Source organism: Megalops cyprinoides, chromosome 18 (genome assembly GCF_013368585.1).
Source record: "Megalops cyprinoides isolate fMegCyp1 chromosome 18, fMegCyp1.pri, whole genome shotgun sequence".
Taxonomy (NCBI): domain Eukaryota; kingdom Metazoa; phylum Chordata; class Actinopteri; order Elopiformes; family Megalopidae; genus Megalops; species Megalops cyprinoides.
Window position 1 is genome coordinate 21112955 of NC_050600.1, and position 71328 is coordinate 21184282.

Here is a 71328-nt window from a genome sequence, read left to right on the forward strand (position 1 = left end):
CTCTGGGTGGTAATCTCGTGACCTTAACAGAGGATGTGGTGTGGTCCTGTAAATTCTGATGCCAGTGATCAGATACAAATCTTAATGTTTATGCGATCACAACAAACTCTCCCTTAACCCTGTTTTGTACGCATGCAAGAAGTTTGGACATTAATGAAAACTCAACAAAGCAATTTAAGTAGATATCTTTCAAACTGGGGCAAACATGGGGCCAAGTGCTTTTGCTCTCATCTGAGTTGTGGTTTTAAGAATAGGTGACGGCCATCTTGAATTGCTTTGTGCAGACATAACATATACATGCATACTATGGGTATGTTATGTAGAGTATGGAAGATTTGATGTTACTTGTTTTATTTCAGGGCTCTATTTCAGATTAAGAGTCTTTACATGCAGCTTCAGGTAGGAACTGTCTTAAAATTATATTTACACTCCAAAGATGAGGAAATTGGAAGATATCTGCTTAAGTAAGTTAGTCTAAGGCATGTAGCACTTCACAAAATACGAACACAAGCCTGATTTTATTCTCCAATCTGATATTTCTTGATAGGACTACTGTAACACAGACATACGTGCTAATGTTTGTGATACGTGCAAGAACATAAACTCTAAATTATCTCTATTTGTGGTTTAGTTGCATACCTCACATATTATTGTCTGTTTTGTTAGTTTTTTTTCACTCATTTGTAAAGGGTGTTTTCCTCCTATAAAGTTCCCTTTATAAGGCTACACAAAGCATGCCTTTTAGGCTTTCCTTATGGATCTCAATGTGTGAATTTATACTTTGATCAGCAAACTGTCAAAAAGTTATATATACTCTACGTATTAAAATTCTATCAGGTCAAAACAAATGCTAAACTGACCAGTGAGACAAAAATGATGTCATCATCTTTTGATTGCTTGAAAAATCAATCCCTCTGAGTGAAATCTTGCTGTTTACATGAAACATCATCTTGTGGGCTGATTTAGTGAACAAAGAGGGAGAATTTTAAATAAAAACCTGCATGCAATCATCAAATGACATGTCCTAGCATCAGCTGAGAGGGGAACTCTCAGTTCCTTTATCTACATCTTTCTTTCATCTGCTCTCTACCATTTTATAATCCTACAATAAATCTTGATGAACGCAGGTCTGTTGTATACTATATCCTGTAACCCCTAAGCACTTTATGCAAGGCTTAGACAAGACAATTGCAAGCTTGAGGAACCTGACATACTTTAAGGGAGCAAACAATATCTCCCAGTTGAGTTGTTCAAGTAGGTCTAGGACCTATAAAATCAGGGGGATGCATGTGCCACCAAGCCACAGGTTCCCAAACTTTTCTCAACAGTTTGCAGTAGATTATTGTGTTCGACACTGCATTCCACAGGGAAATAGATTGCATTGTTCAGTTCATTTTTTGTTAACTATCGGGTGCTGTTGAGGCAATTATCGTGGCTCATTAGACCTTATTGACCCACTCAGGAGCATGAGTACTCGAAAAGAAAAGTGTGGAGTCTAAATAATTGTCACGGCATGAAAATTCAGCTAAATCACTAACAAAACCAGTATGTGTCTAAAAGACAATCACAATGAGCTGGATATAAAATGAGGCCTACAAACAGATGAACCTTGTGATTTTGACTACGTGGAACGACCAGAAAGCCCCATAGTCGGCTTGAGGAATATCTGTTGCATGAACAAAAGCTTGATGACTACTTGTAACAAATGTTTAAACTTATTTTATGCACACATTTGAAAATATAATTTTTAAAAAATTATTTCAAGGGTAAACTGAATGAAGTTTGTCAAAATATGCCTGTAGAAATATATACCCACCAACACATAAGTCTTTATTTTACAGCTTGCTATTATGTTCTGACATATTCTAAATATGTATCACATTTTGCTTAAAGAAACTGAACCATTGAAAAAGGTTCAATAATAATCTTTTGGCTTAATTGCAACAGAAACATTACAATGGCTGTTACCTTATTGCTTTGAACTCTGCGGTCTCAGTTTCTTTCTTAATTCATCTTTCATACCATAATTTCTGTGTCAGCACTCTTGCTTCTTTAAAATGTCCTTCACAATATAAATCATTTCCATTCAGATAATAAGCATCACAAGATAGACTATTATGAATACATACACTTCTTATCAGTAAGGCCAACCGAAGCAAAATTTGGATGCTTACCCTTTCATATGTGATGTTGTTTTCATATGCGACTGAAGTATGGATGCTGGCCTCAGTTGTGACAGTAACCGTTCTTGAATAAAACACGACTCTCGCTGCAAGGCAGATCAAACTGAGGATCTTTCGCAGGTGTTTTTCCAGACGATTAAGCGTCAAAACGTCTGTAATCTTTGATGGAGATTTTAATCAGCTCAACGAATGCACTGTAGTGGGCTTGAGCGCCTCACCAGCATTTTCACAGTTGGGGTATGCAGCTGCGAAGACAGAAAAAAAAGAAGGGGAAGTGACTTTTTTTCTATGCCAGTGACATGAATCATTTTGCTACGTTCAACAGCTACATGGAGGTGTGGTCTTCTGCACTTATCCAGAGCAACTTAAAAAAAAAGGCAAGAAAGTACATCTAATAAAGGCCCTTTTAGGACTGAAAACTTCGTAACGTGTATCAGGATTAAAAATTACTTGAATTATGCTGTATATTCATTTGTGAAGACAATGTCTAGCAGTGGATTTAATGGGACGTTACAAACTATTCATTAACATTCCATGCAGTAAGTATTTCAGGATGTGCTAGCAGAAACTGAGCTACCTTTGACAGAGATGTTAATAAACACCATTGCTGGCATGGCAGTTAGATGTATTACGTTCTTTTTTTTTATACCCAGCCATAATTTGTGAATTCTTTTTTAACCAACATCTTTAATATATACTTATTTTAAAACATAGCACAAACACTTTCAAGTATAGAACAGTATGGTGAAAATTTAATTTTCATGGAAAGTATATATCAAACTGAACTGAACTTCTTTCAAATGGAGGTGAGCTCTGAGCAACTTCTAAATCATATTTTCATCTATGTGTACATAGCCACACTGATCATTAAAAAGTATTAATTAGACAAAGGCTTATTTTTACCTGAATTAGTCCTTTTTAACCAAACAACCCCAGAAATATAAATTATGAGTTGAACAAATGTTACACATACAGGGAGCAACCCGCATTTCTCAAAAGTTAGCAACGGCTTGCTGTCATTCTCATGCCACTTCTTGTAGTATGTGTACATCTTTCAACAGGGGAGAGTACTGCTCTGGCGCCTCCCTCAGGAGAGAGAATGCACATCCGTCCTGTTAATGAAACAAAGCTACTTGCACGTTAATATGGTTATTCATATTATAACATGTATTTATCTTTGTTTTCTATTATTTTGATGTGCTATAACAGATTTAGCTCATATATGATCTTATACACAATACAAAGTTTTAATTTAATTAATTGGAGTAAAAAATAGTTAAGTTGGAAAGGCATTCTATCTATGACACCTTTGACAATAAGAACCTTCTGAATAAGCATACACATACGCACAGTCACACACACGCGCACACACACACACACACACGCACACAAACACGCTAAGAAATACCTTGTGTGTCCCGACACATGCACTTCTCATGTATAGCTACTTTCCTTTTTCTGATAATATTTACATTATTGCAACTTCTACTACATTTACACCTTCGGAAATCATCAGAATTTCCATACATATGTTGTACATACCTACAGCGTGAGGGCAATGAAGGAATGCATTCTAATGAGTGCAAGTGTTTTGTTCAGTGCAAACCTATATTATAAATAAAAATCATGTGGTAATCAGAATGTAGGCCATGATTGTACATTCTGAAGACTGCATACCTATAGTGCATGTACTGCACCCACAAACAGTGCAATGATGGAGGTATGCAGTTGTAATGAGTGCACACCTACAGTACTTGCAGTATGAAGGTAGGCAATTCCTTCCTACATTTTACATATACTGCGCATACCCACTTTAAAATTACAGAAGGTATGCAATTTTAATCAATGCATAGTTTCATTGTATATGTACTTGCCTAGAGTACGTGTGCAATGAAGTTATACATTTCTAATGTATAATATTTCCGATTGCATGTCTCTGCATCGCTTATTCATGTATTCTGCCTCTGTTTGAGCTTCGTCCATTTTACAAATATCACAGTATGTTCGGTATACAGTATTCAGTATTAAGTCTTTGGAATGCATGGCAGTGTGTGTACACATAGATCATTGTCTCCTTGTTGCCCTCTTTGAATTGATTTCTAAAACCATCAGACTCATTAAAGTGAAGTAAGCCCTCACAGGTCTCCTTGCCAGACGTTTAGTGCTGATGAATTGGGATCAACCTATCCCGCACCACTCAGGGTAAGAGAGTCTTTGGCAGTTCTTTAGATCAGATAAAAAATTTAGTTCTCTGTTCATGGACAACTTAAGAGATTTCCTGCAGCATGATGTACCGTGTGAACATTTGCAACTCCCCTTTTATTACTTATTATTATTTATATTTTGTTATGTATTGATTTCATTTTATTGATTGTCATTTGTTTGTATTAAGGAGTTTTTCTCCTAAAATGCACCATTTTTTCTCCTGGTTCCTCAGAACCCCCTTCACCAGCAGTTTTGGCATGAGTACAGCATGTTGCTAGCCCCTCACTGCCATGATCAGTTGACATATCCTTCAACAGCCCTCTCCACCTGGCTAAGCGCCAGCTTGCTTCTTGTCTGTTCATGTTAGTTCTTTTTACCCGTTTTCTCTAAATGAGCACAAAAAAACTGGATGCACGTCAAAGGTATTATCTACATGCCTTGTAAACACACGACTGCGCTCTCTGTCACTCTGAACTTCTGTACGCTAAAACAAAATGTAAAAATGTACATGAAAATACAGAGAAAGAACAACATGAAACTTGGGAAAAATCCATGAGAAAACAGAAGAGAAACCACAGAGCACTGTTATTGCTGAAAAACCAAATTCATGGCTGTCCTCTATCATTTCACACAGAAAATCGGTTATGTGACAAAGGAGGAAGTGAGACCAAGTAACCAGAAATGCATGGCACTTTACCAACCAAGTGAAATCGCATTAGCCTTCTCTTCGCTATCAACAAGAGCCAAACCTGACCAAGGTCCTTTTGAGTGTCATATCTAAGCTGACACACACCACACCCAGCAGTGAAATATATATAATGCCTGTGGAGAGCCTCTCATCTTCTTAAACTCAGGACTGGCCCCAGAGTCACTCACCTGGTAACTAATCACTACAATTCAGACAAATGCATGGTTTGCAGCTAGAAATGTGGAGCTCGGGCTGAGCCTATGAGAAGTGCTATTTTGATGTTGCATCTTTATACCATTGATCACGAATCACAGAAATAAACATTAATGAGAAAAAATATGAGGGAAACGATTTTGGGCAGGTGTCCAACACAGCTGAACACTCTTGTTTTGGGATTTTCCACTTTCCCAACTTACAGCAGGGCCTGTCTGAACTCAGAGCAGCTGCCCACCCAGGACTCAGAGCAGCGAAACCTTGGCATGCAGAAGTGGAGGTATTTTTATCCTGTTTTGTCAGATTATCTTTGCTGTTTCAGTGCACTCGTATATATGTTCAATACTTTCTTGAAGATATTATACCATACAGTGTCATTTGTCTCAAAATAGCTTTGCACATTTTTAATTTGAAAAGCCACAGCGGTTTGCACTTCTATCCAGCCCAGAAGCACATGACGAGACATTGATCAGGTGACATATTTCCTGGGCAAGCTGTAGGTTTGTTAATTTACCCATGTATCATAAATCAGCACCATTTGAGGTCTGAGCATCAGCACTGCACCAACACGCACAAATCAGTCCTTGGGGTTGTCTAATGAGCTCCTACCATCAATATCCACCTAATGGCGTATCTGTATCTATCTCTATCATTAACCCAACTATGCTTCACATATTTTGTCACATTCAACAATTCTTTTCACATTCCACATTAATTCATTACACTAGTAACTTCACCAGGAATTCTCCCTCCAGGACTGAACGCACTACCTCTCCACTACCCCACACACATTCATTTGTTGAGTTGACCTTTTTCCCTGTAACACATGGGTGCAGCGACTTACTGTTTCTAAAACATAGTTACCAAAGCACACAGATGTTTTCTTTTTACAAATTTCAGTGTAATATTCTCTACAGCAGGCCCCCCCATCCTCTTCCACAGGGTCCTTCACACTGGCTGGCCCTTTCATCCTCTTCCCATCTGTCCTGCCAAAGCACACAGGCCATTTTTTAAAACCCATAAACAATGCTTAACACAAACTTCAAACTGTAAAAACTCCTTGGAACATCAGATGAGTTTTCTGCATTTTCCAGAAAGCCCTCAGAGAGTGATCAGACCAAGACGTTAAGGTAAGCCACCACATTCCCAATGTTCATCTGCACATTGGAAATGAACACCTCTCTCAAAGATGTGGCCAGTTACATTCTTTCATCTTCCTTGTAATTGTATTAGATTCACTTTGTACTTTTACTCCGTGAGTCACACCGAGTAGCATTATCTGATAAATAACAAAATGTAATGTAAAGAAAAAGGACTAATCAGGGTTCCACGTAAATTTAATAAAGTATATATGTTAATATAGAGCAGCTGAATGTGACTGAGCACAAAAGCCTTTAGCATATGGAAAAAAACTACTCACAATCTACTCTGCCAAATGTCAAAAGGAGATAAGGCCCACAGTAAAGTCCAAAAAGCTGGGGAAATTAATTACATTTTTAAAGAAACAAAATTATCAGACATGGACCTGTCTGGAATGCAGTATTTCTCCTCTAATTCAACAATAGAATTCATCACTCTGCAAAAGTGCTTTAATGAGACTTTATAACCATCTGATAGCCTATGCATAAAAGGCTAACAGTGTGCCAGTTTTTGATATTGCAGGAAGTCCCATTTCTTTGTAAGCAAGGTCCAAACTGAATGCTCACAGCTAGCTAGCACAGGGATGCTCTCTTTAAATAGCTCCAACAAGTCCTCCCTGACCAGGGACCAGAAGATGCTACTGAACTAGATAAGCAATCCTTCTATCCCAGGTGACTTCCTGGTATCCAGCAAGTTAATTAAAATAGGGTTAAACAGGAGGCTACTTGGTTATGATGTGTGGCACTAAAAAACTATTCACAGCACCTGCCTTAACCCCATTTTAATAACCCTATTTTCGTAATAATAACTGATATACAGACTATCCAGAGCTTCAGACAGCGAAAGCCAGCACTCTGTTAAGTGACTCCATTTCCTCATCCTTATCTGGGGCAGATCCTGGAGGAAATGTTCAGCGTCCAACAGCTCCACCCCAGCCTCTGCCATGCCAATGTCAGGGCAGAGCTCCACCGCCTCCCTCTAGACATCCTCAGGTTTGTGATGCTGTCAACAGGGGAGAGAGCACATGTCGGCTTTGTGCAGTTCTCTTCAAAAGAGAAAGCAAACCAGAAATACTTAGGAGGTGCATCCGCCACTGATATTAAGTTGAACAATGACCTGCCTATACTAGTGTATGCAATTGATCTGCTGGCATATACATTTTTTTTTCCATGTTCAGGGCCTTAGACAGCCGGGTGCTGAAGTTAGGCTCAAGTGCAGCTCCCTCACTGCCGCTCCAGTGCACCTGGGAGATGTTTACAGCATACTGTTACCACAAAGATTTTGAGTTAAAAACAAAACTTGCATCATAACCTCCAAAGAAATTGGTCTTTTTCTTTTGTCATCTAAAAAAAAAAAAAAAAAAAAAAAAAAAAACACAGTGAATTTGTGAAAAGTCATGAATATGCTTTTAATGAGGGTATGGTCACATCTAAAGTAACCATACCGTGATCCAAGAACCCTGCGGGTGAAATCAGTAGTCTGGCCCCAGAGATCAAGCGGAGTTTAAAAAAATGAAATATGTAACACTGCATCAAGATCAAAATACTGCTGTTTATAAACTGCTTGTAGTTTATGATCCCCTGAGATGTACCTATGTACACACATCAAGTATTTCAGAATTATTAATGGCCCCTACCCAACACACAATTATTTTATCATGACCCTTTTGAGCATATAGTTTCATTTTGTAAAAGAAAGATTGTAAGGTTGTTGTTGGAGACCACTTCTCCACCTCCCCACTTCCTCCTCCTCCTTCTCCTCCTCCTCCTCCTCCTCCTCCTACTACTACTACTAATACTACTACTAATAATAATAATAATAATAATAATAATAACGACCATACGTGCATATCCTAAACTGTGGCGAGAGATTCTGGTTAATTTTTTTCACCATATGCATAATGCAATATAATACGGTGGTGTGCGAACAACCATACATGAAAAATTAACGCGCCTCTCTTCGCGAAGTTACGGTAAGTAGGTAGTCTCTCCAGTGGAAGTTTTTGTGCTGTTTTGGAGACTCCCGCCTCTATTCGGTTGGTTAGTCATACTGGATTCAGACCAAGGGTGGCGCTGTGCGCTCTTTTTTCTGTAGACATTGTGGAAACCGGATTGCTTGTGAAAGAAGGAGCTTTGTTGAAACTAAAAACCTCACCTAAACCTGACTCATGCATTAAAAAGGCATATTCATGAGGTAAATATTTAAATTTTTTTCGCTATTGTGGTAGTAGTGTAATCAGGAGAGTTAAATGTCTAGATAGTTTATCCTATAAGAATCACAATAATTGGAATCCTAGCTAGTACCAAGAGACAAGTTCGTGGTTAAAGCAGGCGATGTGACATTATTGGCTACTATGAGATCTGAGGTGCTGCAGACCTGAAGTTGGAAGGAACACACAATAAGTATATTAACAGCATTTTATTGTAAAATAAAGTTGATGTACTTTCAAAATGATTGCTCGGCTCAATGCTTGCTTTTTACCCAAGATGGGTATTTATGGACCCGGAATATTTCATTTCTACCGGTTTGTGTTTCCAGTCTGCTGTGTGTATCTTTTTAATAGTTTGAGGCCTAACGCGCAGGCCGGAGATTTGGCTAGCTAGCCAGTTAGCATAAACTAGGTTAGCGAACATCCCTGTCCGCACTGTAGTTTGCTTTTTGCAAGGCGGTGGGTCCATTTACCGACTTACTGGAAAAAAATCGTCAAGTTACGTGGCCTCGGTTGAGATGATTTTTTGCCAGATCGCGTGTACGACAAGCACTCTTAACAGGAACTAACGTTATTGCTGCTAGATTTATTATCAGAGAATGAAAGAGAGGCGGTGATTACCGAGCGTGCTGTATGGTGGCTAGCTAGCTAGTCAGTTCGCCCGTTCATCAGTTTTGATTTATTTTGGAACCATTGGTAAACCCGATCCTGAAAGATCCCGGACCGGGAATGGGTTTTTAAAATTTGCGTTGATGTTATTCTCTGAGAGGATAGATTTAAAACTGGATTGGGGAAAGTGCGGTAGATTCATCCTCTTGAACTTTTGTTTTCCGACCCATAGAGGCCAGTAGAGGACTGTGTGGACACTGTTGACGAGAATGGAGTTCCCACAGCACCAGAAACCAGCGGATGGCAAAATCACTTATCCGCCCGGGGTGAAAGAGATCACGGACAAGATTACCAATGATGAGGTGGTCAAACGGTTAAAGGTGAGTGAGACATGGGGATGTTATGGCCCGCTGGTACCCCGGAAAGTGGCAGCCGTCTCGATGTTTTGGTGATACCATATGTACTTTGAGCCCTTTTTGTAGTTGAATCAGTGTTAGCTAGCAAGATTTTCCACTCCTTGGTTACTTGAGGAAGCTTGTAACCGCATGTCCTTTCAGTATTTAGTCGGCGGATGTTGCAGGGTGGTTATGCTTTCAGTGGCCACGGAGGTTTATGTGTGACTGTTGGCTTTGACCTCTATACTATCCAGCCAGTGTCAACCTGGGTACCGCGTGTTTATACTGCCAAAGCACATAGGTCATCGTCACTTTTGTGCATATATTAGCGGGCATGTAGCAAATACCCACTACTGTTCCCAGACTTATTGTAATTGTAAGGTTTAGGCCTTATCCGATGTCCCGTTAGTTGTGAGTTAATCAGGAAGCTCCACAGATCATGACATGCTTGAATAACAGTCTGGAAGCTGATCAAAGCTTCTCACTCTAAAAGTGACAACTTGGTCGTTTGTTTCCAACAGAATGATTCAAAGGTTACTTTCAAAGTCAGAGCCAAGGGCAGAACATTCTAGAATGTATCGAGTGCAGGGATGAGTCAGCTGTCGTTATTGACTGCAAGTTGGATGGTCCTCCTTGCACTCCTGTGTCTGGATAGTCTTCTTAGGCTTTGGATTGGTTGATAGCAGTGCCAAATTCTTGTTGGTGTGACATGTGACCTTTTGGGGCCACAGAAGGGGACGGGTGTCAGTCTTACAAATGGCTTACAAAGTACAGCATGGCTTACAAATTGCAACAGTTTTGATCAAAAATCCCAGCATAACCGTAAACATGATATCGCAAAAATGATCGTCAGAAGTGAGAACAGAATGCAGTCCTGCTTGGGATACAGCAATTTAACATTCAGCTCATTAGAGCCTCCATCATTTATTTCTAGAAATTCTTTTCTGAAGTTCCAGTTTCAGCCAGATGTTCATTTGCACGTTGATGACAGTGAAACAGTCTAATGTGTTCTGCTATAGGCTGGGGTAACTGTTGCTTTTGACTGTTAGTAGGATACATGTGTATCTTTTCAGCTGTCCCATATGGAGTACTGCAATTAACAGTCGTAAATTAATACACAATATTTCTCCTTTGCTCAGCTTACTACCTTTTAAAGTGTATCGTTTCTGCTTTAAATTGTCTGAGAAAAGTAATACTGACATGTTTATAGTTTTGTTGATTGGATTTCATGTCTGGTCACTGGCTCTGGTAAATAAATCACACCTGAGGTGCAGCTCGTCAGCACCAGCGGTGGTCACTGTCGGTAAAAGCAAGAATAATAATAGGGCCCCACATCCGTAATGGTCTGTGTATGTGCGTTACAAGTGACATTGTGCTCCATTAAGTTTTTAGGGTATTACCAAAAATGATGGATGGAGCACAGGGACACTGAAGCCCAGGCAGGGCGGTTCATGCACTGCGCCATTAGAAAAGTAATGAATTACATTTACATTTACATTGATTTATTTAGCAGACGCTTTTATCCAAAGCGACTTACAAAAGTGCATACAGCAAGTATAGCGACAAGTATAGCCAATTACCTCGGTTTGGTCCAGTTCGGTTCAGTGCAGTTCACATAGCTGAATGCCTCTGATGGCAGATCTTTTGATATTCCCCCAGGGGAACAGCGATGAGGAACAGCGTCTTTTTGACAGAGTGGGAATGGTAGCAACAACAGCTTCTCTGGCTGTTCTTTTAAAAAATATACCGTTAATTTAAGGTTATAATTTGGAATATATATTGAATTGAAAACGGCCAGAAAACAAATTCATATCTAAGGTAGGTCAGTATTTTTTTAGGGTAAGGGTCTTAAGCACCTGACACACAGGGTGTAGTGTACTGCCTTGCTGCGTTGTGTCACAGGCAAACTTTGTTCCATCTGCTTTATTAAATGAATCAAGCTGGTTCTGCAAAGCCACCAACTCTGTATTGTAAAAAGGATGTATGGTAACACTCCAGTAGCCAGAGAGTGTGTGCCTTGCTTTTTGCATCAGCTGGGTTGTGTGTTAATTGAAGGCACTGGCAAAGGCAACAATGATACAGATGAATACAACATGACGATTGGTTCAGTTGTTGATATGGAATCGTAGTTACAGTAACTCGCATCGTAGCCTATCAGAAATGTGTACGTATAGTAAAACTTTAGCAAACCGTTTGCATAGTTGCAGCTTATTTAGCTAGCTGGCTAACCTTGTAGTTAGACCGTTTTTCCCGTAGCATCTGAAATGTCCTTCATGGATGGAAAATTACCTCATTTCTATAGAAGAAAGAGGTGGAAGTAATACAGTAGTTATGGCTTACTTATACCCAGTAGCAGTTCAGACAATGCCCACCATTTGGGCTTAGCGTACAGATACTGGCCTCAGTGCGAAACCCGAGCCAATCTGAGGCAGTGAAGTTCTGGTCCTCTCCCGCAGAGATGGATTGGCACAGGGACATTGCATCGAGCTCATTCCAGACAGCAGCTAGCTCTGTCCACACTCATCACAGTAGGTGGCGAGTTACACCCCCAATAAATTCATCGAAAAGACTGTGGAGTGCACTCACAGAGTTCCACTCTCCTAGTACCAATATATTACCTTTAAGATATCAATTTTTATGTTTAAAAAAAGATGAAAAATAGGTTGATGTTGGAAAAGTGTCACAATATATTGAATTATTGTTCTGATTTAAGACAATGACCTGTAAAGGAAAAAAAAAAAACAAGTAAAAACAAAACAGTCAGGACGTGGAGTTGCACGCAGCTGAATGCCTGGTTCGCAATGTTTAGCTGTTGTTGCGCGACGTTGCAGCGTGACCTTGCAGCTTCGCGCTGATCCACACATGGGAAAAAGCGTGGGCATCCATCATTTCCCACACGGGGTTTGGTCCTGTTTAAAAATTTAAATAAATAAGGAGTTAGCTTTCCTTTAGTCACTGCTCATAGACAATATTCAGTTTCGCCATTTGGACAGTGGGAAAATAAAGGAATTGGCATTACAGATGAATATTATTGCCTGTGTGAAACCAAATAAATGTGTCATACTTCAGTGACCAAACGTCACATTCTGTTAGGGTGTAATTTAAATGCTGTTTGTGAAAGGCCTCCGAGACTCTTCATGCTTTCGCAGTGTTAGTGAACTCAGTTTCGCAATGGCTTCGCCTGCATGTGTTGTTATGAGTTGAGGTCAGGAAGCAGCGCTGTCTCCAGGTAGAGCGCTAATATATCTTCATTCGGGAGGCTGTTTTAATTACCCACTCGCAGTGTGTCGCGGAGAATTACGGCTAATCAATAATCGGCGCTCACCTTGGAGCACGCAGCCGCCGGCTAAAGCATAGCGTTCAGAGGACAGTTAAATTAATTATGGTAATACATTCACGACTGCGTTTGATTTAGGTTTGAACGGTTGCGACGCACAGCAGTTCAGAGCTGATTCTGTCTGACTCCCCCTTCAGAGCAATGGCGTATTGCGAAGTGGCACACTGTTGACTTCCCTGGGGGAGAGGCCAGTGCACACATATAGCCCTTTCTCTGTTGATTTGATGGGCTTCCACGTGAAGTGGGACTGACAGTGGAGTCTGTAACATAGGCCTGTATCATTTATTAGTTACTGCCCGAATGCCGCCTGCGCAGTTGATTGTTCACAGTTAAGCGAGCGTAAGATCGCCTGAAGGATTCTGTCTGTGATGCAGGGCCATGCACAATATATTTGTTTGTTGCTCCACTCCCCAGAACTTGACAGTTATTGAACAGCAATTTTTCATCTGTCCAGTTCTCGTTCGTTCTGTCTTCTTGTTCAAAGGAATTTCAGCACCCAGCTCTGCAGCAGGGAGACGCGTATATATCTGAGTTTATGCTGCGTTCATATAAAAGAAAAACGGGCGGTAGTGTTCTACAAAAGGTTACAAAACAGATTATATCTTATATTTTGCGGTCATAAGGGTTGTGGTGTGGGGGCTGGTTGTCTGCGCCAGTGGTTCTTGGACTTTGCTTCGATTAGTGTAGACATGTGGGCAGTATGACGTCCTGCTAAGTGGAAAATATTGACTGCCTGACTTGTATTTTTTTTATGTTACAGAAGAGGAATGATTACCATAATTGTCTACCAGGAGGGGATAAACATTTTATGTAACAGCTGTTATCTTTATTAGAAGATTAGATCTCGGCAAATCCTTTTTTTTTCGGTAGAGGAATAAGGTCCGTCGTGGTGCTGGAGCAGCGTCCTCGGTTGCGGCTGCTCCGGCGTGCGCTTTGGGGAAGCTGCGGTGCGGGGCAGCCCGGAGCGGGATCAGCCGGAGAGTGATGAGGCTGCTCTCAGCGGCGGGGCAGCCCGGAGCGGGATCAGCCGGAAAGTGATGAGGCTGCTCTCAGCGGCGGGGCAGCCCGGAGCGGGATCAGCCGGAGAGTGATGAGGCTGCTCTCAGCGGCGGGGCAGCCCGGAGCGGGATCAGCCGGAAAGTGATGAGGCTGCTCTCAGCGGCGGGGCAGCCCGGAGCGGGATCAGCCGGAGAGTGATGAGGCTGCTCTCAGCGGCGGGGCAGCCCGGAGCGGGATCAGCCGGAGAGTGATGAGGCTGCTCTCAGCGGCGGAGGCAGCGTGCGCCCATCCCCCCCCTCTCTCTGCGAGCCCATTGGCTGCTCCCCTCCCCGCTCCGTCCCCGGCACATACAGCGGGCCGCGGCTCTGCTGGGTCCTAAAGCCCTACGTTTTTAAGGGAAAGGACGCTACTGTTCACAGTGCATTTCAGAGAATTCAAGTCCGGTCACGGTTATTTTTTTTTATTAGGGGGATGGCACTATACGTACATTACAGCGTGATGAAGCCTTTTTTTTATTCAACAGTGGATTTTCCTCACAGGGCAAGCGACACTTTATTTAAAATTGTAAATATTGCGAGTGAACTGATGCAAGCAAATATGCTACAGAGGCAAATCTGTCAAATTCAGATGATAAGAGTCTTTTCATTAATGCTATCATACTTGTTGAAAACGTTTCATATCATACCTAGTTTTTCAAATTACCCATAATGAGATGGGTAGCTATAGATACGACATTTGATTATTTAAGACGCAATGAATAATGTTGTAGTCTTGAAAGGCCATTGCCTTGCAGGAGACAGTATCTTATGAGCATCTGACTCGTGTAAGCAGTAAGGAATCAGAATATTATGTTTGACGACCCACCCATTTTTACACAAAGGAAATCTGAGATTGTAGATTGGTACCTTATCGCTATGTGCAATTCAGATGCATACAGTGCATAAATTAACATGGCTGAGTTCATAAAATATACCGCCCGCCCGTATTTATTACATTAGCTTACACATTTATCCAGAGTTACTTACATTGGGTACAATTTCTTATGTTATCCATTTGTACAGCTGGGTATTTACTGAGGAAATTCGCTTCACTAACTCCCCAAAGCGTTAAACAGCAGTGGCCCACCTGGGAATTGAACCAGCAACCTTCAGGTCACAAGCCGAGCTCGTTAGCCACTACACCGCATGGGAACCCGTGCACCTTGTGTTTGGATGTGTCGCCGGGTGTGACACCTGACGGTTGACCTCCCCAACCCCCGCGCACCTGTCTCCCCCCCCACACACAGATGGTGGTGAAGACCTTCATGGACATGGACCAGGACTCGGAGGACGAGAAGCAGCAGTACCTGGCGCTGGCGCTGCACCTGGCCTCCGACTTCTTCCTGCGGAACCCCAACAAGGACGTGCGGCTGCTGGTGGCCTGCTGCCTGGCCGACATCTTCCGCATCTACGCCCCCGAGGCGCCCTACACCTCCCACGACAAGCTGAAGGTACCGAACACCCCAGATCTAACCTAAAAATTCATACACCTCCCACGACAAGCTGAAGGTACCGAACACCCAAGATCTAACCTAAAAATCCTTACACTTCCCACGACAAGCTGAAGGTACCGAACACCCCAGATCTAACCTAAAACTCCATACACCTCCCACGACAAGCTCAAGGTACACGAGTGTTAACCCCATGCTGAGCACCTCCCCTACACCCAAAGGCACTGGAACCCCGACATTGACTCTTCCCGGGAAAAAGAAACGGTCTCCTCTCCTGTAAGGATTAGCCAAAACAAAAACGCTAGAAAGACTTGTATATATTGTGGATATACTGTATATTTATAAGTTTACAGCTTTCAGTGTTATTTTAACACAAGTGATATCTTTTGATGGTAAGCTTTTGTACGTAAAGAGAACGTAACCAATTATGTTGGCTGTTTTGCAATAAATTATGTAGCTGTGGAAACCATTGGATTTCGTTTTGACATGCTCAGTTCTATTCGAAAAAGGAAATTTGGTCTCTGAAGGTCAGTTCTGTAATACCATCTGTAATTCAGCCATCATGGACAACAATCACAAGTATCATAGTTTTCCTGGAATAATTTGCATTATTTCTACTCGTATTCCAACCCTGTCGCTCTCTCTCTCGCTCTCTTCCTCTCTCCCTCTCTCCCCCCCTCCCTCTCTCCCCCCCTCCCTCTCTCTCTCTCTCTCTCTCACCCCCCCCCCAGGACATTTTCTTATTCATCACTCGGCAGCTGAAGGGGCTGGAGGACACCAAGAGCCCACAGTTCAACAGATACTTCTACCTGCTGGAGGTGAGTGGCAGCCTGGCAGCAGCTCCTTCAGACATGAATTCACAGGCAAATTGACTTTACAGTCATAGGATTTCAATTAAGCATGAGATTTAAGTGAAAATGCATCCAAGTGCATACAGCCCGCTGCTGCCAAAGCCTGCTGGACTGGGTAGTGTCCACTCAAAGACTATGTGCTGCTCATGCACCCTTTGACAATGAGCATTGGTCTCTGACTCCTGTCTTCATTCACTGCTATTCATGGAAAGCACAATATTATGGTTAAAATATGTCTAAGTTTCACTTATGACATAGTTTTGAGGTTTAGTGTTACATGAGTGAAATCCTCTCTGCAGAACCTGGCCTGGGTCAAGTCCTATAACATCTGCTTCGAGCTGGAGGACTGCAACGAGATCTTCATCCAGCTCTTTAAGACCCTCTTCTCAGTCATCAAGTGAGCAGTTTTTCTCTCGTGTTGACCGATCTGTGGTGTTAAAGTCCACACTGTCAAAAATGCCCAAGGGAAATTAAGGCTCTGATTACTTAGTCAATCCGCAGATTTACTCATTCATCTCAGTATTACTTTCTTGGTTGTTCTTCACTGTGTTTCTTGTCAACTTTTAATGCTTTCTCAAAAAATGTCTTCATCAGCTCAGTATTAAATAACTGCCCAAACAGTTGTATGCACATCTGACTTGCTGTGAACCCGTAGTCCTGCCTCATGGCAGCCAAAGCTCCAGTTGAGTGAACAGCTGCCAAGTTCTTCAGCAGAAGATGCAGAGTTATTATGGGAAAGGCCACTCAGATTTCTCTCCCTCTTCCCTAATCCTCCCTCCTCCTCTCTCTCTCTGTCTCTCTCACAGTAACAGCCACAACCAGAAGGTGCAGATGCACATGCTGGACCTGATGAGTTCCATCATCATGGAGGGAGACGGAGTGACACAGGAGCTGCTGGACACCATCCTCATCAACCTCATCCCTGCACACAAGGTACCTGTCTCACTGTCATTATAAACCTCATCCCTGCACACAAGGTACCTGTCTCACTGTCATTATAAACCTCATCCCTGCACACAAGGTACCTGTCTCACTGTCATTATAAACCTCATCCCTGCACACAAGGTACCTGTCTCACTGTCATTATAAACCTCATCCCTGCACACAAGGTACCTGTCTCACTGTCATTATAAACCTCATCCCTGCACACAAGGTATCTGTCTCACTGTCATTATAAACCTCATCCCTGCACACAAGGTACCTGTCTTACTGTCATTCTAAAACTCATCCCTGCACACAAGGTACCTGTCTCACTGTCATTATAAACCTCATCCCTGCACACAAGGTACCTGTCTCACTGTCATTATAAACCTTATCCCTGCACACAAGGTATCTGTCTCACCGTCATTATAAACCTCATCCCTGCACACAAGGTATCTGTCTCACCACCATTATAAACCTCATCCCTGCACACAAGGCACTTGTCTCACCGCCATTATAAACCTCATCCCTGCACACAAGGTATCTGTCTCACCACCATTATAAACCTCATCCCTGCACACAAGGTATCTGTCTCACCACCATTATAAACCTCATCTCTGCACACAAGTTAACTCTCTCACCATCATCATCAACGATTTGCTTTAAATGGTTGATTTTGAAGTGTTTATTTAAAATTTCACTAATATTGTGAATAATAGTAACTCCTTTCCTCTGTATTTCCAGAACTTAAATAAGCAAGCATATGATCTTGCAAAGATTCTTCTGAAAAGGACTGTACAAACCATTGAGACCTGTATTGCTAATGTAAGTATTGATTTTTCTTCCTTATATTACATATTCATGATTGTTAACACGTGACAAGATTGCCTTGAACCTCTGTGTCCCTTGTGTCCAGTTCTTTAACCAGGTTCTGGTCCTGGGCAAGTCATCAGTGAGTGACCTCTCGGAGCACGTGTTTGACCTGATCCAGGAGCTGTTTGCCATCGACCCCCATCTCCTGGTGTCTGTCATGCCCCAGCTGGAGTTCAAGCTCAAGGTGCTGGAGCTGGCCGCAATGTGAATGTTTCTCTCTCCATCTCTCTCTCGCGCTCACCGTTTCACTCTCTCACTCTCTCTCTGCCCCTCTGTCTCACTCTCTCTCTTGCTCTCTGTCTGTCCCCCAACTGTCTCTCTCTCACCCACTCTCTCAATTTCTCACTCCCCCCCCCCCCCCCCCCCCCACTCTCTCTCTCACTTTCTGCCCCCCCCACTCTGTCTCTCTCTGCCCCCCGTATCTCTCTCAAGCATTTATTTATTCGTAAATATTACTCTTTACATGACATGATTTGCCAACCATCACATTGCGATGTGATGAGTCATCACAATCATGGATGGATGGATGTCTTACCTTTATCTGTTTATAAAATTTGAAGCAGTTCAAGTAAAATTAAGTGTCAGGCACAATGGTTTAATACGAGTGCAGCACTGGATATTAATCTGAATCCTTGTACGTGTACACTTCCATAACACGGTCCCCAAATGACATGAGGTGATGGTTATATACATAACAACGTGAGCGTTTATTCGGTAAATTAGAACATCTTTGTTCATGTAAGCAAGAGGAACAGGCAATGCCCCTGGTGATGTCCATGGCCTGTTTCTCACTAATCATTTCATTCTTACCTAATCTGATGGGAATTGTGTAATAGGAGTCGTGACAGAGTACTTGCAAATCGCAGGAGAGATGTGATATCAGGAAATTGCATGCGGTTACTGTCGTGAGGTAACAGAATGGTATCATTCAGAGCACAGTGATATCGGATGTTGTGCGCCGTCTCCTGTTAACGCCCCTCTGTGTGTTGCTTAGAGCAACGACGGCGAGGAACGGCTGGCTGTGGTGAGGCTTCTGGCCAAACTCTTCGGCGCCAAAGACTCGGAGCTGGCCACTCAGAACCGCCCGCTCTGGCAGTGCTTTCTGGGAAGGTGGGTAAACACCCCCCCCCGCTCCCCCCGGCTGTCTGCTTCCAGCTGATGTAAAGATGACTGTACCACTAGAACAGCACAGCAAAAGGCCCATTACCACCCATTACAGTCAAAGTGCTTTTATGCCATCAGGAATTATTTTTAGATGACGAAGAGCACTAAAAACAACATTTGGCAGAACTAAGAGTGTAAATCCGTTTGTATGGTTAGGCTAAGTGTATGAACTGTGTGTGATGTGTCCTGTGTGTTTTCTCTTCCTGCTCTCCAGATTTAATGACATCCACGTGCCCGTTAGACTGGAGTGCGTTAAATTCGCCAGTCACTGCCTGATGAACCACCCCGACCTGGCAAAGGATCTGACAGGTGAGCTAGGATGAGAGACTCCAGGCCTGCAGAGGGCGCTGTTTTTCACACCTTCATCATAGAACAAGGACTTAAGGATCCCCCCACAGCGATATATGTAAACCTCACCTTGGGATCCTTCCTCGGCAGAGTTCCTCAAGGTCCGGTCACACGACCCAGAGGAGGCCATCCGGCATGACGTCATCGTCACCATCATCAACGCGGGGAAGAAGGACTTGAACCTGGTCAACGACCAGCTGCTGGGCTTCGTCAGAGAGAGGACCCTGGACAAGAGGGTGAGATGCCTCACTCACACACATACTGGGGGTATTACCTGGTCTGTGAGGTTGAAAGGACTAATTTAACAAAGACCTATGGCAAGTGTAATTTAATGAAGAAATGTAATGTAAATTGGCCGGGCAGTTCTAAATAATGGTTTCAAGAGTGTTTATTCGTACACGTTAGGTCTTGACAGTCTGAGGTCCCTGTGGGCCTGGACCACACCAAATTTGATAAGTTTAAGGTGGATTATGATTCTTGTCAGAGGCGTTGCATATTGAACTGTGTGTGTTTGCAGTGGCGAGTCCGTAAGGAGGCCATGATGGGTCTGGCCCAGCTGTACAAGAAGTACTGTCTGCACCACGAGGCCGGCAAGGAGTCGGCTCAGAAGATCAGCTGGATCAAAGACAAGCTGCTCCACATCTACTACCAGAACAGCATCGATGACAAGTGAGGACCGCTCCAGTCCTGCTGCAGTGTATCTATGCACCCTGCTGAAATAAGAATACCAAGGCCCTGTGTGTGTGTGTGCCTGCATAGCGGCAGTGCGGTGCAGTGTGGTAAGGAGCAGGGTTTGTAACCCATAGACTGTTGTATGCTTGAGGAAGAGACTGAGCCCAAATTGCCTAAGTAAATATCCAGTTAGATGAATTCATAGATCACGATAAACTGTAAGCCCATGTGCTAAGCAAGTGTAACGTAATGGAGTGTGTTTGTGTGTCTGGTTTTCTGTGTTGTACGCGTGTCTTTCTGAAGGTTGCTGGTGGAGAAGATCTTTGCTCAGTTCATGGTCCCTCATAACCTGGAGACGGAGGAGAAGATGAAGTGTCTGTACTACCTTTACGCCTGTCTGGACCTGAACGCCGTCAAGTGAGTGTCAGCCTTCGGTCACCCAGCTACTTCAACGCGGCTGCGGAGCCTTTCACTGCCGCTGTCCGTCACTTCCACGCCACGGTGCAGTGGACAGGTTCACAGAGGGAGTGCAGCATGGCTGCAGTTCAGCTGGTGTCTTAATACCCCCTTTCCACCAACGCGAAGTAGGTGCTACTTCTGGGCTGGTGCTAGTGCCAGTTCGGAGTTGGTTCGACTTGCCGGTTTGGCTAGAGAACCGCCATAGAACCATGCCATTACGTCACTGTGTACGTCTCTGCTTTCCCGCTAGCGACAAGCACAACAACAACAATGGCGGACTACATCGTCTCTTTACAAGTGTTGCTGCTGGCTTTGCGAGCCTACATTGATATCTACGAGCCTACATTGATAGCTAGCCATCAACATTAACGTTATGTTTGTAACATTGGTGTGCACATGAGTAGCTCTCTAAACAGCTAAGAAATGCATAGCTGGCTGGCAACAAGGCGAAACATTTGAAAAATAAAACTTACTAAGTAAAACAGACTAGAGGCTACACTAGCTCTGTTTTTTTTTTTTTTAAAAATGGCGGTCACAAAGTTTTAGTTGGTCCTGTTGGTCACGATAACCCTGCGCCCAGCCCCTGACGTAAGCAGTTCTTAGTTCTAGACCAGCAAAGTGTTGGTGCTCCTCTCGAAACCAGCTGTGGTTGTCCTGGCCGAGAGCCAGTTCTTCGGCTGTCGAAACGCGAAAAACTGGTCCGAGATTAGGCACCGGCTCCGAACCGGCCCTCGAACCGCCTTGGTGGAAAAGGGGTATAAGAGTGCAATGTTTGACATAATCCTTTGTGTTTTTGTCTCTCTGCTCTGTGGGTGCGGTGACCCGCAGGGCTCTGAACGAGATGTGGAAGTGTCAGAACATGCTGAGGGGCCACGTTCGGGAGCTGCTGGACCTCCACAAACAGCCCCCGGTGAGCCCTGCCCCCGCACTCCATGCACCCCTCTCCAATAGGGCAACACCCCTGCTGAGACCCTCCCATTTTAGCTGCCTGTGAGGAGGCTGACCAGTGCTTCTCACAAAGCAACAGTACAGAAGAAACAAGCCGATGTAAAAAATCAAATAATTTATTTTCAGACACAAGCAACGAAACCCACCTGCAGACACAAGCACTACATGCTGCTTACAAAAGTCTCCTAGCAGCTCCCACACACCTGTATTTATTGAACCTGTGATTAGGAGGGTGTGGTCCGTGAACCAATGGCTGGCTTCACATGCACACAGAAAAAATGACAAACCGTTACAGTTAACAAGATTTGAATGCACTTGATGAAATGTTATTTGCTGTTGGTGGGTTTGAATTGGATTGAAGACAAAGGGCCCTTGAACGTTTCACATTTTAATGATTAACACAAGCTAGCAGTTGAAAAACATTAAGTTTCTTGGGGAGGAGAAGGCTCTCCTTCACACTACCTTCACTTATCCCCTTCATGAAAAGCAATACTCTACTCTCCCGATACAATATGCAGGGTCTCACACTGCCCATATCCCCACCATAGCTTGTTCAGCCACACCCACACTGCCCACCCCCCTGCAGTCTGAACAGCCTTGGCTCAGCCCGCTGTGTTCACTCCCCTCCCCATTTCTCACGTTTCTTTTCTAAGCCCCATCTACGTTCTTGATTATTTTCCCCATTCACAATGCATTGTCTAGGGCTCTGCCCGTATGTCTGTCAGCTCCCCCATTAGAGCCCTGACAGTCAGTCCAGCCCGCATTCACCTCTCCTTGATCACAGCCCCGTTAGCGCTCTCTCCCCTTTACATCTTGAGTTCTCTTATTTAAGCAATTAGGCCTGTAGGCTGTGGCTCTTACCAAAATAAACAGGAAAAATGCATGCTATCACATCAGTCACACTGCTCTCTTTCTCTCTCACCAAGATATGATTGCGCTTTCAAGTGAACTCTGTCCTTCCCTTGATTTTAGATGACCGTGTGGTATTTGATGATAATGCATTAATGACGTATTGTGTTTTCTCTTTGCAGTCTGAGGCTAATAGCACAGCAATGTTTGGGAAGTTGATGACCATAGCAAGTAAGCCCGCGTGTGTCTGTCTGTTGGTCCTGATTTTGTGTTTGTCGTAACTTCTCTGGCACTAGTTGTGCGGTTGCTGTACCGAGTGTCTCCGTGAGAATTTGTCCTTTGTCTTTGGATGTTGTTTTTAACTCTACCAGTACAACCAGCGAAACTACATTAAATCTAAAGAGGCTTTGTTGGCCCCTTTTTGGGTCTTCTACAGAGAGTCTTGTGCTCTACAAAGGAGACTTTATCTAGTCGCATGCCAGCGTGCGGACAAAAGACTTCAGTGTTGGTATCACTGAGTGGAGTACATTCCGCTGTTTCCTGTTCTGTGCAGGGATGAGACCTGATGCAGGGGTTTCAAAACTTTCCAAACCCGCGAATACATTTTTGTGCATTTCCCTCATATAATAATGTTTATATGTGTGTGTATGTGTTTGTGTATGTCTGTGTAAATGTATATATTACATGTTAAATGTTAATATTACATATGCCTACTCGTTGAAGTGGAATATGTTTGAAATGCATGTCAGAGTGTTAAGTTTTCCGGCTGAAAGGTTCTGCTCCCTCGCACAGAGAACCTTCCAGACCCCGGGAAGGCGCAGGACTTTGTGAAGAAGTTTAACCAGGTTCTGGGGGAGGATGAGAAACTGCGCAACCAGCTGGAGCAGCTCATCAGCCCCACCTGCTCCTGCAAGCAGGCCGAAGTCTGCGTGGTGAGCGGCCCGCTGCCCGTCCGCCCGCCCCTCCTCTTTCTGTGTGCCCGCCCCCTCTGTCCATGTGCCCGCCCCCTCTGTCCATGTACCCGCCCCCTCTGTCCATGTGCCCGCCCCCTCTGTCCATGTGCCCGCCCCCTCTGTCCATGTACCCGCCCCCTCTGTCCATGTACCCACCCCCTCTGTCCATGTACCCACCCTCTCTGTCCATGTACCCGCCCCCTCTGTCCTTATACCCGCCCCCTCTGTCCTTATACCCGCCCCCTCTGTCCATGTACCCACCCCCTCTGTCCGTTCCACTGTTGGCGTGTCCTTTCCGTATTAACCAGCCATATGTCATTTTGTAATCTAACGTAATGTATGCGCAGATGCCAGGGTGTCACACATTGCCAGTTCCACACTCCCATCAGGGGAGTGTAGGCATCTCTGGCTACCTAAGGGACCAATCAGCAAGCAGTGACAGTCCCCCCTGGTGGTCTGTGCATACTTACCTCAGGGTCAGCGCAAGTTGTCTGAAGGCCTGACATGTCTGCTAGCTAGGCTGGTCTTCCCCTGAGCGACCTGTCTATCCCCATGTCTGCCTGCCTGTCTGTCATTCTTTCTTTGTTTCTCAGTATATTGTGGCAGTCTCTGACTGGTTGTAATATCGTCCTGTACCTCCACAGAGGGAGATTTCCCGCAAGCTGACATTCCCCAAGCAGCCCACCAACCCCTTCCTGGAGATGGTGAAGTTCCTCCTGGAGCGCATCGCCCCCGTGCACATCGACTCCGAGGCCATCTGGTAACACCCCCCCCCCCCCCCCCCTGCGCCGTAGTCACGTGAACCAGGCACACTGAGATAAAGAACCCAGAGCACATTTAAACTGAACTCGCCTCAACTATAGCTGTCCAGTTTACATCACATTTTACCGGAATGACCGGAAAAAATACTGTTGTGAAAAAAAGAGTGCACAAGATTCATTAAAATAAACAGCCAACATTGTTTTTGAGCCGTGTGTCTAATTGAATTTAGTCAGAGTTTATTATTATGGAAAGGTTTTGTTTTTTATCGTAGCATTACATATGGCTTATATTATAAATAGAAACAGCAGAGTTATCTTAATTAGTAGTAGGTATTCAAATGTCCGTTTATAATGACATGTAGAGCTTTGCCTCCAACCCGTTTTAGGGGAAAAGGATTTCAATTAAACAAATAACCACAAACTGGATTGACAGTAGCATTGAGTGTGCTTTTACGTGCTGGATTTCTGGTTGCATTCAGCACAGTGGAAAAGCATGTGTGCTCTACCAGGTCACCCAGCCTGGTTCCAGTTCAGCAGTGGACCGGGGGCTCGTGAATAATGAGACCAATTCTGTGTCACGTTTGCCCTCGAGACCGGGAACGTAAAATCGAGATGCAGTTCTTGACCCACTTCGTGAGCTGACACTACCAACAGGGATCCAGTCATGACGTATTCCACAGAGACCAAACCGGAGTAATGCATTTCACTCGGAGGCAAAAACCGCCCACCTCCGAGTCAGAAAATGAACCAATATACGGCGCAGACAAACAGCAGACACGCTTGAGTTCGCTGACATTTAAATATGTAACTTGGTCTGCGGCTGAGTTGTGCAGTATGCGTGGATTAGGGGCCAGGGAGCGTTGTGGGGAGATTACATAACTCCCGGTAAACCGAGTATCAGTTTAGACGGAGGCCTGGTGCACCACTGCGACACCTAGTGTCAGCCTCATGCAACTGCAGCTGCTCCTGTTCTCATTGAGGAAGAGACTACCAGTGGGTGAAATTCAATCTGTTCAGAACAGATTTGTCATACCGTTTGTGTTGCCCGTACAGTGTTCTCCTTTACAAATTTGATCATGTTAATGTCTGAGCCTGGGAATGTTTGTGAGGAATTGATCTTTTTTTTTTTTACTTTATCGGCATCCATCCGGGCCAGTGTATTTCGAATTAGACGCGCGTATGACGCTAACCAGACGTTTCTTTTCCTTCGGGACGGGCAGCGCTCTGGTGAAGCTGCTGAACAAGTCGATCGAAGGCACGGCGGATGACGAGGACGAGGGAGTGAGACCCGACGTGGCCATTCGCTCCGGCCTGGAGCTGCTCAAGGTGAGGCCTGAGCACCCCCTCACCCTCATCACCCTCCTCATCCTCATCACCCTCCCCCACAGGGGCCTCCAGGGCTGACTCCTTCAGAAAGAGCACACAGGCTTAAATATGTGCTCTCTTCCTCAGTCAGTTATTCACTCTGGTTTAGATGACACCAAGGGCTGCTCTCTGAATAATTTGGACAAGAACTTTACAGTTACACTCTAACACAAACGGCTCGACATTCTGTGGTGATTGAGAGCATTTGGAAATGATTTGCAGGTAGAGTGTTCAGCATGATGTACCAAGCACACACCAAGTTAGTAGCCGGTAAAAGGCTTACTTACAAATGCTTGGGCCATTTATTTACATTAAGCAAAGCAGTTTCCCCGGGTTTTGTTTTCCCATGGAAAAGTCGAGGTGACTTTTTAGTGAGCCGATTACCAATGGGCTCTTTACACGTCTGTGCGTGCGTGTTTGTGTGTGCCTGTGTGTGTACGTGTTTGTGTGTGCTTGTGTGTGTACGCAGATAGGTCCGTGTGTGTGTGTGTGTGTGTGTGTGTGCCTGTGTGTGCGCCTGTGTGTGTACGCAGGTGGGTCTGTGTGTGTGTGTGTGTGTGTGTGTCTGTGTGTGTCTGTGTGTGTGTGCCTGTGTGTGTACGCAGGTAAGTCTGTGTGTGTGTGTGTGTGTGTGTCTGTGTGTGTACGCAGGTGGGTCTGTGTGTGTGCGCGTGTGTGTTTGTATGTGTGTGCATGTGGGCATGTTTGCATGCATCCATGCGCATGCATGGGATTGTGTGCGCCTGTGTGTGCGCGCATGCGCTCACCCCACCGCCTCCTCTCCGCAGGTGCTGTCCTTCACCCACCCCACCTCCTTCCACTCGGCCGAGACCTACGAGTCCCTGCTGCAGTGCCTGAAGATGGAGGACGACAAGGTGGCCGAGGCCGCCATCCAGATCTTCCGGAACACGGGCCAGAAGATCGAGACGGAGCTGCCGCAGATCCGATCGTAAGCAGCCCCTGTGGTCGCTCCCGACTCGCCCTCCCTCAGCTTTCCCCGTTAAGGCTCTCCTGAGGCCTGTACACAGGCTGTCTCTGAGCCCCACCTGGCCCGGCCTCCCAGTGTCGGCCCAGCCAGCCCGGCATGACTCGTTACATTCATGTTTGTTCTGTGAAGGTCACCGTTTCCCACCGCAGCTTCCAAGGGGACCTGTTGTGAAAAAAATATCAGCCGTTTGCCTCGGTTATTACTTCGTATGTATTCCTTACTGGATGTTTCTAAATTATTTGAAGTTTTCTGCTAGGAGTCCATATGTTCTTGGAAGTGAAACCCAGGAAGAGTATTCAGTTGGACACACTAGTGCAGTACAAAATAAGTGAATAAATATCCCTTAGGTGGCAGATGTAGAAATGCTACACATGTCCACCTAAACACTTTCCCTGGGTTGTATTTTATCACTGGGCAGCAGTTTGGCGCCGCATTGCTGTTGTAGCCTCAGGCGAAGTACTTAACCCAGATTGCTGCAGTAAATATCCAGCTGTATAAATGGATGATGGCTAAGCTACAAAAGCCACTCTGAGTGAGGCCATCTGCTGGGTTAATTAAGCAGTATGACGGAATTACTACAGAGGCCCCTCCCTCCCTCCTCCCCCGCAGGACCCTCATCCCCATCCTGCACCAGAAGGCCAAGAGGGGCACCCCGCATCAAGCCAAGCAGGCGGTCCACTGCATCCACGCCATCTTCCACAACAAGGAGGTGCAGCTGGCGCAGATTTTCGAGGTACGGTACCGCCACGGTACTGTCTCTGTGTGACAGGGTAGGAAGGGAAGGGACCTGGAGCCCCACCCGCACACAGGACAGCGGACGGAAGAGTGGAGGATTGTGGGATACGGAGGGATGAGGTGGGCGAGCTGAAGGTGGGGTGTGAGGTGTGGGGCAGAGCGCAGAACAGAAACTGGAAATAGACTGACCCAAATTCGAAAAGTAAGTGGGGGGGGGGGGGTTGGGTATATGGGATATCCCGGGCTTTTAAGCCGCATGACAGAACCGCACCTGGGGACAGGTGGCACCAGCTGGCTGTAAACTTCCTAATCACATTCTACACCAACTGGAAGCGAGCATGTGTTGTATCCATGTCCAGCGCATGTCGCACACGCTCAGTGCAGCGCGGCGGAGATTACATTCAGCTGTAAGTAAACATAATGATGCGTGTTGCTAAGCAGCATGTGCTACCAGCGATGCTCTGCGGACCAGTACGACACGCAGTGGATTTGTGCGCATTAATCCCATAATTCCTAAGCGCGGTCAGTGACTGCGAGTCGCGTGACTGGGTGGCCGCTCCAGCCGGATGCGTACGAAGTGGTGATGGGATGATACACATCTCATCTACTGAATGTAAATCTGTCATCTGAATGCACATCTGCTGTGAAACCTTTGCACAAGATGTGCAATTGCTGCGTTATATTTAGCAAAAAATTTAGCAAGCAAATTTCATCTTTTGCTGCTTCCTATAGCTTCTGTCCTACAGCTGGTGTCCATGTGGCATATGACTTACACACAGGTTTAACACAAAGAAAGATGTCACTTCAAATAAAACAGGTGTACATGTGGCTTAAAGCTGTGCTTTATGTTGGAATGTATAGTGTAACCCATGCCTAGGGTCCAAGGTCATCAGAAATACATCAGAAATACACTATATGGACAAAGGTATTTGGACACCTGACCATTACACCAACAGGGACTGTAATGACATTGTATTCAAATACATATACTTTATTATGGAGTTGGTCCCCCTTTTGCAGCTATAACAGCTTCTCTTCTTCTTGGAAGGCTTTCCACAAGATTTTGGAGTGTTTCTGTGGGAATTTGTGCCCATTCATTCTGTAGAGCATTTATGAGGTCAGGCACTGATGTTGGATGAGAAGGCCTGGCTCGCAATCTCCGTTCCAGTTCATCCCAAAGGTGCTCGATGGGGTTGAGGTCAGGGCTCTGTGCAGGCCAGTCAAGTTCTTCCACGCCAAACTCATCAAACCATGTCTTTATAGTCCTTGCTTTGTGCACCGGGGCACAGTCATGTTGGAATAGAAAAGGGCCTTCCCCAAACTGTTGCCACAAAGTTAGAAGCATAGCATTGTCCAAAATGTCTTGGTATGCTGAAGCATTAAGATTGCTCTTCGCTGGAGATAAAGGGGCTATCCCAGACCCTGAAAAACAGGTGTGGCCAAATACTTGTGTCCATATAGTGTACATGGTGTGTGTGTGTGTGTGTGTGTGTGTGTGTCTGTGTGTCTGCGTGCAGCCCCTGTCCCGCAGCCTGAACGCCGACGTCCCCGAGCAGCTCATCACCCCGCTGGTGTCGCTGGGCCACATCTCCATGCTGGCGCCCGACCAGTTCGCCTCGCCCATGAAGTCCATCGTGGCCAACTTCATCGTCAAGGACCTGCTGATGAACGACAGGGTGAGGGCGGTCTCAGACACGTCAACACGGAGGGGGGCGGTGCAGGACCGGGGGAGTGTAGCAGAGATTGGATAACGATTTTCTGGACAGTAGATGACTGAGTCTGATGCATGGAAACCCACAGGTCTGATCCGCAGGGAATTTTGTATTTTGATATTTTTTTCATTGAGGCAGAAGAGTAATTGTTTTCTTGACTAATTTCTAGTTTCACAGTGTTAAAGTGCTTATAATAATGAGTGGAAACATAGTGCTTCAGGTTTTCATGTATGATCCTTGGTATTCTATAAGGAAGGTTCCCCATCTTCTACCTCTTCACATCATTGGACAGCCTTTATGTAATGATCTCCTGGCTCCTCCCCTTTCCCCAGTCTGTAGGAAACAAGAACGGGAAGCTGTGGTCCTCAGATGAGGAGGTGTCCCCGGAGGTGCTGGCCAAGGTAAGAGAAACACTGGACACAGCTGTTCTCCTGTTAAATCTAGAGAGTAGACTGCCCCCTGCTGGCCCATCAACAGCACCTCCAGCAGAATTTACCAGGAGGTCTCCCATCGAAGCACTACCCAAGCCTAGCCCTGCTTAGCTTCAGCAAACAGGTGGGCAAGAGCTGAAAGGCGGTAAGGCTGCCGAGACAGCAAGCCGGTGGCCTGGACAAAACTGATTGTTTGTCCGGCCAAGAATGTGCCTCGGGTTTCATTTCCTCCGAAAGTTGAGTTGTTCGTTAAATGCCTGACGCTTCCATGTCCGCAGCAGGGTTCAAAGGTGCGCGCAGACCCGCCTTTTTAAAACGCTGTGGGCCTCAACTGTGTGTCTGAACCCCCTCAGGTCCAGGCCGTCAAGCTGCTGGTGCGCTGGCTGCTGGGAATGAAGAACAACCAATCAAAATCGGCCAACTCCACCCTGCGCCTCCTCTCCGCCATGCTGGTGAGCGAGGGGGACCTGACGGAGCAGAAGAAAATCAGGTACCCGCCAGTGCACGTGTGTGTGTGTGTGTGTGTGTGTGTGTGTGTGTGTGTGTGTGTGTGTGTGTGTGAGAGAGAGAGAGAGAGAAATGAACATAGCACACTGTGTATGTGCTCAGGCCTGAGGTTGGAGCCCTAGGCCTGCGTCTCTCTAACCTGTTCTCCCCCCGGCTCCCTGCAGTAAGTCAGATATGTCCCGCCTGCGGCTGGCGGCGGGCAGCGCCATCATGAAGCTGGCCCAGGAGCCCTGCTACCACGAGATCATCACGCCGGAGCAGTTCCAGCTGTGCGGCCTGGTCATCAACGTGAGTCACGCCCCCCCCCAACAGGCCCTGCTGCCGTTCCGTTGGCTGCTCTGTGTGGTTCTGGTCAGCGATAGGGCAAAACTAGGACCTGCATTCCTCGTTATGAAAGGATGCTTTAAACTTCACGTTTTAAAAATACACCGGTCAGCTTTAGGCAGTGATCTCACTAGCGTATAATACACGTCAGCTGCACCTCTTCTTCACTAAACCTCATTAGCTTGAGCGGTGGCCATTTATTTGCTTGTTTTAGTAGATTGCAGCACTTAACATAAACTTTACTGGACTTGGTTTTGGTGATATTTGTGATATTAGCATTTGCAGCCATATCTCTCCTCTGCATTGTCCTCGCAGACCTGTGTGACCAGCTTTGCTCTCTGCTCTCCCCTGTGTCTCGGCCTGGCAGGACGAGTGTTACCAGGTGCGGCAGATGTTTGCGCTGAAGCTGCACCTGGCGCTGGTGAAGCTAATGCTGCCGCTGGAGTACCTGGCCGTCTTCGCCCTGTGCGCCAAGGACCCGGTGAAGGAGCGGCGTGCCCACGCCCGCCAGTGCCTGCTCAAGAACATCAGCGTGCGGCGCGAGTACATCAAGCAGAACCCCATGGCCCACGGTCAGTGCGGTCACACAGCTCACAGTCACACAACACACGGTCAGTACAGTCACACAGCTCACAGTCACACAACACACGGTCAGTGCAGCCGCATAGCTCACAGTCACACAACACACGGTCAGTGCGGTCACACAGCTCACAGTCACACAACACACGGTCAGTGCAGCCACACAGCTCACAGTCACACAACACACGGTCAGTGCAGTCACACAGCTCACAGTCACACAACACACGGTCAGTGCCTCACAGTCACACAACACACGGTCAGTGCAGCCACATAGCTCACAGTCACACAACACACGGTCAGTGCAGTCACACAGCTCACAGTCACACAACACACGGTCAGTGCGGTCACATAGCTCACAGTCACACAACACACGGTCAGTGCAGCCACATAGCTCACAGTCACACAACACACGGTCAGTGCAGTCACACAGCTCACAGTCACACAACACACGGTCAGTGCGGTCACATAGCTCACAGTCACACAACACACGGTCAGTGCAGTCACATAGCTCACAGTCACACAACACACGGTCAGTGCAGCCACACAGCTCACAGTCACACAACACACGGTCAGTGCAGTCACAGTCACATAGCTCACCGTCACACAACACACGGTCAGTGCCTCACAGTCACACAACACACGGTCAGTGCCTCACAGTCACACAACACATGGTCAGTGCCTCACGCTCACACAGCTCACAGTCACACAACACACGGTTAGTGCCTCACAGTCATACAGCTCACAGTCACACAACACACGGTCAGTGCAGTCACATAGCTCACAGTCACACAACACACGGTCAGTGCCTCACAGTCACACAGCTCACAGTCACATAACACACGGTCAGTGCAGTCACATAGCTCACAGTCACACAACACACAGTCAGTGCCTCACCGTCACATAACACACGGTCAGTGCCTCACACTCACATAGCTCACAGTCACATAATACACGGTCAGTGCCTCACAGTCACACAGCTCACAGTCACGTAGCACACGATCAGTGTCTCACAGTCACACAGCTCACAGTCACATAACACATGGTCAGTGCCTCACAGTCACATGACTCAGTCAGTGCCACATGGCCCACAGCCCATGGTCAGTGTCTGGTAAAAAAGGTTCCCAATATCACAGTATCCATTGAGGAGGTGCTAAAAGGGACCAGGGGTTGTATGAGAAAATAAAATTGCCTCCTTAATAATAAAAGTGCTTCTTTGATGCATTGAGCATTTATAAATCTGCTTGGCAAGGATTATTTAGTGGGTGTGTTGGTGTCCTCACCTAAGTATTTGGCCATTTGCAAACATGGATTTTTATTCCACTGATTGCTATTGACAAAGTGCCAGTTCCAGTTGTGTGTGTATGTGAACAACAGGTTTGAGGTAAAATACTGATCATTAGAAGCTGAAATACTGTCAGCCACAGGCCCTTTCTGGTAATGCTGACCCAAACCTGAGAGATAATGGCCCTTGGATGTAAAAGACAACTATTTATTTCCCCAAAAAAAAAAAAACATTTTCAGTGGTACCTCTGACATTTTCAGTTTTTCTTCATCCTTGAAATTTTGCTCTGGGATTGCGCTGGTATAACAGGAACTTCCTGTCCCAGAAGTAGCGCCCTCTTTTTGAGTTCCTGTGCCTTCAGCCTCTCTGTAGGTTTCTCTCTCATCCATCACCAGCTGCCCTGCTTCGTCAGAGTGCTTTCCAGGCACCCTGGGCCAAATGATGCACTTAGTGGGGGTGGTGTGGAGGGCTGGGGGTAGGGTAGAGGGCTGGGGGCGGTTCTTATGCACTGTTGTTATTCATTTTTTTTCATTTATATTGAGTGCTTTCTCTCTCTCTTGCCTCTGACCCCGCCCCCCCCAGAGAAGCTGCTGTCACTGCTGCCGGAGTACGTGGTCCCCTACATGATCCACCTGCTGGCCCACGACCCCGACTTCACCAAGCCCCAGGACCTAGAGCAGCTCCGGGACATCAAAGAGTAAGCAGGCTGAGCCCAGGGGCCATTGCCGGTCCCTTCCTTCATTCATTCATTCATTCACACATTCATTCATTCACCCAGGGCGTCTTACACACCATCAGACCACACACGATGCAAACACTGTATTTGACTATGGAAATCACTATGTGGCAGTGTAGCATAGTGCTAAGGAGCAGGATTCGTAACTGACAGGTTGCCGGTTTGATTCCCTGCTGGAGAACCACTGTTGTACCCTTGGGCGAGGTACTTAACCCAGGATCAGTAAAGCCTCAGTAAATACCCAGCTGTATAAATGGGTAATGTAAAAAATTGTAACCTATGTAAATTACTCTGGATAAGAGTGTCTACTAAATGCCAGTAATGTAATGGAAAACTCACAGTTGCAATTTATTTGCCTAGCTGGTGTGCGTATTCTGCCAGAAGGAAATGTTCCATTTTGTACATTCTGTTTGTGTGAGTGGATGGGGATGAAATGAAGCACGACAGTTCCTCTTGCTCCCTAACTGCTCAATGCCTGCTGCTGACTTTACAGGCAGGGGCTTCAGGTGGTGCAGTGCTTTATCAGCCAATCAGATGTGATAACCCGTTGGCAGTGGCGTGTTTTCAGAAAACTCTGAACTGTCTTACTTTTAGTGGTTTTCGGCTGTGATGTTGTTCACCCAGGTGGATTTTGGCGTAAAGACTGCAGTGAAATTTAAGTGTACAAGAGAAGACAGCTTGCTTACAGTGCTAATTTCCAGGCTTGTCCTTCACGTTGAACACCTACCCCCAAGAAACAAACATTGTGACATTTGTTTCTCCTAGTTTTTGGCCAGATGTCATTAATTCCAATCTGGTGATGAACAGCTGTGTTGTAAAAAAAAAAAGAAAAAGAGATGATTGTTCTGGGTTTTGTGCTTAAATCATAAATGGTGCTGCCCAAACTGTATCTTAGCTGATGTCCTCTGCAGCTAAAATAATCTTGTCTGTTTGCTGTTTGTATCAAATTACTGACATCTGGTCAAATGTGGCACTGTGGGGTCAATGTATCACAGTAGACACAAGCGTGGTTTCAGATACACAGCGCTGACATAAATCCGATTGGCCTGTGCTATGGTTTGCGACTCCGCCCCTCCCTCCTAGGTGCCTGTGGTTCATGCTGGAGGTGCTGATGACCAAGAACGAGAACAACAGCCACGCCTTCCTCAGGAAGATGGTGGAGAACATCAAGCAGACCAAGGACGCTCAGGCGCCCGACGACCCCAAGACAAACGAGGTGTGCAGCCCGGTCCGACTCGACGAGACTTCTGTCACTGTTCTGACAGTTTGCACTCTCTTTGTAGCGTAGGGCACCGCTCTTCTGTATGGGCTTCAGTTCATAGAAGATTTATTCAGAGGGTACATTTGGTGGTCATGTCCACTCATCACCAAAACAATGATACGAGTGCAAAAAATGTTAACCTTCAATAGCCTCATTTTGTTACTGCCAGTAAACATTTAGGCTGTGTGTTTAATCGAAGCTTATTATTCATTATAAGATCTCTTCAAAAAGGCAAGAACCATTTGCAGGTTTAAACCCAGGGAAAGAGTTTGGCTGGACGTGTTAAGCAGACAGAGAGGATGGCCCTCAAAGCAAGGCCTAACCGAGCTTTACCCGGTGCCGTTCTGCCTGTTACCCAACAGAAGCTGTACACTGTGTGTGACGTGGCGCTCTTCGTCATTGTCAACAAGAGCACCGCCTGCCACCTGGACTCGCCCAAAGAGCCCGTGCTGCCCGTCAAGTTCTTCACCCCTCCGGATAAGGTGGGTCCCGCTCTGTAGCAGATTGGTACGGAGCAGGGCTTACAACCGAAAGGTTGCCGGTTTGATCCCCCCGGGGAACTGCTGCTGTACCCTTGGGCAAAGTACTTAACCCAGAATTTCCTCAGTAAAATAGCCAGCTGTGTAAATGGATGACCTCTTGTAACCTCTGTAAGTTGCTCTGGTTAAGAGCATCTGCAAAATGCCAGTAATGTACCGTAATGTAATGGAACGGTGCTCACAGACCACAGAGTCAATGTCACTCCATTCTCCTTGTCTTCATTCTGTAACTTGGTTTTGTCTCTCAGGACTTCAAAAACGACAAAGACTACCTGTCATCGGAGGCCAGGACGGTTCTCCTAACGGGAAAGGTGGGACGCCTGCCTTCATTCCTCTGTTACATGCTCCAGAGGAGGGATCAGTTAGACCAGCTGTCCCATTCCCAGTTAAAAGGCTGAACAAACTGAGACATCAATTACATTTGAATAAAGGAACACTGTTATCATTGTCGGTTCACATTATTAGCATGTTAGTTTGCCCGAAATGTGTGTTACAGGATGCTTGGAGACCTCCTAAACCCCTATCCTCACACACACACACTTACTTTCGTGTCCGGCCCCCTGTCCCAACACTAACAGTAAGCGTTCCCCCTCCACAGCCCAAACCCACAGGAGTGCTGGGCGCGGTGAACAAGCCCCTCTCCGTGACGGGGAGGAGACCCTACACCAAGAGCACCCCCTCGGAGACGGCCAGCAACATCAGCAGCAGCTCGGAGCCCAGCTCCCCCGCGGGCACCAAGGGGAGGTGAGGCCGGAGCCGCGGTAGCCGTGAAGATTACCCTAGCATGGCACAGCTGCTAGCAGAAGGTTACCGGTTCAAGGTCTCAGTGTGGAGCTGCAGTCATATGAGTGATGTGTTTGACTTCAGTGATTTGAGTGAATAGTCAGTAGTGTAACTGAATGTGAATATTCACATTTTCAAGGGTCCCTGCTAAGCAAGTAAAAGGTACGGTAATCATCATTTCGGTGGATTTAGTCCAGTTGGATGTTAACGGCTGTTGTCACTGGGATAACGAGCGCACGCGGCTCCTGTTTTTTCACTCCGTAAAGGGACGCCAGCACCGAGTCCTCGGAGATGGGCGCGAGCGAGAACGAGGAGAACCCGGTGATGGTGGTGAAGACGGATGCAGGGATGAAGGTGAGCAGACCAGTGGCAGACCGGCTCGGGTCGACGTGGGCGCAGAAAAGTCAGCTCCTTCTGTCTTCTGTAGTGATCTCTCTCACACTCGCACGCGCACACAGACACTCACACACACACATACACACATGCATGCACGCAGGCCATAACTGCATTCGATTAGAGGCACCTTTGCGCGCGTGCGCACACACACACACACACACTCTCACACACACACACACACACCCCCCCCCCCCCCGTGTTTGTTCAGAGGCACCTCATTGACTGACTCTTTCCCCGCTCTCAGGAGGTGAACTCTGAGGCGGGCCAGGGCAGCGGGGACCAGAGAGGGAAGAAGCGCGGCCCGACGGCGCCCCCTGCCAACGGCAGCGAGAACAGCGCGGCCCCCGGCGACAAAATCGGCGCGCCTCCGGCCCCCAGCAAACCCCGGCGAGGGCGGCCCCCCAAGAACCTGTCCGCCGCAGCCAGCGGGGCGGGTCCCGCGGAGAAAGAGGGAGGGGGCGGGGCGGGGCGGGGCAGGAAGAGGGCGGCCCCGGCCCAGGGCGCCACCAGCGGCCCCACCGTGGAGCCAATCACCATCAAGATACCAAAACAGCAGAAGGACTCGAACACCATGACGCCACCACAGAGACAGATGGACCTGCAGAGGTGAGGGGAGGGGGAGGGGGGGCTGGGTCAGAGCCACGGACCGGCGGGAGGGAGGCTGATGGATGTGCTGTATGAGGAGACGAGATGGCGGCCGCTGCCCGCCGGTCCTCCATGTCTTTATGTCTGTGTTCAGTGTTGCTTCTTCATTCAGCGTGCGGTGTTCAGCAGCTTCTGCCTTCTTTGTCTTGTCAGTTTGCAGTCGATGCTCAGTAAAGTGTCTCCACTCAGTAAGCCGTCAGTCGGTGTTCAGCATTGCGTCTCATTCAGTGTGCAGGCAGTCGGTGTTGTGCGTTCTTCCTTCTGTCAGTGTGCAGTGTTAAGTATCGCCTCTAATCAGTGTGCAGCCAGTGCTGAACGTTGCATTGCAGTTCAGTGCAGTCGCATTGCAGTTCAGTGTAGTCGGTGCTGAGTGTTGTTTATGTAATCAGTATGCAGTCAGCGCTGAGTGTTGTTTATGTAATCAGTGTGCAGTCAGCGCTGAGTGTTGTTTATGTAATCAGTGTGCAGTCAGCGCTGAGTGTTGTTTATGTAATCAGTGTGCAGTCAGCGCTGAGTGTTGCAGTGCAGTGCAGTGCAGTCAGGTCTGATGGCAGCAGTTGCTTTGCCTCCTGCAGCAGGGTGCCGGAGGTGGACAGTGACGGGGAAACAGACAGTGAGCTGGAGCGCAGCCCGCCATGACCGTCAGCTGGCGGAAGAGAGGGGGGCGGAGCGCGGTCACACCGTCCACAGAGGAGAGAGGACAGGCAGGGCCAGACAGCGAGAGCGCGGTCACGCCGTCCACAGAGGAGAGAGGACAGGCAGGGCCAGACAGCGAGAGCGCGGTCACGCCGTCCACAGAGGAGAGAGGACAGGCAGGTCCAGACAGCGAGAGCGCGGTCACGCCGTCCACAGAGGAGAGAGGACAGGCAGGGCCAGACAGCGAGAGCGCGGTCACACCGTCCACAGAGGAGAGAGGACAGGCAGGGCCAGACAGCGAGAGCGCGGTCACGCCGTCCACAGAGGAGAGAGGACAGGCAGGGCCAGACAGCGAGAGCGCGATCACGCCGTCCACAGAGACCATGGGCGTTTTGGTCATACTTCGCTGCTCCTAATTGGCGCGACCTCCGTGCGGTCATGCTGAGCTCCTGTCATGGTCAGACCGCATAAAGCAGCGCCGTGCTACAGGAACTACAGAAGTCACCGATTCATTCGATGGCGACCTTTTACAGTTCAGAGAGCAGTGTCCTCATTGCCTAACGTTGTCTGACTCACCTCACTGTACCAAGCCCTGTTTTGAGCACGTTTTCACTGTGTTTGATTTCTTTTTTCCCTCCCGTCTCTCCACCGGCAGGTAAGAAGAGAAGGGCTACAGAGACGACCTGCCTGTTTCAGGACTCACCACGGCTGTACAGACACTGCTCCTCCCTCTGACTTTATGGCTCTTCTAGCCCGCAAATGGACTCCAGTCACACACACACACACACACACACACACACCAATGCTCACGTGCGCGCACACACAAACACGCACACACACACACGCACACACACACAGACACCACCACCACGCGCACCGTTTCCAAGGCCCCCCCGCTGGCGAAGCAAGCTTCCCTCGCCAGTGACAGTCCACGGGGAAGGAGGAAGAGGAAAAAAAGCCCTTCTGGAAAAGGTTCAGACTCCACACGCAGGCCCGGACAGCCATCTGTCTTTCTGTTCGTGCCGATTTTAGCTTCGCCGAAACTTGCTTTTATCCATAACCTTTTTTTCTGATTTTAATTCAGTCGGCGCTTTCATATTAAATCCCAAAAAATGTTTTATGCGATTTCTTTTTTTCCCCCTCTTTCTTCTAAAGGTAGATGTGTCATCCCTCAGGATTGTTTTTTTTTTTTGTTATTTTTGCCGAAAGCAAATTGCTGTTTGGTTTTAAACTTGAGTCGCTGTTGACAGAGCATTTTAAGCCAAATATTTGCTACCTGGTTCCTCTGCAGAGATGGGGAATCGCAGGCGTTGCTGCAGAACACCCGGGGTGAGTTCCACAGAGAACCGTTTCGCAGTCGTATACACGGGAGCTGAAGTCCGGTGTTAGAGGTTTTGCTTTGCTTATCCACCAGGCTCTGGACTTCATTTCCCATCAGCACCTCTGCGAAGCAGTGCTGGATGTTCAGTGTGGCAACTCTGTCCTGTACTTCCTTATGGACACACGTACACGCAAAGGCGCATTTTAAGACCGTTTGTGTGTCATGTGGAAGATTTTTTTAAAATATAAATATAGGCACTTTTAGACAGGATGGGATTGGGGGGGGGGGGTTTGGGGGTGGGGTTGTGGCACATCTTGTGGGTTGTGCTCACATTTTGTCACTGATTCAGGGGGGCAGATTTCCTGATATTTGTCCCAGATGTACAGGAGGCGGTTCACGCCCGAAACACAAGCCCCACACATGCGTATACTGACACTTGGCCTTTTATTTCCAGATCTTCATTAACTGCTTGTTCTAGTTTCCCTGGCTCTGTCCCGATGTTAACGTTCCCCCCTGGACCTGTGTCCCCCGTGTCCTACAGAATTAGTTCCTCACCTACATTTTAACCATGCTGAAGGAAATGTTGGGGGGGGGAGCTCTAGCAGGTTAATATGGTTTCCTTTTAAGAGGCCTTTTATTTGTAACTTAGTGCAGATTTTACATTTTTGTAATGAAATGGAGTTTGCAAAATGAAATGTACATTTTCCTCTGGGAAACTGTTATGCTTAAGAAGAGGTTTTGAATAAACATTTTAAAAAATGGACAAAGACTTGGAATTCAGATGCCTGCAAAAAAGTACAAGTATTAACAGTAATAAAGATTGAATAAAGATTTCGGAACTGTAATGACATTGGCATTAGACATTGCATTAGAAATCGAACATGATTCAGTATGTTTTTGAGCTCTCTGCTTATTCAGTAAAAACATTACTGAATTGATAATGATCCCTGGTATATTTCGGGTCTTACAGCTGCTGCACAATATCAAATATAAAACATAAAAATAAAATATAAAATATAAAACATTTTTAATTTCGTATTTTGAAGAAAAATGATTTAAGAGCTTTGGCTGCTTTGGTTGAATGCAGAACTTCAGGGCAATTCAAAAAAAGGTTTGCTTCTTCAGCACTGCACATCCCTCAAGGTGAATGGGTCAGATTTGGAAACATGAAAGGGGTCTGTCATAAAAGAGGCTGTAATGACTTCAGGGCATAATTGATACAAAACGTACAATTTCTGAAGGCTTCAAAATGTTAGTGTCATGTTTGTTGCCTTCATTTCAGTAGTCTAAGGAAACCTGTATGTATATATGTATATGTGCCCATCACAGAGCAGTCAATGGAGTGCATTTACAGTGGTTTCTTCCACTCCAGGGAAAGCTGGTAAGGCCAGTTTGTGTCATCCATTGGAGCGTCAGGCTTGTGACACGGTTTCGACTGCTCAATCACACTTACTACACAAACATCAAATTTAAATTTTTGCTCAAAGTTCTGTAAATCGCCACTGGTTTGAATGTCCACATCTTACTTGAAACAAAGAGCACTTCAAGCCGCTGTGATACACAAATGCTTTTCTACAGTGAGATATATTTATTGAAGCAATCCAGCGTAATATTCTTCTCAAGGGTATGATGGGAGTAGCCCGTCCTGCAGATAGATGCATAATATCAGATGCGTGGAGAAGGGGCAGCCTGCTCTTGTATGACCTATGTTATGAAGGCAGTATTCACATTCATTTTCAGGGCGTTGATTAGGCTTTGATAGGCTGATATTTCTGGGCCATGGTCCAATCACAAACAGCTGTATTTCCTTGCATTATGTTGCAATGTTCGTTGTGGGTATGTCAGAACCTCATCAGAGTTATGAACATCACAATGCATGCGCTCTTCAGAGAAGGGAAAAAAAAAAAAACCAGATCATGCTGTTGGATCATGCCATTGGCCAGAGGCATGTGCGACTGCCAGGGCAAAAATCCGACACCTCACATGAAGAGGGGCGTAGGGAGGGCAAAATGTTAACTTTCCCTGAAGGAGACGGGTTTCACCGCTGATTGGGAGACTGCCTCGCATGGGATTCAAACCTTTTGGTTACAGTCCCACTACCTTCAGAGACACTGGGCCACAGTCACCTTGAGCTGAGTGCTGTACAGATGAGGGCTCCCAAAGCCATTAAACGAGCTTTTGGAACTTTTGCTGCAGTTTTTGACTGCTTATAGCCTGAGCACTCAATATGGAATTCTAAACCCATTCAGTACAATGTGCAGTGTGGGGGTTGCCTCCTTCTTTTTTGGACATGCACTTTGTGTTTTGAGCACCTGTTTTTTGTTTTTTGGGTGGGGTCCATTATCTTGTACATTGGCACTGACATACAACTCACATACACACACACACAAACCACATAGGAAATCACATTTTTTTAAGTTTCCCTTTCCGTGTTTTTTAATCAAAGCAAAATGGCAGTTTGACAATAAATAACCATGCTGTACTGCTTAATTTATCTGCCTTTTAACTTTTTTTCTTTCCTTTAAGAGGAGATGAAACGAGTGGCAAGACCCAAACTGAGAAAACCGGTGAAAATTGCGACCCATTCTCTTCGTGCAATGTCGATCATACTAAAGACAACAGGAAGGAAGACGTTAGGAATACATCTTTGCATATTTTTTTTTCTTTTTTTCCTTTTTTTTTTTTTTTTTTTTACAAAAAAATAATTCCAGCCATCGACGGTGCATTCTACGATGAAATGTCACAAATATGAACAGAACATACGGCTGCATATGTACAAGGGAGAAGGAATCAAGTAGTCCATTCCTATCTCTGTAAGAAAATACCTGTGCTGTTTGCCCAGCGCTGTACAGAGGCGAGGTTGGGGGTGCGGGATATGTACAGTGTGGGGACAGCTTGGCAGCTGCCAGTTAGAGAGCAGGATATTGGGGAGACGCGTGGGGTGAGAGCTTGACCCCATCTCCCTACCCCCCCCAACCACCCACATGCTTACTAGCACCAGGTAACAGGTACATGGTTCAGTGGCTCGTGATCAACTGAAAACAACCTAAACACGGCAAGCTGTGTTCTGCTGAAACCCAGCGGCGCAACTCTGCTGCGGGTCTGAGGTTCAGTTCGTTGGGAGTCCGTGTAGAAAGGTCTCCTCGCCCTTCGAAGCAAAGAACTCGGACCCCGATGGCACCTGTAATACTGACCGCCATTAAACTGCTACTGTACCACGGTAATGGAGAGGAGTCTGACACAATGAGGTTGCTCATCACCTGATCATCTTATCCAGTCACTGACTCCGAGATAGCTAGAGGGAGGGAGACACCTAGACTAAAAAAAGCCTTCAATAACGTACCCAGAAAAAAAGTAACGTCCGTCAACGTTCAAAGATCACATAACATGTTCACTGAACATTTTCGTTTCCTTTTGGATCAAAACGACACAGTAGTCAGCAGTTAACACTTCATAATGTCAAAAACATGTAATGTCCAGAACAAACAGAATGAAGGATGTATTCACGTAAGTGGCATACACTGTGTAATTCGTCTCAGGAATTTCACAGGCCACTCGCGTAAATCGTTAATGCATTTGTGGCAGATTTACAGTGTGATAGCAAGGTTGCCTCTCAACAACGGATGGCATTACATGCCGTTACATTAGGGACTTCATGTCAGGACACAGCGTGCCCCTTTGGGAAATACTGGCACACGCCACAGTGGCACAAAGAATGTTTCGTGTGGTAAGGAGCACGGCTGTTTCTTACATGGCCGACATGGAGAAACCGTCCCTATTCTAAATGAAAAGCACACCCACAATCGTCCTAGAGGAGACGGGCCGCCTTCACCACACTACTTGGCCTCTTGCACATTTACACGGACACACACGGCATACGGTATTGGGAGAGGCAGGTGTGACGGCGTGACATGACGCCCCATCCCGTTACTAGCTAACACTACTGCCAGGACATAATGGAAATGTCCAGTCTGGTCAGAGCATGGGGGATGTGCATGGCGTCTCCTTGGTGACTGACGCAGTGGAAGGGCTGGGGAGAAGCATAGACCAGTGCCAATGAATTTGAGTCTTCACATTGAGTGGATATATTCTACCCAGAACAGCGATTCAATTGGCTAAACAGAGAGGGCTGTTTCCCTACACCCCCTAGTGAAATCAGATCAGCGGGTGCGTGAGTGCAGCACTGAGCGGGGAGATGGTGGGGCACCAGCGTTTTAAACCCCATGGACGAGGTCAGCATCGGGCGACGAAGCACGGGTCGGTTTCACTGGTGCGAGCGAGACCAGCACCTGAGGCTCAGTTCTGCAGGAGTGCGGCGCTGGTCTCCTCGTGGGGGCGGGACAGCACCGGCGACGTCATCCGGCTCCCACGGCAACGCCCGCACAGGCGGCATGACCGTGCCACAGTCCACACACTTGACCGTAAAAGGAAACTTTGAAAATACAACGGATAATGATTGCCTTTGAAGTACTGGTTGGGGGAAAAAAAAAAAAAAAAAAAAAAACCAAAAGGAGATTTTGAATCGTAATGAGCGTAAAATGAAATGTGTGACTTTACAGTATCAAGAAGAAAACTAAAATATTTTTCCCATGTCTCTTTTTTTAATTTACACAGACTTTAACAACTTTATTTACAGATGAAGTCTTTCGATGTGTGGGTGTGAGGCTTCTTTTCCAGTCTAAATTTTGCAGCTAATATTACGCATCATCAGTGAACAGTGATGGGATTTTTTTTTTTCCTTTTGTTTGTTTTTAAAGGGAGTCTAAAACATACTCCTATAGGAGGCAAAAACCAAAAAACAAAAACACAAAATCAAAATAAGACAAAAAAAGGGCAAATGTGGGTGTGTTGGGAAGGCGGGCCTTTAAGTAGGTAGGGAAAAGAGGTGGAGTAATGGGGAGAGAATGGGCCAATCCAGAACAGCCTTCTAGCCCCTTCTCTCCAGCCCTAACTGATATCCTCAGCCCAAAGAGGTCTGAAAAGATAATATGGTGTAGCTCCATTGTAATAATATGGTAAGAGCTCCATCTAGCTCTCTGCTAAGCTAAGTGATGCTTCTGGCTTTCAGACCTGTGAGGGGGTATCACGCAGGGCCTTATGGAAGGGGCTAGGGGGTGGCTCTGGAATGGGCCTGAAGGTAGAACGGACAGGGTATGGGTGGGAGAGGGCAGGAGGCTAGGGGAGTGTGGAGGTGTGGTAACAGGAATGAGAACGAAAGAGAAACAAAGCAGACATACGGAAGGAGAGAAAGAGGGGGCTAGGAGGAGGAGTACAGTTGTGGGAGCGGATTGGGGGGGGGGGGGGGGGGGGGATAGGGGGCGGAGCTTGTAGCCTTCAGTGCAGTCTCAGTTGCTGAGTAGAAGCTCTGTCGCCGTCTCCACGTCCCAGGACTTTGAAGACAAGGCCACTATTACTGCATTCTGTCAGAGGGCAGAAGAGGGTTGCGCGGTTACGCTTACAGCATTAGCAGCCCCAACTCAACCACGTCTCCTTTACCGGGACCGTGACTTACAGCAGGCTCTCGTCAAAGCAAGACACTGGCATTTAGGAAACGCCAACACGAGGCAAAGTAGCAGCCGTGAAGGCCGCACTCACCTTATCGAAGCCCATGGCACAGAGTTTGTCTATTTTGCGGGTGTATTCGGGACTAGAGACGGGCGCTCCGGCGTACACGTGCGACCACAGCCGGGCCGTCTGTTTGAACATTTCCGGGTTCTGCTTGTACTGGCGGAGGGAGACATCAGGGCAGGGTTTAAATGAGCCGCTCGGACACAGCTTTGCGGAGTACAACAGCGTACACATGCGCTTACACGGGTCACAGGCAGGCAAACACAGAGAGACTAGGCAGAGCGCTCCCGAACTGCTGTTCCGGGTAGCTGGTTGGTATTTCACGAAGGGAAAATACACCACAGCTCAGCTTGCTAAAGCTTGTTCAACAGAAGGCGGATCAAACGAGCAGGAAATTAAATATGCAAATTACAGCTGCAGTTAGCTCCGGAGAGACCGTTTAATTTAGACTATTTGCAATCACAATGCAAACACTGCAGTGCTAACAAAACATTTTTAGGTGAGAAACTATGAAAAGTTGTTAACTCATTAGCTGTGGGAGAAGCATGCAGACAGACGGAGATGCTGATAGGCAGGCCAGCGGCGCTCCCCTCACCTGATTGGCTACCACTGCATCCTGGGGGTCATCTGGCTCCGCTGCTGCTAACAAAGCCTGTAGTGACAACAGCACCGTGCGTAGTGTCATAGCGGCTGCCCTGGGGGGACAAGGGGAGAGGCAGACACACTGGCACTCATCACAGGGGGCTATAGTACAGTACTCATCACAGGGGACTGTGCTACACACTGCTATCCTGACTGCAGTACAGCACTCACCACAGGAGACTGAGCTACACACCGCTATCGTGACTGCAGTACAGCATTCACCACAGGGGACTGTGGTACACACTGCTATCGACTGCAGTACAGCGCTCATCACAGGGGACTGTGCTACACGCTGCTATTATGACTGTAGTACAGTGCTCATCACAGGGGACTGCGCTACACGCTGTTATTATGACAGCAGTACAGTGCTTATCACAGGGGACTGCGCTACACACCGCTATCATGACTGCAGTACAGCGCTCATCACAGGGGACTGTGCTACACACTGCTATTGGGAGTGCAGTCATTAAGGGCAACAGTGTTACATACAGTTTTCATGGCTACGTTGTATGCTAGTACTAATCACACAGTGCAAACTACAGTCCAGTAACAATGACTGGGACCACACTGCCCAACAGTGCTAACCACAGAGGAGACTGCAGGACATACCGGCACTCATCACATGGGACTATCCACAGAGACTGCACTGATCATGAGTACCAATCCCAGAGACTGCACCTCACACCAGTACTAATCACAGAGACAACACCACACACAAGTAAATCACTGAATCACACTTCCCACCTATACTGAATGTCAAGGCCACACAAAAACACCTGCACTAATCACAGGAAGCAGACTGCACACTAATCACAGAGACTACAGTACCCACAGTAATAATCACCACAGGGACCTCCCCATTAAAGAGGGGCTGCACTACACACCCCTATCTATCACCTCTTCGTAGTGTCGGACTGACCCGGCTGGAGAAATCCAATAACGCACATTCCTTACAACTTACCATTGATCTTTAAGGATGTCCAGACATATGGCGCCAGTGACCGAGCTGATGTTGGGGTGCCATATTTTAGTGATAAACCGCACCTGCAACACAGAGCAATAGAGGGCAGCAGTGAGCCACAGCAGACTCACGCACAGGAGGTGCGGAAGCCATATACCCTGAACAGGGCATTAGGGGGATTACAGTACATAGCCTATTGTGCCACTGTACAGCACAGCATCAAACAAGAGGCAACATTTCAGCCTGAACCCTGAGACTGATAATGAACTGACAGAGACCCGGCGAATGCCAGCCCGCTCAAACGTAATCCAAACGCACGAGGGGAGCGCGGCCGTAACGCCTCTTTCACTGGCCTGAAACGGGTCCGCCCGTCCCGCCCGGCTGAAAAAACAAATGAACGCACCGCCCTCGCCCCTGCCTGTAACAGACAAAAGCCGCGCGGCCGTCAGCTGACGGAGGAGATCAGGGTTTCTGCTGGCCTGGGCCTTTTTCGCGCTCCGTCAGAGCGCGGCCGGGTGCGCGGGAGGGGCGGCGCACGGGGCACGCTCTCCTCTGATTGGTCCCCATGCTCAATGTGACATGTCGGGGCCAATCGGATGAGAGGGGCTTTGTTTGGAGAGAGAAAAGGGAGCATGTTTCTCTTCGATGGGCGCTGATATGACAGCGTGCCCCCAGACTACACCTGAGCCAGGCTGAGAGTTCACTCCCCGGCACGCATCTTCCTATTACCTCTTCCAAAATACACCGTTACGCCTGGACTCTTATATTTTATCTGTTGCAGTTTCCTGGGGAGAAAGCGTACAGTAGATGCATATGCTGTCACAATTGTTTCACCATCACTGAAATCAAGATGAGAGATCAAACAGAGATACTCACATATAGTATTAGTACCACTTTCAAAAAGAAGAATATTTATGCTAAACTTTATTAAACATATTTGTATCCAAAATACACACACCGGCGACTCACACTCGCACACAGGGCTTACCTTCGGTGGATTGAATGGATACGTCTCTGGAATCTTAATTTCTAGTTGATACCTGCCACCTAAAAACAACAGAAACACAGTTAGCAAGAAAATCATGGGATAGCCTAGCAAAATCCTGATGAAACAAAAAAAAACAAACATCTCTCTATGTTTCTAGCGTACGCCAGAACAATGGCCACTTAAGAAAAGGAGAGCTTTCAGACAATGTGCCGTCTGTCTTTTGGTCACCAGCTAATTAAACAGCCGTGTGAGAAGCAGCTGTGTTTGGATGGCCATCTGTAAGCGGTCAAGCAATCATTGCTGTGTTTCGCACACAGCGAATGAACCCTGATCTCATTTATCCAGCTGATTCGGCGGCAGGTTTGCCGTTTTCAGTCACCTCACACTTTCAGCACGTAAGCAGGGGTGCTACTACTGAAATTACAACGTTCCTGACAGGTGAAACGCGCCGTTCTCGAAATATACCCGTTCGCGGCATTAAGCGACTCCGCGCTGTCGGGGAAAAAAACATTGAAGGGATGGCGCCGACGTTTTGTTGCAGAGCTATTAAAATAAATACGGCATACCTGCCATGACTCAAACTATATAACAGAGACAGCAACAGCTATTAAGCTAATGTTGCACTCAATCACTGAAACATTATTCTTGGCTGTGACGGCGTAGTCTACTAGTTTACAAGAACGGTTGCATAAATGGTTTAGAAGCGATGATGTTAATTAAGCAGAACACACTGAGGTGGGCCGCGGCGAGACTTTGAGCTGCGTACGGCAGGCTAAAAAGCACAAAGAGTGCAAGTTCAGCCGTCTGCACTTCCTGCACGCTGGCTCCGCCTCAGGCCTCTCCCTGCCAATCAGATCACAGGAGCAGCAGGCCGTTCATACCAACATGGAAATATCTGTCGGAATGAGGCTTTCACCTGTCAGGAATGTTGTAATTTCAGTAGTAACACCCCTGCTTACGTGCTGAAAGTGTGAGACGTTGACTGAAAACGGCAAACCTGCCGCTGAATCAGATGGGTAATTGAGATCACATCTCAGACACCCTCACATCGTCTCTTAGCACCAACTGCATCCTCAGGAAAGCACAGCAGAGACTGTACTTTCTGAGCCGTAAGTACCAAAGCTCTTGCGAACTTTTATCACCGTACTAGGCAGGCTGTATCACAGTGTGGTTCGGCATCCTGACTGCTCAGGACTGCAGACTGTTACAAAGGACTGTAAAGACAGCAGCAAAAATCATTGGCACAGAACCACAACTTCATAACATCTACACCACTCGATGCAAAAGGAAAGCCCAAAACATCATTCAGGACACCAGCCACCCTGCTCATGTTCTGTTCTCACTCCTTCCATCTAAAAACATGTTACCGGAGCATCAAATCACACACCACCCGTCCCAGTAACAGTTTCTTCCCACAGGCAATCAGGTTGCTGAACAGCTGATGCAACCATATGCACTGTACATATTATACAATAACAATGTGATGTTATTGTGTACTGTATTCTGTATATATAATGCTTATCTATGTGTGCAAGGTGTACACAGTCTATGTAGGTCTGTAGTGTCCCTCTTTGTTGGTTTTGTGATGGTGTGCCCGTCATGTTAAGGCAGAGAGTCGGAGCAGAAGTATTTCATTGTATCTTTAATACACATGACAAAGTTGGATTTGAACTTGATATTCTCAGAGCAGCTGTATGTATAATGTATAATACTCTATATGCAAACATTTGAGAGTGTACTTGCATGTGTAAATGAATACGAATATTTTTACTATATATTTTTAAAATATATAGCCTTTATGGATACCTATATGCATGATGAACACTAAATGTGTTTGACATGGGGCTGAACTACTGTGTTCCTATGTGCCGGAGACATGAGGCTGAAGATCTATCCGGAACCGGGCACAGAGCACACTGCCAAGCAGAGTGGTGACAGCCTGCAGGGTCTGACTGTGACACAGGGACGGGGGCTCGTGTCATTACGGGTGTCGTTAAACGAGTTTCCGGCAAACCAGCTCTGACCGCATGGGCCACAGGCATGACGAGCCAACCTGTACCGAGCGTGTCATGGCCGCCACATGGGCGCCTGTAGCGAAGGGCGAGAGCAGTCACCCCACCCGGCCTCGAACCCAGGTCTACGGGGTACCAACCATGCGACTTTTACCGCGACGCCAAAGAGCCAGGCTCGTTGGTATGGCAGTCAGAGCACATACTCAACTGTAGTGACGGCACTCTGTCACACTGCCCTCCCCTTCGGGAAGCGCGCCCATGCGCTTCACACACCATGGTGTCCCTCACACATTCCCCTGCCATACTTCTCCCATCCCAGGGTGCCCCACTCACTGGTGCTTCACCCATCTCTGGGGTCCCTCACACCGTGCTTCACCCATCTCTGGTGTCCCTCACACCGTGCTTCACCCATCTCTGGGGCCCCTCACACACCGGGGTCAACCGATTCGGGGGGTCCCTTGTACGGCTCACACACTGGGCACGCCTCCGATGGCCTCGCAGCCAGCCATCCCACTACTAACACCATTTGTAGCGAAGGGCGAGAGCAGTCACCCCACCCGGCCAGTGTGACGGAGTGCCGTCACTACAATTGAGTATGTGCTCTGACTGCCATACCAACGAGCCTGGCTCTTTGGCGTCGCGGTCAAAGTCGCATGGTTGGTACCCCGTAGACCCGGGTTGGAGGCCGGGTGGGGTGACTGCTCTCGCCCTTCGCTACAGCGCCTCATGCAGGAAGCAGCTGGTGGCAATGCAACAAGATAAGACCAGCGCCCCCGAGGAACGGGCGAGGTCCAGCCCCCTCGAAGTTAAACAAGCTGCTCTGGACATGGGCAAATGAAGAGACATTATGCCATCTGAATGCCTTATGGCTCTATACTTTATGCCTGTACCGTCCTTGATCGACCCCAAAACACACAGACAGCGCCTAAGAAGTCCTGGGGACAGCTGTGATTGGTGGAATGTTTCAGTTTATCATGATTAATGTGTGAGCAGACCTACGAACACAGCGGAATCTGGAAAGCAGTCAAACCGGTCTGCGCAGTGCCCAGCAAAAGCACTGGGATAAGTTCAATTTTCTAACTTATTTTGCCAAGTGTGAGTGTGGTACGTATGTGTATGAGACCTCCGCCGGTGAATCTCTGACCTGCAACAGACCGCAGGGGAGGAGCTGAAACCAGCCGGGGGGGATCTAATCTGTGCAGCAGTCCTGAAGTTCTCCACAAGGCACCTCGGGGTGGTTCTATGTGAAAATAAACCCCTGGGAATGCGCCTGGTCGGCCTTACCAGGTATTTATAAATCAGCTTTGTAAGGGCCACCGACTTGGTATGTGCTCAACTTAACACTGTCCCCAGGGCTGTGCTTCCAAGCACATGTGATCATTACATTTCTAGTTCCAGTTACAAACAGGCCTACATGCTACATGCTAACTGTGAGATAAACACACCGATTTCTCTCTCAAAGTCCGACCCTAGATGTACGTAATATCTGGACTTCGGGAAGGGAAAGTGATGGCCGTTGGGGGTATTCTGAAATGAGGATGCTGGCGTTTTTCACACGCCGTGACAGCGACCGCGGATCGGAGCCGGGTCCGGATCCGGAGCGGGAGAGCTCACCTTCGTACGGCGTGTCGGGCGGTCCCGCTATTTCCCCTTTCAGCTCTGTGAAGTTCTCGTCTACGAGGTCCACCTTGATCTGGTTTTTGCTCGTCTGTGGAAAGGAAACGCAGTACAGTACAGAGTCACTGGTGTGCTTCCACAGACCTCAGAGATACGGGAGTGCCATTCCACTCCACATGAACGCCTCATGTTCCACTTGATCAACAAACAAACCACATGTGTTACTATGTTACGCAACACCGAACACAGGTGTTTGAAAATAACACCTCACGATGGGAGTATGCTCAATTTCTCAAATAAATGCCTAATATTCCTTGTTGTTTTACTGTGAGATACATTGACAGTGTGTGTGCTGAGCGTAACTGCAATATACTACAAACCATTAACTGTAAGTCAGGCCTTGATATAATCTAACAACAATGCACTTTATCCTTAACAGTGAGAAAATTAAGGAAGGCTAATTCTTTGCGGATATTTTTCCATTAGTTTCTGCCATTACCAAACTCCTCCCGTTGTGTTACAAAGAAATCTGGGAAAAGATGCCACACCCAGGATTTTGCTTTACAATACCACATTCCCATTTGCTAAGTTCAGTGTGTCCGACCCTGGCTGTAAGTGCTTGGAGCCATTCCAAATGGTCGCTTGCGTCACTGTAGAACTTTGTCGGGTATGATATACCTGGCTCCAGAGGACAGCTTCTCCTGACTCACCCTTATGCATATTTGTCCATGCGGGAGGCTTCTAGCCTGAGCTAGCTGGTCTACATCCAGTCTGTGTGTGAACACGCAGTATCACAAACAGTTTCAAGGCAAAACATGCAAGCATCCTCATCCTTCAGCAAAGTATATCACTCATTCACAACACCTCAAAATAGATGTTTCTGTGGTCCGCGTGTTATTTGTTGGTCCTGTTTAAACCTATACAGCTGCCATTCCAAGATGTGTAGAGCTTCACATGGGTACAGAGAGATAAATGGGATTCATGTGAGGTTCCTGTTACCCCAGATATCACGTAACACCCATGTGACCCGATGTGACATGCCTGCTCCATGTCCCCGCTGTAACTAGGCCCATGCGATATTCTGGTACCTTCTTCCTATTTACTCCGTCGGATTTTGTCCCCATTTTGAAATGAGATGAAATCCCTGCTTCTTTCCCACAGAATCAGCAATGCTGCCCTCAAAAATTCGCTCAGGCCCTTAATTTCTTAAGTGAATTTCTGCATACGCATCCAATTAATTTGCGCGGCGTGGAAACGGCAGCAGATTTCAGTTCCTTTGAGTGCCGGAGTGAGACAGACAAAGAGAAACAGAAAGAGAAAGAGAGAGAAAGCGATATGGAGGTACACCAAAAAAAATTAGCCAAGATAGTTTTGGCTAACAGAATAAACTAAAATCATCAATATATAAGAATGAGCTGGTGTGCCAAAGTATGTAATGCTTACAAAAAAAAAAAAAATCAGCAGTATAACCACTTGGAACTCAACTGCCAAGCATATGCAGCTGCAGGGTACAACCGAGTGTTGTTATCTGCATTGTCATGAACAAATGAGACGGTCAAGGCAGCAAGTGTTAAAACCAGAGGCAGGCTGCGCAGAACACGGTTGCAAAGCAATGGTACACATTACCATGCATTAGCATTAGCATATTCTGTTCCATTCATTTCGGTCAACAGAGTGCGACTGCAGGCGTGGTGAAAGCAAAGCACCACCAGCTGCACTTCAATACCACACTGACATACTCCCCAACATTATTTTCACTCAACAGTTACACGTCCCGAACTGACAACAAAGAGCCACGCCACAGGTGAGCAACAGCCGACGAACATTAATTAAATAATGAAATAATAAAAATAATTAACTAATTAAAATAGTGCATTGTTAACCCATCAAGATTCTGGAGAGGTTTGGGTTGAGAATGATTACACTTAGAAACTGAACACTTGTATATTTTTACATGCCACACGAACAGGCAACTTCCAGTACAAAAAAAAAAAAAATTCCTTTATAGTGGCATTCCGCTACATTCTACTGCATTCCATTATGAGGTCTTCCATATTTCACCCAGCTGTCGCCAACACAACTTTGTTTTTTTTTCTTTTCTTTTGTGCAATGGGGCGCTTTGGTGCAATTCCTGTCAAGCTGCCTGGAGGTCGCTACCCTACATGGGTGGGAGTCCGTTCAGCAGCCTTGCAGACCGACCCAAGAACCCGTCCAAAAAAGACGAGGACTGTGCCACTGTGGTATGGCAGCAATGCCATGATCACAGCCATGATAAATAAACTGTTGCAGGTAAGCTCAGTGCTACACACATGCTCGATATTAATCTGTTAGGCACACTACATTTAAAGGGCTTCTATGACATCATCATGGGAGCCGCAATGGTTAGACACTGACTAACAGCTAAGCTATGTGTCCTGTGCTTGGTGACGTCCACTCGCTGGCCCTTTGTCACCACCTAAGATCTGCTCAACCACAACACAAACAAGGGAAAGATCTTTGTACTTCTGTATACAGGCAGCTCATTGCCTCATTATGAGTGAAGAGCAATCCCCCTCCAAACAGGACTGAAAACCTGACCGGTGGTCTCTCCAAATTACCTTTTTATTAACACGTCTGCAGTGATGAGTTGTAATGTAATGCGATGTCATGATTCCTATCTTCACAACAGAAATCCACTCGGAAACAACTCAGAAAGGTCCCACAATACTCTATCACTATGGGCTATCACCTAACTAGCCAGGGCTGAAGATTCTTGAGGACAAGCTACAGTTTTGACAAGACTTGCTATTGCACATTGGCAATTTCTCAAATCCACTCTTTTTGTGCAAGAAGAAAAAAAAAAAACTTGGACACAGGTTTTCGCCCACTTTCACAATCCAGGGTAAATCCACAGGTTTAGGTAAATCTGTGTCCACACCTCACACTCTACAAACAACACGCATCGGTGAACCGCAGAGCTGGCGAAGTGGCACTATATCTTTCCAAAGAGGACCACCTAATGGTAATTCTTAAAATGTGAGCCTAATCATGCCTGGGTATTCAAAGCTATGCGTCAGGCCTGCAGATTCATTTTGACTGATTTCTGGAATAGTTCACATATGCTTCCCTTTTTTGATTTTTAGATGATGAATGCTGAGAACTCAACCTGTTTCTCTTCTGCTAGCATGCATGTGCTACTCCAAAGCAGAACCTTAAACTGCCCTCAGCTCACACTTCAGCTCAGCATCAACAAAACCTTTTCTTTGCTCTAGCGAGTGTTTTGGGGATGAAAGGGGTTCACTCTTGCAAGGTGCAACGGTATTTATGCAGAAAGTTACTTTAAGCAGTGCATTTTCTAATAACTGGAGTCTAATCCCAGGGCAAAGTCCACAGTCCAGCTTCTGATGGAGAAACAGTAAGGAGGGGGGGGTCAACTGCACTTGAATGTGAGGTTTCAAAAAGTCTGCTGAAGCACACAGGTATCTTCAACACCCAGAGGCTCATTGTAACGTATTTCTTAAGATCCCTGCACACAGAAAGAGCGGTTCAGATTTGTGTCATACCTAGTTATACCAGCGTCGGGTTGTGGTAAAGGAACGCAACCTGTGACCAAACTTGAGTCATGAGGTCAAATCCCTGTGCCGTGTAGCCACCCTGGGCAAAATACAGGATACAGCACTTGAGCAAGACTTTCTCAGAATAGCTGTGTTCCAAAACGTACACGTAAAACGTACTGTAAAGCGTCTCCCATTTATTTAAACCGTTATAGCAACAGCGAAATTAGCAACAGCAACGTTTTGAAGGGGGATTAGCTAACTAACGTCAACTAACGTTAGGCAACGGGCTACATTTCATCACAATCGCAGTTAGCCTTCATTTTAAAGGCGTAACTGAAGTACTATATACAGAAAATGTTAGCCACAGGTTTTTCATTCAGACGTGGAACATGCAGTCACTGACAGCCGTCGCTAATAGCTACTCTGTTGTATAGTAACGTTGACGTTAACAAGTTAGCTAGCAAGTAAGCATGGTCCAAATGAAAGTAATCAGCGAGACAGCTAGCCTGTTAACACCAAGCTGACTACTTACCTAAAGTTAGCTGGCTACCTGGCTTGCTAGCTACAGGAGATTTTTCAGCCACCATAAATGTGAAGTTAGTGAGCCAGCTTGCTAGGCAGCCAGTATGCTAACTTAGCCACTTAGGTAGCTAAGGACACACTAGTAGCTACAGCTAGCAACTCTAGGGCTTGTTCCTAGCTATCCTACTGCACCTGATATTAGGCAAACTAGCAAGCTAGCTGCTATCAACAGGACTCTGTCAATGTCAGAAAAGGTTTGTCTGTATGTTTAAAACAAATGGGGTGTCACTGTCCCTAATATGGTGTTATTTTTCACTGGTGTTTCTGCCCTCGGCCTAGCCGCCTTTCAGATCCTCGATCTTTCTCGTATCCATCCACCCACCTTCGTACAAGCTAAGTGATAAACTGAGACCTGCCCAGCTAGACTAACTAGCATAGCTTGGCCCTCGCTGGGGGTGACATTAGCTATGCTATGCTAGCCTACTTTCCCTTACCCAGGCCTCGGAGGCTATTGCAATGAAAAAAACCTAGCTAGCTAGCTAACGTGCTAGCTAGCTAGGTACACACACCACTTGACAGTTGCAAAACCAATGGCTTTATGATTCTACGTGGAGTGCATACGTGGCCACCATGAATGTCAGAAGCACAACAAAAACCCGGCTAACCTCTTCGCTTTTAAGGACCTCTTTGAACTCCCGTTTGATCCTCTGGACCGCGATGTTTGCCATGATGTTGCCGTCTCCTACGTGTGGCTGTTTCCTGGATCGGGCCTCTCCCTCCGTTTCACACTCGGATCCCTCTCCTCTCTCACACACATACACACACACACACTCTATTTCGCTCTCTCTGTCACTTTTTTTTTTTTTTTTTACAACTAAAACAGAGCCCCCCTCTCCCCCTTGGCAAATGGCAGCTTTATAGGCGCGCACTTTGCCGCATGGAATGCGCAGGGCGGCTTTTCGCTAAACTGGAAGGGTGATGTTATTAATGATTACAGCGGGACGCCGGAGTCTGTGGTGCTGAAAACATTTTCACGCCTATTGCATGCGAGTTACAATGCGGGTCATGTGACTCGAGGGATCGCGTGTCATCCCCCTCTTTTTGTGCATAATTTGCTGGCCGCGGTAACTGGAGTAGAAATTAGTTATAGTTAGCTCTCCAGATGTTCGGTTTGCTCATTATTCTAGGGTTGTGGCGTGCTGTTTTTAATGGCTCCTCATCGACTGAAACCAGCGTTAACCGCGATGTTACCACTGTTTACATGTGGAGGTCCCATTAAAGAGACCTTAATTCAGAATTTAAGACACCGCCGGGGTCTCGAATCGCACCGCATGGGATGCATATGTTAAAGTAGCCTTGTAGTACCGCTACTTTGGAAAGCTGATATGAGCTCCAACGGATTAGAGTATCCTAAGAATCTCTGTGAAAGAGCTCATCAACTAGGAGCATTGCCATAATGACAGGGTGGTGTAGTCACCTGACCTTCTGTAGAACCAATATTCTCACCAAGCAATGGACTTGATTAAAAAAAAAAAAAAAAAAAAAAACATTAGGCTTGATATAAGCAATGTGAGCATTTCGGAGGATCACATTTACTTGTCTGTAATTGATAATGTATTGAAATGACAATTTGTCAAATGTCAGTGCAAGCAAGGCCTACAGTATATATGTTGATATGTTCTATATATACTATAGCCAATGTAGCTGACATGTATGTATATGTTTCATTTAGTTCTTTCATTTTTGCATATTTCATAGTCGTGGAAACCCTTTTTTGTATGATTAGGTATGGATTGTATTGCCAGGCAAGGCTCAGACACACGTTATTTTGAACTAGGTGAGCAACAATAAGGAAATTCCATTACAATATCACTGTTTTATTGGTACATTTATTATTCACTTAAACAAAACATTGTTTTTATTTATTTGATTTTAAATCATAGTAAAAATAAAATAAATAAGCGTTAATATTGTATGAGTTGACACTGCTTCATATTGTTGAGCTTATTATACACTTTGAACAGAGAAAATGAACCTGACATTTGGCAACATTAATTTGAGGGCAAACCTCATTAAAGTGTTTGACAGAGGCTGTTCATCTTCAGCCTTCTTGTCCTGATGACTAATCTGTTTTTACAGGAAAATAATACTGGCCTCCCAACAATGGAACACATAGCGGTGACATCAGTGCCTACTGTGTGGTTGATTCATGAACTCCCCCAGATGCCGTCCTTAGCTAAAAGCAGGTTTGCCCACCTCTTCCTGCCTGTTGATGTGGAGGTGAAATATTGTGTGGGCTGTCGGTCCACCTGCTTCACATCAGCACAACTATGATAAGAAAATCACATCTCTATCCTGCCCCCACCCCAAAGCTAGCAGACATAGCAGCCTATCAGCTGTCACCAGCTGTTTAAGAGTAAAGGATACCAGGGTGGAACGAAAACATCACATTACATGACATTGCACTCATTTAGCAGACACTCATATCCAGAGCAACTTCCAGCACAACAGAACATAAGTGTGTCCATTCAAGTTGAATGAGCAACAGTGTCAGACCAGGCCAGCAAAACTCCCAGCAGTGAGTATGAGCATAACACCATTCAAGCCTTACCCCATTGTGACATTGTGACCTCAGGCCTGATAAGCAGTGAAATGCCAGGGACCCCGGGAACAGGTACATGTACCACTGTGCCCACATACAGATGCCTTTGTAGGTTAGAGCAACAGCAGGAAAGGAGAGCATTGTGGTGAGGGAGCAGAAAGGGCTGTGCTGTGCTGCACTCCATTTTGGGCTTCAGCAGGCCTGTCTCATGAATCACAGCATAACTGCTTTGTTAAAGCTCTGGTATGTTGCACGATCCAAGCTGTGCTGTGCTTGTGCCAAAAAGATACACAAAGGAAAAAAATGCCCTCACACTGTAATTCATAGTGAACTGGGGTGTAATACCATTACTGTTACTAATAGGCAACCTGTAGGCACCCTTATCAGTGACTTACATTGGTTATGTTTCACCCAAGTATTCATAGGTAAATATTTCCTGAATAATTAATGTTAGGGACCTGACTCAGCAGTACCTCGCCTGGGGCTTAACCCTGCACCCACTGGGAGCAAGTCCAGCAACAACATCAAAACTCCAGTAATCAATCGATCAGTGATCCCACACTAGTGTTGTCATTTAGTAGCATATATAATAATGAATAATCTTTTTTCTATTTGAATATTGCACGGTACGAGTCACTATGACCATCAATAATAGCCACATTTTATATCTTTGCACCATCTGCTGGCTGATCCTGGTACTGCAGCCTGAAAACAAAGACGGTTGCAGCACGCCCCAGCCCACTCCCTCTTATTTTTATCCTCGGACCTCACACTTTCCTCTCTCTCACTCTCTTCCCGTTGTTTGTGGTGCCAACTGCCTCTTGCAGACAGTCTGCCAAAGTTCACAGAGGAGCCATGAACTTAATTTAAACTGTTTACATGGAAAATGGCTGTGGACAATGGCCAAATTTGAGGTTTCCTGGAAAAATTTTACCAAGTGTTTGAAAGTGTACCCCAGGGAAAGTGTTTAGTTGGCCACATTGAGTGCTACTTAAACTTGAGCCCCTACACAAGGCTGCTTTCTAACCTTGACTAAATTACCCAGCTGTCTCCAGGCATAGGAGCACTGTTCTCTTGCTCATTGGTACCAAGCTTCCGCAAAGTTCAACCATTTGCAGGGTTTGTTTTCTTTTTTCCTCACAGAGCCTCCCTAGGGCTGTAAGAAGTGAAGCTGAGAGCCCAGTATATAACATACCAGTGTAAAGGACATGGGAATTACCCCTAAGACCACCTTGATGTTACACGTCAGCTGGTTACCCTGTCTTGCCCCCATTCTGCATTTTTCACCCTTCCAGATCCAGCAAGCCACTAGGGAGTTCTGTAATAGTTTACATTGATGAGAAAACCCAGGATGTGAAACAAACGGAGACATACAGACCTGTGCAAGCTGTCAGTAAAAGCCCTCCTTGGCCACACGTGCATGGATCAGCCATCAGTTACCTTAGCACAGGCCTGGGCATGCCTGATGGTCCTCTGCATGGTAGGTTTTGCGCTGGCCAGTCAGTCATCTGCAGCTTGGGATCTCTCTGAGTAAGTCATCTACTGTAGTCAGAGGGCATTTCACAGCTCCTGTAATTTAAACTGCCACCATGGATAAAGGAGGATGTAAGCATCTTTAAAATCACTAAAGATGCAGATTTATTTTTAAGCTCCCTAACCTCTGGCTTGCATTGATTAATTAGCAGGAAAAAATGGATAGAAGGTCACACACTGAAGCAGCTTCAGAAATGTATTCATAACAGCCAAGTACTGGAACCAATGTGTCATTGTGAATATGGTCTGAAACAATTATATACTCCACTTTGGAAGTGGCTGATGTTTTTAATTAAAATCCAATTAACATATGAATGCAAGATTAGAGTGAACATTAACTGGTCAAGGACTTAAATTAAACCTTTTCAAGTAATATATGCAGAACAATTATTAGGCTGAAGCACATTAAATAACCAATGGCAGCACATATTATAATACATAGGGAGTATTACAATACAGAAATTCATAAATAAAGTTGCAAGAACATGTCATTGATACCGGCATTCTTCAAGTGTTAAGATGTCAATTGAATTTAGGGAAAGGTAGGATATAATCGGGCAGTTATCCAGCATGACAACAGTTCAACTTTACATAAACATCAGTTCTAAGCTCTCCAGTCCAAATTTGTTATAACACATCACTTTCCATATTTGTACAGAAAAGATAAAACATAGTACTATATGAACGTTGCCAAGACACAATTCTAAAATATATTTCACATTTAGTCTCAGCTGAGAAAGATCATTTCATTTAGACAAACCCAGGAAGAACAAGAACATTTACTCAGGACACACAAGGTAAAATATAATAACAATTCACACCAGAAAGGAAGAGCTCTTACTTAATAGTAGAGCTTTAGTCTGAAAATGACATTTAGTCTGTTGTGACTCAGCATATGTAGACAGAGCATCCAGAATGTTTCCTGTCAGTTATTGAAGCCCCCCCCCCCCTTCCTTTTTAAGATGACTATTTCGCTGCTTAAATGTCCATGACACAATTTAATTTCTGCTTTTTAAATGAAGCCTTTGGCTAATTTACTTCAGCAATGACGTGGAAAATGTTTTCTTCAAATAGATCTGCGCCACATTACGTTTGATATGCATTCTCCCCATTTTTGCATTAGCTGGTGATTAATCTTCTAGCTGGCAAAGATGGGCTGGTCTACTTCTCACATTTTTGGGATAAAATGCCAGTTTCTTCCTCTCTATGGGATACCGTAGAGATACACCTTAGTGTGTGATAGAGAGAAGGCTTGCAAAGTTATATTTAGCAGTTAACTTGCAATTCCTGCCTCTACCATTAGAGAGCACTCCTCTTTCACTGTGGAAAAAGTCAGCAATTTTCATTTCATTTCATGAACATAACAAAGCCTAAATGAAAATGTCGACAATGCTAAGATGAAGGAAAATGGAAGCTGTAAATTTTGCAGATGTTTTTTCTAACTAATTCTACATGATGATATATATATATATATTTTTTTTTAAGTAATTCAAGACTTCAAGTTAACATAACATTTGAGAAGCAATAAAATGCATGTGCAATAAAACGATTCACTCCCCTGATTGCAGATTAGTAATGCAATGGATTTTTTTTATCATTGAGCATCAGAAACACAAACAGTGCCATCAGGGTATGAAGAAGTAAATTAGGGTTGGTAAACTGAGATTGAACTGTGTCATGGACATCTGGCTGCAAGCTGATACAGTTTGGCACGCTGCAATAAGGGTTGTGGTCGAATGATGAATTTCATCACAGTTTGCTGACAGATGGTGCTAAACCCAAAGGCAATCTGTTTGTTAGTTCGTATTATTGAGTCATACACCGGTCCCAAAAAAGTCATGTGAGCATCATCTCAAATCTGCCATATTTTAAAGTAAAAAAAAGGAAAATTCACCAGGGGCCATTTTCTGAAAAGAAAAAAAAATCATTGATCAGAAATGTACAAGAAAAATTAAATATGTATACATAAAATAGAATTATTTTTGTTTTCTCAAAGAAATATTGTGATGTCAAATTGCACCAGTGGTCTTTGAAAGGAGGTTTGTAAACCCTTGCTAACAGACTTTACATTTCATCTTAACTGGTAATGTTCTCTGACTGAAAAATTAAAAAGTGCTTAGGTGGCCAGTCCATTCAAAGTAGCATATTTCTACTGATGAGGTTTAGTCCACAGCTCTGAAGGTGTAGAGATGTTTTCTAACCAATAGGTGACTGGAGCAGTGGGCATCTCATGTTCCTGTCCAATGGATTGCTCCAGTTAAGTCATAAAGGCCAGAGGTGGAATGAGGTCTGCTGATGTGGGGATCTGCTGTGGGTGCCGCTGATCGCAAGCAGTTTCCTCCAGCAGCGACGTGAGCGTGTTGTGAACCCGCACACCTGTTTTGCCACATGGAAACCGGGAAAGCGCGGCCCCTCAGGGGGGGGGGGCTTCGACGGCCAGCCTCAGCAACTGTCGCGGAAAACGCTGGCAACACGGCGGGGGGCCACCCTGTCCCTCTGCCTCGCGCGGCGGGGCGGGGGGACGCGACGCTGCCCCCCGGCCCTCCTCCGGGAGAGGGTGACGATGACGGCGGCCAGCGCGCTGAGCGCCAGCAGGACGCAGGCCCCGAAGAACAGTAGCGGCCTGTTCCCCAGCACCCTGGCGCACAGCGCGCATGTCGCCCGCGCCTCTGGCTGCAGGCAGGGCGCCTCGCCACCCAGCTCCGGGAACCCCCTGCGGGCCGCCACCTCCGCGTACGCCGAGACGGAGGCCTTGGCCGCCGAGGAGGAGGTGAAGAGGCCGAACTGGGGGCCGTGGCGGTCCTGCAGCTTCCAGGCGTAGAAGCCGCGCACGTTGACCCCGTCCAGCTGCCAGGCTGCAGGGGATAGGGACACAAACAGCTTCAGCCTTCATCCTCCAACCTCCATCACTCTGAAGCATCTAGCTCCCTCACTGTGCACAGCCTCTGTTTAATCTAACAGCCATGCACTCTGCCCTAAGCCTCAGAAAATAACTTTAGCATGTGCTGCATTTTCCTTTCAGTTATTGCCCTACCCCTTCTTTTAAAGTCTACCAAGCTCATAAAAAACGGTGCGATAGCCTGGTATGACATTGTTGCTCATTTAACTTAAACGGATACACTTCTGTTCTCTTGTGCTGGAAGTTGCTTTGAATAAGAGTGTCTGCTAAATGAGTGTAATGTAATGTAATATGTACGTATTCAGCTATTCAGCGCTAAAAACATAGGGCCTGGGTCTGCAATAGTTACACATTAGCGCCTTTGCAAAAAACCTTGGTATTATGTGCAATGAGCTGATGGTGTGTCTTAGTTGGGAGCTGCACTGTGTCGTTGTGAAGGTTAAAAGGTTTACTGCTTCTCTAATTGGCCGTTTATGCTAGCCTTAAGCAACATCACAGCTAATTCACATTATGCGCGAGCATCCAGCACTGTGTTCTCAACAGCTATGCCCACTTACCTGAATATGCTGTAATATCTCCCCCTTGCTGTGAGACGTAAGATAGGCTTTTTTCTCTAACGTGGTTGCAAAACATCTGTTTTATGACCATGCAGGGACTATTGCTCATGTTAGACACAGCCTCAGCTGAGCGGTTATTGAACCATTGGAGAGGGTAAGCACAGACTCCACAGCAGCCAAGCTGAAACAGCATGCCCCACGGCACATATTTACACTTCACACGAGTTCGTTGTGTTTTTTACTTCCTTTTTATGATTGCAAAGGTCCTCCATACAGTCCCATTTTATTAGGGGCACACGCTGATAAGGCTGTTTGCTTTAGAAGTGCTTTTACACCACTGCAGGTAGCAACGACACCTTTGGCCTCTGAAGTCTCAACCACTCCATAACCTGGGTGTTTTACGCTTAGCAACAGTTGTAACTAATGTACAGAACAGTAACACGCACATCCAAAATCCTCTGAGGCAGGTTCCAGACAGACTCCATTAGCACTAGTGACATTTCAAGTTATAACAGTTGTGAGAATCATGGGTTTTTAAGGTAGCGTTTTTATGTGTGTATTAAGTTGTATGAGGAGCTATTATCTCGAAACGTCACTTTCTGCGCTAATAAATCAACCACACTGGGAGCATGACAGTGTGCAGACATCATTCAGCTTTTAAGAGTTATAACCAAACCAAGGGCAGAAATTATTATTTATATGCGTAAATACCCTTGTGTTAGGCTGGTGTTGGGGCTCGTCATTTTCGTGTAGCGTGTAATATCATCAGTTTTTTCAGGACTACTCCATTCAAGGCCTGGAGGGCTACTATCCTATAGGTTTACTTATAATGCACTCTTTCTGAAATAAGGATAGTTGCTGAACTGATCCAATGTACACAATGAGTAGCTGAACCTGGTGAATAAGAACCTTACTGGGATGACAGTCCAGGCTGTTTGCTGTTATGAAAAAGAAGCTCATAAATGACTACACTTTATGCAAATAAATGTCTAACTTGCAAGTGTGAGATAGGCCTCACCCTTTAGCGCCTCCTGCAGGTAGCTCTTGAGGTAAAACTGCCTGAGCTGGTCATCTCTGGGGGCCAGGTCGTCCACGCCACTGGCCGTGACGATGATGCTCGGGTCTCCATACCGCTCCTTCACCCAGGACAGCGTCCTCCGCAGGCCCGAGGGTACCAGCGCCTGCCCCAGGGGCGAGGCGGGCCAGGTGGGGTCGGACAGCAGCTGGCAGTCGTGGTCGAGCAGGCGCGCAAGGCTGCTGTTGGCCCGTCGGTGCGCCACCAGCCGGGTGGTGAAGTGGTTGAGGGCGACGAAGTCCAGCGCCCCCTGAACCTCCCCCCTCTCCGCTTCGGAGAAGCGGGGCAGGGAGGAGCGGGAGAGGCCCCGGCTCCTCTTCTCCCGTAGGTACTCCCGCACCTCCTCTGGGTAGCCGCCTCCCTCAGCCGCCCCACCGAGGAACGGGTCCAGGAAGCAGGCCAGCTCGAAGAGCAGGAAGCGGCGGGCGGCGGCAGCGTGGGACCCCAGGAAGGGGTTGGCGGGCTCAGCGTAGTCGGCGTGCAGGGCAAAGGACACCAGCGCCCCCTGCTGGGCCCGGAACTCCCTCTCGTACAGCCGCCAAGTGGCGGCGTGCGCCAGCACCAGGTGGTGGGCGGCCAGGTAGGGGTCGCTGGCATTGTAGGCCTGGCTGAGCCGGTTGGGCTCGTTGATGGTGATCCACAGTGGCACCCACGGCCCCAGCTCCCTGAAGCACAGCGCCGCGTACTCCCGGAAGGCCTCCACTGTGCTCCTGTTCAGCCACCCGCCGGCCTCGTGCAGTGGCCCCGGCAGCCCCAACAGCGGGGGGTGGTGGGTGGGGTAGTAGAGGGTCACCATGGGCCGAATGTCCCGTTTCCAGAGCTCCATCAGCACGCAGCGGTAGTACCTCAGGGCCTCTGAGTTGACGGCGGAGAGGTCCCCATGGGGCAGGATGAGGGACCAGTTGAGGGCGAAGCGGTAGTGGCCGGCCCCCGTGGGCTCCAGCAGGCGCAGGTGCTTCTGAATGGCCAGGAAGTCTGAGCACTGGGGCCCGCGGGTCTGCAGCTGCACCCCCGCCACCGGCCGCAGGGTCCCGTCCCCGCTCAGGTTCCAGCGGTACAGGTGGGGGTCCGTGAACTGCGGAGAGAAGGGGCTGAGCCGCACCTGCGACAGAGGGGAAAGAACATACCCCTTCAGCCTGCTGGATGCCCCCGAATTCTCCACGGTGGTGGTGCACGCGGGAGCCTGAGATCTCGCTCAGTCAGGAATTGCTATCAATACCTAGCATTCTGTTTGCCAAGATGGAGGATTATATTACACCCGCTCTATGAGGCTCATCTCTCTCTTGTCCTTAAGTATTGAGTTCAGCAGCAGATGTGAGATTAGTATTGATTTAGATTTTGACATTAGTTATGTTGTTGAGTTTTTAATTATTGTGGCACTTTATTTAGGCTCAGTATGGCACTAGTTATTGTAGTCATGCAGTCATGCTTTCATGCATTTCCACTTCTATTGAAATGTGGTCTGATGTTTCTGAATGTATTGCTGTTGGATCTTACGTTATTACAGTGTATGCAATCACAAGCCTAGCTTTGTAAACAGCTCCAGTAGAGAGTATCTGTTAAAAAAATAAATGAAAATGCTGTGACTGGCTTGTGTTCATGGTTCTATAGGTTCAATCCCTGTCTCACTCTCTCACTGTCTGTCTGTACATCTATCTCTCTTTTTGTCTCTCCCCCTTGCCTCCCGCCCCTCCGCTCACCTGCAGGGTGGAGTCGGCCACGCCCCAGTGAAAGTCACAGGGAAACTGGCCCTGAATGTCCCGTGTCTCCTCATCTTCAGGGAAGCCGTTGTTGGCAATGACTCGCTTATAGAACTTGGCGGAGGTCTTCGGGGCCCTGGTCTTGTCCGGGAACTCAAAGCTGACATAGAAAAGGCCACGCCTCACTCTGTACCCATAGTTCCACTCGAATCCGTCCACCAGGGACCAGGCAGTGTAGCCAAACACTTGGACGCCGTCATGCACGATAGCTGCAACAGTAGGTACAGTCAACACGCATGGAGCATTAATTTACATATGCAGAGAAGCATGGGACATGTGGGGCTGTTTGTCATTACTCCAAGGGCTACTCTCAGAGCAGCTGATATTTTGCCTTTGTGGTGCTGTGATTGGTTAGATGAGGTTAGCAATATTAGCAAATAAGTATTCTCCTTAAGATGTCACCATACTTTGCTTTGGATAAAAGCGTCTGCCAAATGAATAAATGTAAATGTAAATGTAAGATATTCTGTGACTGGTCTGCTCTTATCATGACTAAAACTACTTCCCTGTGCAATGCTGACAAAGTCTAGGCCTGATGTCATTACACCATTATTCCATCAGCATACTCTATGTTCCACCAAGATTACTACGCTCTCCATAGGGCAACTGTCCTCTGACTGTCCTCTTCTGAAGGGGTAGTTCCACTCAGACACAATCCCTGTCTGTACTGGTCCCTCAGTGGTGGAATGAACTTCCCGTGGGGGTCAGGACAGTGGAATCACTGGCCATCTTCCGATACAGATTGAAGACCCACCTCTGCAGACTGCATCTCGGTTCCACCTCAATTCATACTTGCTACCTCTAGTACTTGCTGTTTATTTTACATGTCGTATTATGATGTGTTTTGGATTCTGTGATCTAGTGACTGATATATGGTAGTATACTTGGGGGTTGCCTTTGCCTAGACTGAGTGCAACAGTTAACTTGTGGTGGGGCTTGAATAGTGTTATGCTCACACTCACTGGTCTGGGAGTGTTGTTAGCCTGGTCTTATGTTTTATTGTGCTGGAAGTCACTCTGGATAAGAGCCTCTGCTAAATGAATGCACTGTAATATGTAATGCGTACATTGCAAATATCATGACTGCCTTCCTGCTGGAGTGGTTCTCAGCAGCTCACCTTGCAAGACTTGGTTGATGAACTTCTTCATTAAGTAAATGGCCACCGTGTCGTCGGTGCCCACCGAGGCGTCCGAGAACCAGCCATTCTCGGCGATGAAGACGCGGGGGCTCCCGTACTCCAACTTGACCCAGTTCAGCGCCTGCCGCAGATCCAGAGAGACCTGCTGGCCGAAGCGCGCCAGGCTCTGACCCAGCCGCAGGTTGTTGGGCCCGAAGGAGAAGGCGAAGAAGTCGGCCGTGCCGCGGACCCACTCCTTCTCGGTGGCGGTGAACTCAGGTACCAGGCCCGGGTTCTGCTGCCGCAGGGAGGCGGGGTAGTGCCCGCTCCCGTGGATGGGCTCGGCGAACCAGCCCAGCACCGCCTCCATGGACTCCTGGCACCGCTCCACGTTGAATGGCGAGGCCTGGCGCCCGAGGGGCTGCATCCAATGGGATCCCAGGGCGATGGACACCTGACCCTTCTGGCGGGGGCGGAAGTGTCTGTTGTATGTGTGCCACACCTTTGCATGGGCCTGAAATCATAGCATGTACACAGCAGCCCACAGGAGGTCTGTCAGTAAACATGTCAGTAAACAGCCAACAACAAACACACTCCTTCATGAACAACTCTTTCTGATATTACCTAAATATTTCCTAAATCTTAGTAAAATGAAAGAACTCCATGCATTACGTTGGCGAAGGCATTGACACTCAGGGACCCTCTCTCTGGAGGGAAGCCACAAATAACACTCCAGTCCTGGAGGTTCATTCATTACTTTATCATTAATCTTTACCATTACTACATACCACTTCCACACAATCTTGCTAATGGGTGGGACTTTGACCTCCAACACATACTTAGATCTCTTGTGTATTCTGACCCATGTCAATTGTGATGAATCGTTGTCATGCCATAGGTTGAACTTTGCAAATGATTGGCAATAATCTATACTAAATTGCTGAGAAATGCATATTGACATCTCATAATGCATGTTTTACTGTGTAGTTATTAATTACCACATTAATATTCAGCTATGAGAGATAAGGGTACAAGCAGCTCCTTCTACAGGTAACTAATTCACTGTCACAAGTTGTGCAATATTCCTCAGACATACAGGAAGAGTTCAAGAGCATCGCTGTTGTTGTTATTGTTGATTTTCCTTGACTTGTGCCACATTTATTTTGATGAAATATGAATTATACATTTTTGTTGAAAAAATTTTGTTGTGTCAGTTCATAAGAATGAATCTGAAACTGACAAGTTTTTTGTACAACACTCTGAATGACCATTGCTAAGATTTTTCCTCCTTTCATTTTAAGATTGCAACACAAACAGTAGAAGCAAACATCTCTGCCAAACCAGAGGAGATTAAAAAGCCAGGGACACAGGAGAAAGAGAGGGCTTTCACTGTGTTTTAATCCTATCCTGTGAGGGCATAGACAGTGAGATCAGGTGTGACGGGGCTGCACTGAGGCCTATCAGCCCGGCCTTACTCACCCTGATTAGATTGTGGGCCACGGTGAAGGTCGCCTGTGGGCTGTGGGTCCCTCCTGGGGCATGTAGCCCAGTTCTGTACCCCTGCCAGGCCACCAGGTAGGGGTTATGTATGGTGATCCAGTACTTCACCCGCGCCCCGTACGTCCGGAAACAGAAATCGGCGTAGTCGTTGAAAATATCCACCAGGGACTCATTGAGCCACCCACCATAGTCCTCCTGCAGTTTGAGGGGCAAGTCCCAGTGGAACAGGGTGACCACGGGTTCGATCCCCACCTTCCTCAGCCCGTCGATCATCCGGCTGTAGTGCAGCACCCCCGCGGGGATGGGGGAGGCACCCGACACTGTCCCGTTGGGGAACAGCCTGGGCCAGGACAGAGAGAAGGAGTAGGAGCGAGCCCCCAGGAGCCTGAGGGCAGAGACATCCTCCTGCCACAGCCAGTAGCTGTCGCTGGCCATGTCCGCCGTGGCTGCCGGGGAGTGGGAGTGCACCCAGTGATCCCAGATGGACGGGCCCTTCCCATCCTGGTCCCAGGAGCCCTCAGTTTGGAAGGCCGAGCTCCCGGTGCCCCACAGGAAGTCCTCCGGGAAGGTGCCGCGCAGGAACAGCCGGTCCTCGCTGACGGGGCCGGGTTGGACGCGTCGCCACAGCGACCGGCCGTCGCCCGCCGCGCCTGCGACACCCCTGCAGCCACACAGGATGAGGAGGAGGGTCCAGGGGAGAGCAGCCAGGGGTGACACGCAGAGGAGTCTGCAGAGTGCCATGGGTGATCCGAGGAGGCTCTGCAACCGGGCGACCGGTCAAGAGGAAGAGCGTCGGCCAATCCGTGAGCAATGGGCTGGAGTCCGGGAGTGGAGAGGCCCAGCGTGGATAAGCATGGCGGCCACAGAATGGCAGCAGAGCTGCAGGGAGCAGCAGTAGAGAGAAAAGTTGTCCTTGCACAAGCGCTGCTCAGCGGCACAGGCTCCGTCTGACGACTTGACCCGCGCGGACTTCCCTATCTCTCGCACCGCCCAGAGGCTCAAGGCTCGAATGCGCAGAAGGAGGGATCGCTCTGTCAATGATTACCCTGGACTCTGATCCCCTTTAATGGGCGAGAGAGAGTGGAGAGCCGCAGGGCAGCGCTAACGTCTCTCTGACGGCTTACGCTCTTATTCTTTCTCTCTCTCTCTCTGTCTCTTTTCCCCCTGCTCTCTCTCGCTCTCTGTCTCTTATCGCATGCTCCTATTCCTCTTCTCTTCATCTCTCTGTCAACTGATGTCTTTCTCTCCCTCTTTGTCTTTCATTTGCTCTCTCCAAAAAAAGCAAAAACAATTACAAAGTCCATCAATTAAGTGACGCTGAAGTGCTATCAGATCTTAAGGTCTTGCACTGGGTTCAAGTTCAACATAATCTGATGACATGCATATTGTTATGCCACCTGAGCTAGGGAGAACAGGTAAACAGCAGCCCTATCAGAGACGCGCTGTACAAGTGCATGCTAAGGATCTTGACCTTGTTTTCGGTGAAGCTCCAAACCTCATTACCATCCCTGTTACCAGGATAGTCTCCTTTATTCTCTCTCTGACTGAAAGTTTCTCACGCATAACCCATCTCATCTGACATTTGTTGCTAATGATCAGGAGACTGAAGTAATGCTACGAATTACTTTTACAGCTGTCTGCTGAAATGCAGCAAAGCACAAATATGACAAAGGAAAAAAAACTGATCTGTTCTCTTGAGAAAGGCTGTCAATTAATGCATCATGTGAAACCTGATTTTGCCAGCAACCTTATTTGAGAATTCATGCACTTGAAAGAGGTCCAAATATTTTGCAGATTCACACTGCAGTGTGAAGAAGTGTCCGTTCTCTTCCCTTTAAAATGGGCTTCTCTCAGATCCATGGAGAATTGCATCAGCTGCATTGTGGGAACATGTGGGGCATTTATTCGGTCACAAGGAAATAATTACTATATTCACGACCTCAAAATGCAAATATTAACTATCAAATATGTATCAGTATCAAATATAAACATTGTTACAATACTGGATGATATCACTATAGGGGTTTCTAAGTTTGTTTGTCCAGTAAAATAGACATTTTATCCTGGACTCTGGTTCAGCTGACTCCTCCTTCCACCTCCCAGCTCCTCCCTATTTAAAAACACCTCCTTCATCTCATGGTGAACCTGACCTTCATTGTGACAATATTGGTGAATATGATGATGATGATGATGATGACGATGGTGATGATGATGATGCTAATGATATCGAAGATGACGATGACTACGGCAACTGTAGTTAATATTATTCTTACTATGAGCAGTGCTCTCCCACATCACCTAAGTGCCTTGCAGTTCACGCTCAGTGACACATCTGGAACTCTGCATTTCAGGAGCTCAAGCTCTGTGGCAAACAGCAGACCACTACAAGCACGGCAAGCAGACAACTCTCACGCACAGCAAACTGAATCTAGCCAGACGGCTCAGCTGCAGCATCATAGCACCTTTGGACAAACAGCCCTCATAAAGCTTTATTATTCCCACAAACATCTTTAAAGAAGCCACTGCAGGTGTGGCTGTTATTTGGCTGTAGAAGAACATTACCCAAAGCCAAATAGGTAACAGTGGAGATACATAAGATGATGATGATGATGATGATGATGATGACAGAAAGGTCTGACACGAATGTTCCTCCTTATGACGCGTGTCCTCAGTGGTGTTCGTATCTCGGAGATTTGATTACGAACAAGAACAGCCGAGAAAATATACCATGTTCTGCTCGGCCCAATTTCACGTAGCCCGCGGGCGCAAACCAATGGGCTTATTGAGGTAACTAATGGGGAGTACACAGACAGGTTTACAACATCGGTCTCATACTGTGGCGTAACTGTGTATCGTTTCCTTTGCCAGCTTCTCTATCTGAGTTAACCGTTTGATAAAATGTCTGGCCAAAGATCCACACTGACCTTCCCTATCACCTTTCTGATATTGCCTTTAAACAGACATGTCTGTTGACCTAGCTCATAAATACAGCTAGTCACATTAATTCAGGTGCTATGTGCTCTGAGGCCTGGCTTTGTGGATCAGTGCATACACTACAATTAGCAAAGATATTACTATTGCCAGGCAATAGAGTGGCAGAGGTTGATGTTCAGACAGAATGCTCTACAGATGTGAAGGACAAAATGCCAGATCATCAGAGCCCTGTAAAGAAGAGGCCTACAGAAGGACCCAAAGAAAAAAGGTAACTGACCAATGCAGAACTTGTAGCTGAAACAGTCAGCCATCAGATTAATGTGCCATTGATTCAGGTACACAAGGCTGTCAGGGCTGGGGCTTCAGAGAGAAATGCTTCTTAGAGGGCACACTAAAGAAGGGTCGCTCAATGACAATATAAAACCCCAGGAAAGCTTTCTGTTGGACATCCCGTTGTGATTCAGCCTGGGCAAGAGCTGCTGACTTACTGCTTGCTTGGCTGTCCAAATAACAACTTCGCCTGGTCACCAATTTTCAATCGAAATAAACCCAAATCAGTTTAATGCTTCAAACAGATACAGCGTGCAAAATACATGGTAACTTGAACACACATTTTTTCACATTTTATCCCTGCAAAGCACAATTACAAATCGCCATGTGAATTATTTTTTGGCAAGAGGTAAGAACGCGGATTCATCCAGACATGAAAAATAGCCCACCGCCTTGCAGTGGCAACTTACAGTGAAGCTTGATGTGAAAAACACTTTCATAAGGGACATTAAACTCACTTTAATTGACTGTGTACATAGTCTTTGTTTGCTTATGCACAAAAATACCTTTTTCAATGGAAACTCTCTCCTGTGGTGTGGCCTGTTGGGTAAACGCCAAACCGGTATCAGCCCTCTTGATAACTGAGCAAACGAAGCTCATATTCAGAGAACCCCCAGGCTGCTCCTTCTCAAGGGAAAGCTCCTGGTTGTATATGCTCAACATTAATTA

The 71328-nt window shown here is 46.7% G+C and overlaps 3 protein-coding genes across 3 annotated transcripts; 1 reads left to right on the forward strand and 2 right to left on the reverse strand.

Moving 5' to 3' along the window:
• The first annotated feature begins 8533 nt into the window (after positions 1-8533).
• Positions 8534-37979, forward strand: LOC118793237 (sister chromatid cohesion protein PDS5 homolog A-like). The gene is made up of 33 exons (XM_036551308.1): positions 8534-8622; positions 9480-9627; positions 15264-15467; positions 16199-16285; positions 16618-16715; positions 17125-17251; positions 17984-18064; positions 18156-18296; positions 19107-19222; positions 19491-19585; positions 19715-19860; positions 20142-20293; positions 20600-20713; positions 21584-21665; positions 22735-22783; positions 23345-23484; positions 24150-24265; positions 25487-25592; positions 26420-26580; positions 27229-27352; positions 28872-29030; positions 29399-29467; positions 29851-29987; positions 30169-30292; positions 30696-30900; positions 32772-32886; positions 34009-34141; positions 34549-34668; positions 34974-35036; positions 35324-35469; positions 35775-35862; positions 36149-36510; positions 37841-37979. Exons 2-33 carry the CDS (start codon positions 9517-9519, stop codon positions 37842-37844), a joined length of 3975 nt encoding a protein of 1324 aa, XP_036407201.1. The 5' UTR covers positions 8534-8622; positions 9480-9516; the 3' UTR covers positions 37845-37979.
• Positions 37980-43802: 5823 nt separating this feature from the next.
• LOC118793476 (ubiquitin-conjugating enzyme E2 K-like) lies at positions 43803-55180 on the reverse strand. The gene is made up of 7 exons (XM_036551680.1): positions 55018-55180; positions 50292-50385; positions 46666-46724; positions 45678-45760; positions 44670-44769; positions 44102-44230; positions 43803-43926 (listed from the first exon to the last, which is right to left on the reverse strand). The coding sequence occupies exons 1-7, from the start codon at positions 55078-55080 to the stop codon at positions 43852-43854; spliced, it is 603 nt and encodes a 200-aa protein (XP_036407573.1). The 5' UTR covers positions 55081-55180; the 3' UTR covers positions 43803-43851.
• A 5749-nt stretch (positions 55181-60929) lies between these two features.
• Positions 60930-68136, reverse strand: klb (klotho beta). The gene is made up of 5 exons (XM_036551883.1): positions 67375-68136; positions 65896-66409; positions 64719-64987; positions 62962-64120; positions 60930-61342 (listed from the first exon to the last, which is right to left on the reverse strand). The coding sequence occupies exons 1-5, from the start codon at positions 68134-68136 to the stop codon at positions 60930-60932; spliced, it is 3117 nt and encodes a 1038-aa protein (XP_036407776.1).
• Between the last annotated feature and the right edge of the window lie 3192 nt (positions 68137-71328).

Bases quoted from the DNA above. Each gene is read 5' to 3' on its own strand.
- LOC118793237 (XM_036551308.1), top strand. From the start codon at position 9,517: ATGGAGTTCCCACAGCACCAGAAACCAGCGGATGGCAAAATCACTTAT. The intron at 16,716-17,124 runs GTGAGCAGTTTT...TCTCTCTCACAG, and splicing joins ACCCTCTTCTCAGTCATCAA to TAACAGCCACAACCAGAAGG. The intron at 30,901-32,771 runs GTCAGTGCGGTC...CGCCCCCCCCAG, and splicing joins GCAGAACCCCATGGCCCACG to AGAAGCTGCTGTCACTGCTG.
- LOC118793476 (XM_036551680.1), bottom strand. From the start codon at position 55,080: ATGGCAAACATCGCGGTCCAGAGGATCAAACGGGAGTTCAAAGAGGTC. The intron at 50,386-55,017 runs GTTAGCCGGGTT...TCCTTTCCACAG, and splicing joins AGGTCCTTAAAAGCGAAGAG to ACGAGCAAAAACCAGATCAA. The intron at 46,725-50,291 runs GTGAGCTCTCCC...TGTTGTTTTTAG, and splicing joins GCCCGACACGCCGTACGAAG to GTGGCAGGTATCAACTAGAA.
- klb (XM_036551883.1), bottom strand. From the start codon at position 68,136: ATGGCACTCTGCAGACTCCTCTGCGTGTCACCCCTGGCTGCTCTCCCC. The intron at 66,410-67,374 runs GTGAGTAAGGCC...CTATGATTTCAG, and splicing joins TGGCCCACAATCTAATCAGG to GCCCATGCAAAGGTGTGGCA. The intron at 61,343-62,961 runs GTGAGGCCTATC...TATCCCCTGCAG, and splicing joins CCTGCAGGAGGCGCTAAAGG to CCTGGCAGCTGGACGGGGTC.